Here is a 71,507-nt window from a genome sequence, read left to right on the forward strand (position 1 = left end):
GACGGACAAAAACTCTCTAACAGTTTAAAGTTAGAAAGTGTATGTTTATTACGACCGGGCAGCACGCAGGACAGTTCCCTAATTCGCACTGCGAAATTCACAGGTAATTACAAAGTCTTTTATTTACAAAAGTGTTGAATATCCAAAATACAAATGTATATTCATACCCCTGTCACCTCCCATTCCTCGCTTGGTATGCTAATTGGCAAAAAGGCTATTAAGCATGCGTACTTCGTTTCTTAAAATGAGTCGGGGGTCTCTCCTGGGAAGGGGTCACCCAAAATGAGGAAGTAAGATGAGTCTTCCTCGTCCTGACCTTTCTACCTTTTCAATGCATTCGTGACAAATGATTCCTTGGTAGAACTTACAGTTTCCTGTGTTCAATGAGTCCTTTAAGCAGGAAATCTGCAGCTATCTTATGTCCTATTTACCACATTTTGTTTTTCATGACAAGGACAACTACATAAACATAAACCTGACAAGAAATGAGTTACAAGATCCAGGGTAGCTTATCTAAGATCCGGCTTCTGTTAACTGCGAACAAAGATTACCTATCTACTTCAGCTAATTCAGCAACTTATTATCTTAACTTTCCTAAAAAAATCCTTAGTTCCTCAAAATTAACGTCTCAAAACTTTTTCCATCCATTTAATATGCAAAATACATGAGGACACTTCTATTTCTCAATATGCACTTTATCAAACTCAGTAAATTACTGTGTTCACATTTTCATTAGTTGTAGCCATGGAGTCGCAGATGGCTCTTAAAAATCAGTTTTTGCTTCATTTTCCATTATTTTTTCAGGAAGCCTGTCTTCTTAGAGACTCCTTCCTCTTTAAAAATTTATGTCAAGGAACCTCAGGTTGTCAGGAACACTGATTGATTCATCAGTGTTGACTATCCTGCATTGTTTCACACATATTTCAGATCCCAACTTCACACCACTCTTGCTCTCATCCTGTATCTTACAGCATAATGCACTGATGGTGATAAATTACTTATTAGCTCCAAAAAAACAAAACAAAACAAAACAAAAAGTTCTTTTTCGGTACTTAATAAAAGAATAAACAAATGCTCTCTCAGGTTTCTAGGATGTTTGCAAAACTCTGAAATACTTCAAGCTTCTCCCCTTTAACCCATTTCTTGGATCACAGTGCCTGGCACCCCTCCACACTTTCCTAACCTGAACCCCAGGAATACTCACCACTAAAGAAACTCAGGGTTCTGCTAGTGGAAATTCTGATTTGTTGTCTTAGGAAAATCCCCAGTTTTTGAGGTCCAAATCAATCAAATTGGTCCTGGATGCTGATATCTGGGATTGGCATTCTCCTTCCCTCGTTGTGAGCATGAGGGATCACACCTCTGTCAGACCTCTGTCTCTTTTTTGTGGTATTTCTCCAGGGATTTTTCCCTCAGTCACAGTAATGTATTTCAGGGAGGAGGGTAAATATTCATCTGCAGGAATATTCAAAGAAAGGACCAGAAAGAAATGCGAGGGCCAGGCCTCCTCAGTGATTGCACTACAGACATGGATACTTGTGGCCAGGAGGAAATTAGAAAGAAATGGCACAAAACTGGCACCATTATTTAATTCACACAGTTTAATATGTGAATGAAATAATTCTACACTTCATCATCTTTTTGGACCCTTAGAAAAAGAGAAATATGTAAGAAAAATATTTTCAGAAAAAAAACCAACAAAAATCAAACAAAAAACAACAGCATTTGAGAATTTTTTCCTGTGGTGAAACTTGGTCAAAAGAAGATAAGGCTGCAAGCAGACATCAGAGTCTCTTCACAGTTCACAACCTTTGAGAATTTACATTTACATGTCCAGCAGGTTCAGTGGAACAGGTTTAGACCACACTCCATTGGAGAGAAGTTTCTGGATAATTTTAAACTTTTCAGTTGAAAGTATTTGGAAAGGGAGCCAAGAGTTTGAGTCTTTGATTAAAGCCATCTGGTTTTGCATCAAGCTAATAGAGTTCTAGAAGCTAAATATTCCACACTCTGAATTTCATATATTGGTTTTATTTTTGTGTTAAATTTAGCGGAACTCTGATGCCCCAGAAATAGATTCTCCTTCATCAATACTTTTTATTTAATCTTTTTCTGAAAATGCAATATGAAGTAAAAAGATCCCTACTGGGATTCTGAAGTTAGACTGTGATTAAATGAATCTTTACTTTAGATACATTCCCTTTGCAAAAAAAGAAAAAAAAAAAGGGAAAAAAACCCGAAGTGTGAGGCAAAACTCAACGGTGCAAGTCTCCCTCTGTGCAAAACCTCTGAGAAGAGAGGATGGCATCACTTTTCAGCCAGCCCCCTTTCAACCAGGGACATTTAACCAGCAGAAAGCTCAAGGAGCTTTACCACCAGGGCAAGAGCAGTGTAATTTGTAACGCAAATAGAACCCTGCCCCATAGCTTGTGTGGGCTGGTTGCACACCCCCACCCCAAACTGGGGTCTGTATAAAGGAAAGCAAAGTGGATCCAAAGTTCAAAGTGGACCCAAAGTTCAGAGTGGATCCCAGGAACTCCTGCAGCTCTAACTTAATGCCATGGAAATTAAAGAGGTCCCAGAAGCTTTCACAGGAATATTCCTGCAATAATTACTGTGTAAAGGAGAAACCTAAAAGGGAGACTGCAAACATCTCTACTTCGGTCCCACTTTCTCTTGTTCAAACTCACGGAAAAATCATTTACAGTCATGAGCCAAAAGCTATGTAAAATCATACTTCTCATTATTTATTTAATCATTAATTTATTAAAAAGGTTTTTATGATCACCCAGAACTTTATTCACCATATGTCTTTAGTGAGGACAGTTGGAGCTGTCTGGAATGAAGTCTCTCCCACTGGATATCACATCTTGGACACTTGAGATGTTTTTGTGGGTTTAATGGCATTTCTGACTATGCAGTTAGACAGCTGAAAGCTTGGTATTTTCTTTTTCTGTAACAGCCAAAAGTGTATCATTATATTCACAGAAGACTAAGAGAGAACAAAGTGCCTTGATGTATTTTGCATTCTTGTTTGGCGGTGGTTTAAATTAACAATAAGGTATGAAGGAGAACATCCAGCTAACTACCCCAAAAAAAGAAGTTAGCATCTCTGAACATCTTTAATTCACATCCATCTGCTTTGCATCAGTCTTGAGTACTCAGTGCTGGTGAGCAGCTGTGGATCAGAAGTGGAATTAGAAGTTCATCCAGTGCACACTCTGCTTTCCCTCTGGCAGCTCACATCTCTATTCCTTTCAGCTCTTCCAATGATCCTTATCATTGTTCAAAAAACTTTTCTTCATCTCCTCCCCATCCCTCTGATGAATTTTCACTATGTATTCACCTGGCTCATGCACCCTGATTTTCACCTTATCTGACCCAAAAAACCACTCCGATTCTTTTTCTTTTTTCAACCAATTTGGCGGCACAGCCCTCATTTCCTCCCTTGCTTCCCTTTTTCTGGTATCTGTGCTTATCTTCAACTACCTTAAAGTATCTATTTCCTTTAGGCATTTCATTTATTGCTTGGTTTTCTGATGATGGAAAACTGTCAAGAAGAGCTTCTATTTCTATTGTGCAATAAAAGTTCCAAAAGACCCTTCCCACAAAGCCCCAAACCCAACAAAGCAATAAAATAACCAAATTCCTCCAAACATGTGAGCAGCAGCATGTTGCCCAAGGACACAATAAAAACACACCATTAGCAAAAATAACTAAAATTAATGAAACAAGTAGCTACTCAGGCTCTTACAAAATTGATCTCCAGAGGTGCAGATCACATAGTCCTCAAATAATGACAAAGAAAAGGGAACAAGAAAGTTCTTTATTTCTCCAAACAGGTATTTTTTTCAGTTTTTACAGTAGAGACAGATCTTCTGGGACGAGACAGTTTGAAGAAAGAAGTTGCAATGTTACAGTGACCTGGAAGTGGCAGTGAGTGATGTACTGTGCTTCCAGAGCAGATTTCTTCAGAAGACAGTTGTTTCTTGAGTTCCCACTCACACAAATTCAACTGTGATTAGAACGAAAAGAGGGAAAAAGAGGACCAACATTGTTGCATCTTCTGTGACAGAGTGGCACTGCGGCAATGTGAGAGCGAGTAGCTGGCACTATGTTCTTGCCATCTCCGGCCATCTAGTGGCATCTTTTTCTCCACAAAATATAACAAACAAGCAATTATTATTTCAAAGAGAAACAAACACCCCAACAGCCCACGCATGTTAAATAATGAGCTTGTCAGTACGTAGTTCTTGTTGTTAATGCTGTGGCACAGTGTGATAAACGCTAATCACTTGTTTTAAAATTTTAAAAGTTTAATAGTAAATAAGATGGTTATAAAAATAGAATTAGAGTAAAAAAATTGAACAGTTTTAGAGTTAGGACAATACAAGACAATAAAAACAAAGTTACAGACGTCTGGGTGCCTCTCCCGAGCCACAAGCTCTGAAGAAAGACCCCTGTTAACAAAGGATTATCTCTTAAAAGCAATCGCCTGTTGAATATTCATACAATTCATATATAATGCATAAATTCTATTCTAACTAAGAATTGTCTCTGGTTAGTATCACTTTTTTCCTTTAATCTCTATGGCGTCCACCAGGCTGAAAGAAGCAGGAGGAGCTGGTCTCTTCTGATAAGAAAGTAGTAAATTCTTTCTTCTTTGAAAGATTTATATTTTCCTGTGGTTGGTACATAAAAACTACGTTTTAACTACAAAACTACATTTACCATACTATCAAAATATTAATACCACATTAACAATTAGCACAACATAACACATACAGTAAATATCTTGCATAGAGCCATATAATATGCACTTTTCACACACAGAAAATCGGTTTAGAAGCTTCACAGAATCAAACAATCGGGTTGGAAAAGACCTTTGAGATTACTGAGTCCAACCTCAATGCTCTGAAGCCTGGTGTGCTCCAGTGCAAATGTCCAGTGCTCCTGCACAGGGACGTGTCATCCCAGGTGGCTTTGCCTGGCGTGAGTGACAGCTTGGGGACACTCGGAGGATGGACTGGTGCCTTTCGGTGCAAGGTGTGCTGCTATTGAGGGCACCAAAGAGGTCTGTCGCTGTGTTTTGTCACTGAAGAGGTACTTTGGAGCAGAAATCACTGTGGTGAAAACAAACGTTCTGGCTGTCCTGCAGCATCCAAGCACCTGGAGATGGCACAGGGAGCCCTTTTCCCAGTGAGGTGTCTCGGGCTGCAGCCTGACAAGAAGCACCAGCATCCCTGGAGCTGGAGTCTCCAGCATCCCACGGCTCCTTCCCTGTCCCAGCCATGGATGTACAACCAAGCAGCAGCACCGTGTCCCTGGCCGTGGGTGGCAGCTCTGCAGTGTCCCTTCTGTGTCCCTTCTGTGTCAAGTTCTGGGCTCCTCCGTGCAAGCCGCGAAGCTGCTGAGATGGTCCAGCAGGGCCACGGAGGTGATGAGGGTGTGGAGCATCTCTCTGATGAGGAGAGACTGAGGGAGTGTTCGGGCTGCACAAGACCGAGAGCGGATTTCACCAATGCGTATAAATATCTATAATGGGTGTCAGAGCATGGTGCCAGCGACAGGATAAGGACACCTCAGCATGAGGAGGAACTTATTCACCCTGAGGGCGGCAGAGCACTGGAACAGCCGGACAGGGAGGGCGCGCAGTCTCCCTCCCTGGGGCCATCCCAAACCCACCCGGGGTGACGCTGCCGGGGATGATCCCCAGAGCTCCCTGCCACCGCCAGCCCTTCTGAGGGGCGCGTCTGGCCGCAGACAGCGCTCAGCCGGGCCGGGGCAGGGCAGGGCCGGGCGGAACTGGCGATCCCGGGCCGCGGGGCCCCGGCCGAGCTGCGAGCGGCGGCGGCGCCGAGGCGGCGCTTCCTGCGGGGCGGTGCCGGCAGGGCCGCGGGCTCGGCGCCGGCTGCCGGGGCTGGGCCGGCCCCGCTGCGCTCCGCTCCTCGCCATGCAGCGCTTCACCGTCAACATCAAGCTGCCGGCGCGGACCCTGACGGGCGCCCTGAGCCCGCCCAACCGGGGAGCGGCGGATTGGTGAGGGCCGGGCCGCGGGCGGAGGGAGCCGGGCCGGGCTTGGGCCGGGGCGTCCGGGGAGCCCCGGAACAGAGCCGGGAATCGGGGCTGGGGTAGCGATGGGTCCGGCAGGGCCCGGAGAGCTGCTGCTGTCCGGCTCTGGGCAGGGACAGAGCCCGGGGGCGAGCGTGGCCCGGCCCCTCCCGGCCGCGACACACGGGTGCCCATTGAAGCAGCGTAGGGTGAGATTCGATATCAGGAAGGAATTGTTCCCTGAGGGTGGCAGGCCCTGGCACAGGGTGCCCAGAGCAGCTGTGGCTGCCCCTGGATCCCTGGCAGTGTCCAAGGCCAGGTTGGATGGGGCTTGGAGCCGCCTGGGACAGTGGAAGATGTCCCTGTCCATGGCAGGGGTGGAACTGGATGATCTTTAAGGTCCCTTCCATCTCAAACTGTTCTAGGATTCTGTGGTTAACTTCTCCTGAAGTCAGACAGGCCTCAGCAAATTTTCACTGTTACTGTAATAATTACTTACGTGCTCATTTTTTTGCCAATAAATAAATAAATTAATAAACAAAAAAGATATGCCGTTAATTATATCATTGCAAATATGTTTCTTACATGTGTTTTTACATCTGAAATTTGGGAACGCTCTTCATGAATTCCTCTGATGTTTTAAACTTACAGAGGAAGATTCTGAGATGGACACAAAGAGATGCTTTGTGGTGGCTTAGGCTTCCAGCAGACAGTGCAATATGATTTTATAATGCTTTTTATGTTACTAAATGGTACTTAGCATCTGATAAACATCAAATACGGTGTCTAGTAGCATGCATCCAACTTACCAACCCCCCCCTTGTTCCTGACGTGAAGAGTTTTTGTTCTGTTTTACTTGTTGATGGTGCTCTGTGCTCTTCCAGGGGCTGGCAAGGTTTGATTGCCTATGGCTGCCATTCCCTCGTGCTCGTAGTGGATGCCAACTCTGCTCAGACCCTGCAGGTTTTGGAAAGACACAAAGCCAGTGTTGTCAAGGTGAGATGTGCCTGGTTTATGGTGTGTTACTTTATTCTGGGGTTTATGTTATCCTTCCAAATCACTGGGAATACTCGACATGATGTTCCATGTGACTTTCACATGAAATCTGATGTAAAATACCCGCATTTTATGTGATCTCTTTTGCAGCTAAGTCGCATCATGCATGCTGAAATTTGAGTTGAGGTTGATGGTGTGTCTTTCTAGAAAACATAGAATATTAAACTTAGAATATCTGGAAATCTTGTTAGTGTTACAGAACATAGATACATTTCTAGGAAAGCTGTTAACATAAGAGGATTTCAAATGAACATTACAAAATACCAAATGGAGCTCTTTGCTGCTGCATTTTCTGATCCTCCCTGTTGTGGAGGTGTGCACCATTTGTCTTGAAAGTCACTTTTAACCTTTTTCTTCTTTTCTTACTTAGAAAAGGAACAATAGCAGGCAAAACTGAACATTCATTTTAGTGATACAAAATGGCTAAAATTTTAGTTTAAGTGTAGGTTACCTGTACTTTCCTTTGAAAGTCCTTGACTTGAAATTGCAGAGTTTGAGTTTGGGTGGAGGGTGGAACTGGATGTGTTTCTTTGAGTCATCATCTCTCTGACTGTGGACAATGACAGTTTCACTTAGGGTTTAGGGAATTGTTTGCCTGGCAGATGTGTTTGATGGTCCTTGGCACAAGTGCTGTATTTGTTAGAAGGCTGTCAATAATTTATGAAGAATAATAGGGTCTTAGGTGGGAGGGGTTTTGGTGGCATCTTTTTGTAGTAGAAGAAAAAGGTTGAATGTGCCTTCTGCTTTAATGTTTTCACTTAGCTTATGTAACAAATTGTAGCAAAATTAGGTTTTGATCCATGCAGTGATAGCATTTTAATGAGTTCAGTAGCTTTGAGAAGTTTCATTATTTAAACAGGAAAAGAAGGTCTGAAGACCAATAATTTATAAGGGAATTTTTCAAAGCCACTACCTGGAGCTTTATGAACAGAAGTAGACTGTAAGAAAATGCCTAATTACAGAAGAAAATCTAATTATAAGAGAAGTTTTTTGATCCATCACAAGCATGAGAGGACTGAAGTGACATTTGTGTCCTTTCTGATGCTTTAAACAGCAATAATGCGGCTTTTTAAATGAGGTGGTATGGATTATGAAAATTAAAAAGTCACCTCTGGTTCCTGTTTCTGACCAGTATTTTGAAATCAGGGTAAACAGCGGCTAATACTGCTAGAAAATAATTTCTTTTAGCAGGAGGTCAGGTCCTGTGTGGGGGTTTGTTGGATCACAGTGACTGCAGAGGGGAAAGAGGTTCCTGGTATGGGAGCAGCACATGGACTCTGGTTAGGGCTGGTCACGTACTTTTTTGTTGTTCTGAACTTGGTGACAGCTTCTCCCTTGAGTAAGGATGTTTTCCAGGTTTGGAATTTGCTTTGAAGTAATATACATTTAACTGAGAAATAAATAACCTTTGTAGGTTTTTACAATTACAGTTGCACAGCCACCTGGAGATATCCTCAGGGATAGTTCTTTCTTGAACAGCAGGGAAGCAGGAATTGCAAAAAATGAAATTTGTAGGTAGAGGAGAGTCTCTTAAGAATTCTTTGTGATTCTGGTAGAAACATGCTTTGCATTTATAGCTAGAGCTAGAGATTGTCTGCTGTGCATGTGTCACGTTTGTTTAATTTATTCAGCCTGTTTGTGAGACACATCCTGCTCACACCTCTGAGAGGGGCGGCACAGAGGGCTCTGAATGCTGCTGTAAATCTGGTTCATGGTGCAAGGGCACTGGTGCCCAGTGATAGTCCTGTCTCAGTTTTTGAATGTCACGTTTCAGTATCTGCAGAAAGTCCTGTGTTGGCCTCACCCTTTCTGTGACAGGCAGTGACAGCACACAGGATGGAATTTTTGTAGCAGATGAATTCCCATTAGCTTAGCAATGTTTCTTTGTTCTGCCAGTGTCTGCAGTCCCTCCTGGGGCAGAAGTACACCTGAAAAGCAGACAGCAAAAACCAGCTCCATGTGGGATAGATAAGGAAGAAGTCAGTGTTATCCATTCCCTTGTAATCTGGGAAGAGTTGTAGACAGAATGTTTCAGATTTCAGGACACAGATTTCTCATAAGTATTGCAAATTTACAAACCTGTGCAGCTTGCAATCCCAAACTGGAAAGTGGTACCTGGAAATCAGTGGGGGCAATGTGCTGAAAATAACCAAGAAGGTAGCAAATGTCAGCAGGAACTTGTTTTTGTTTGGTTATGAGACAACACATAAATTAAAGACTAGCCTTCCTTCCTCACCAATACCACAATATATTTGTCAGGTTAGGAAAATCACATGTTTTAGGATGTGTATAGAAGTGGAATGATAACTTTCCAGCTTTCATTTGCCTGGAAGTCAGTGGGTTTAGGTTTGTGGTTGCCCACAGAACCTTAAACATTGCCATTTGGTTTCCTCTATATATTTGAATAAATTCTCTGTATACATGGTGTATATTGTTGTAGTTACCTTCAGGAGCAAGGGTTGTTATTTATGTAATTTGAGAATATCAGCCATGCAGTCATGCAGCACAGTGCTGACCTACCTTCAATTTACACAAGTGATGGTGGCTTGAAGGTATGTTACAGGTGCTGCTGGCATTAACTCTTACTGTGCTTTTTTATTAAGTTCATTATCTGAAAAATACGAACTGTGGTGTCTGTGCCGTATGTTTGTCTCCTTTAACCAATTTCCCACCTGTATTTTCAGGTTAAATGGGCCAAGGAAAATTACCACCACAATGTTGGCTCTCCATATTCCTTACGTTTGGCTTCCGCTGATGCCACGGGGAAAATCATTGTGTGGGATGTGGCAACGGGAACGGCTCGCTGTGAGATACAGGAGCATTCAAAGCCCATCCAAGGTAATGATAGTGCCTGATGCTTATATGGGATTTATTTCATGGAGCACTGTGTACAAATCACCTGCCTTTTAGAAACGGTGCTCAGTTCTGACAGGGAATTTTCCTGTTGGGACTACCGGCGCTCTGTATGTTTGCTTGTTCATTTTATGAGTAAATGGAAGATTTAGTGTCCCCCAGAGGAATGCTGTGAGATTTAATTCGTTATGGTGATGTTTTCCAAGGTCTTGTGACCAAAAGGTCGGATCTATTTTTATGATTGTTATTGATTGAAATGATAACATTTACTGTGTCAAGTACATATTCGTGCTCTTCAGCTGGGGTTGGGGTTTTTTGGGGCGTTTCAGCTATTTTAAAAACTTGTGAGGCTTATCTTATACCTGGTGGGCTTTTTATATCTATTATATAAAAGTCCTCTTAGGAAATTAGGTTGTTTGGTTTTTTGGTTTTGTTATTATTCTGTTTTATAAATTCTGTGAAAGAAAATGCAACATTTAAAGTCTGATACTGGGCCGCTGAAAATTTGTTTATTGACTACAGTTCATTTTAGTTTTATTACTTTTTTTTTGTGTGTGCATCATAAATTGGGCTTTATTTACTCCTAACATCGATTCACTGGAGGTTTAAAGAAGTTCTGACCACACCAGAAAGCTTTTACCAGCTCTGAAAGAGCTGAGTGTTACATTCAGTTTCATTTTACTCTTGAGCTTAAGACTGATTAAAAGGTTTTAGAGTGGAGAAGACATTTGTGTCCAGGTCCACACTGATACCATCCCAAATATAAATTTTGTTCCCTGTTTCTTTTGACAGACATGCAGTGGCTGTGGAATCAAGATGCTTCCAGAGATTTACTGCTTGCAGTTCACCCACCAAATTATATTGTACTGTGGAATGCAGACACAGGCACCAAACTTTGGAAGAAAAGTTATGCTGAAAATATCCTGTCTTTTTCATTTGACCCCTTTGATCCCTCACATTTAGCTTGTAAGTTTATGTGCATAAAACAGTGGGGCCGGATGTGTGTGACCAGGGAAATTGTTAAACTGGAATGTAAATGTTGAAATTAAAAGCAATGGATTGGAGAGAATAATGTCAGAAATGCCAATAAGAAGTTGGAAAGCAAAGACAGGGAGCTTTTGGCCAGTGTGGAATCTTGTTTCAGAAGGTGCTGTTGTGTGGGAGGGGGGAAAGCAGGCATGAGCTGAGAAATTAGAGATCTGAAAAGAAATGTTTGGGACTTTACAAAAGGAAGTGTGAAGTGTGCAGAGGGAGCTGGAGAAAGCCAAGGATAGAGAGCCCTGTGAAGTGTAAAAGGCTGTAAAGGGATGGGTGCTGAGGGAGAGGCCAGTGAGATGAGTAGACCAAGAATAAATGGTATTTTCAACAGAAAGGACTTTAGAGGGCTCAGTGTGAGATCAGTGCCAGAAGCTATTCAGATGTCAAGGGGGATGTAGTGCAGATTTATTAATTTTAGCAGGTAGAACCTGAGAGAAATAGGAGAGTGACCATTTTGTTTTCGAATTTAGTTTCATCCCTCCTGATCTGTATTGAGACAGTGCAGTTGCCAGCTTTTGTAGCTTTCTTATCTGCCATATCATTCAACCTTCTATAAACACTTCAGCTGTACAGTGGAGCTTTGTGCTGCAACATAAATAATGTGAATTAATGATTATTTGAGCAATGCTCTGCATGAGAACAAAAAATGGTGATACAGTCAGTGTGTATCCTGTCTTCTATTTGCATTGTGAATCTTAAAGAAAAACAGTTGGCAAAAAATAATTAACTGAGCTTCTGCCAGTAATACAGGAGTTTTTAATATAAACTTAATTTTGAAAAATGGAGTTTTTTGGATATTAATTGATTTTAAATGGACCATCTGCTGCTCTTTCAGTTAGAAAGTGCTGATTGTCTAAAATTATGAGTTTTCCATCTGATACAGTGTTACCAAAGTTATTAGCATTTCTCCTCACCAAGATGTCATTAAAATGGAATGCCACAATCAAATTGCTGACTGAATTGTGCTATTTTTCTTTCTTGGTCCAGTGCTCACCAGTGAAGGAATAGTGTTCATCTCTGACTTCTCCCCTTCCAAAGCTCCTGCCAGCTCAGGGAAGAAAGTTTACATCTCCAGTCCCCATTCCAGCCCTTCTCACAACAAGCTGGCTGCTGCTACGGGGGCCAAAAAGGCCCTTGATAAAGTAAAAATCCTAATCAGTAATGAAAAACCAAGGTAGGTTGCAAATATTTCTTCTCAGATAATGGTTTGCATTCCTGATTTTATCAATGTACTTAGGTTAAAGCCTGTAAGGTAATATAGACAAGAGTAAAAATTGAAGTAAGGAGTGTGTCTAAGGGTAATTTCCCATGAATGCCAGTAAATGTCAGGGCAGCCAGTGCTATTCCTAAGTGAATTGCTTTGGATTTGAGATGTGTGAGAATTACACTTGTTCCATTTGAATGAAGTGCAATTTTTAAAATTACTCCCTAATCTTACTTAGACAAAAGTCATCCAAATGTGTTTTTGGAAGTCAGGGATGCTTTGCACTGCTCTGACAGATAAATGGAAATCTGCAGTTGCTTTGTGATCAAAATAGAGGTTACTTGAAAAAATGCAATTGGCAGGAAAATTGGAACTTAATTTTATTTTGAACTAGATCTGTTCATTGACACAACCTGATAAAAGTTCACGTCTGATTTTACAGTGCTGAATCTGTAACACTCAACGACTGTCTTCAGTTGTCATATTTGCCTTCCAAAAGAAACTACATGCTCTTGCTGTATCCCAGGGAAATTCTGATTCTTGACTTGGAAGTGAATCAGACCGTGGGTGTGATTGCCATTGAAAGGACGGGGGTGCCTTTCATACAGGTGAGCAAGGTTTGGTTGGGTTTTATCATTGTAACAGCAAACAGTTCAATCAAAACCTTCAGTTACTTTTTACAAATGATTTAACCACAAATCCTGCAGCTGAAGAAATTCACGGAAGTGTTGCCTTCGTGGTAACATTTTTAATGTCCTTTGCAAAGGGTCAGATTTTGAATGTGCAGTCTAACAGCCATCTCTCTGCCCAGGTCATCCCTTGTTTTCAGAGGGATGGGTTATTTTGTCTGCATGAAAATGGTTGTATCACCTTGAGGGTTCGCAGATCCAACTGCAGCATCACTGCAACTCCAAATGAGGAGCCAGGTGAGTTTTGCATCAAAAATATCCAGAAATGAGCTTTGATACACTTTAATTAACAATTTAACACCAATAATGACCATCGTGCCCCATACAGGATGGTGAATCTAGTGCCCTTCTGGTGTTTTGTCTCTTATATGTTGAATTGAAATTGAAATTGAAATTGAAATTGTTGCTGGGTTTTCCCAAAACAAATTCAAAAAGTTTTTGAATTCCCTGATATTAAGTGCCAAAAAGATAATATTAATATCCTGAATATCCTCTTATTGCTAAACAATACTTAAATTAGTAAGTGGCTTAACAGTCACATATACAATAATGTTTTAAATAAAGTATTTGAGTGTTCTTTTTATCTTTGAGGAAAAAAAAAAAATTTAGGCAAACACAAGATTTTGGAAGTAATTTGGTCAATCGGAAAAATTGATTTTACTCCTAAGATGTGGGCTTAAATTTAGATTAAAATCTGAATTATTAAACTTTTGTGTCATGTTACTAAGAATGATCTCTTAAATCTAATGGTGGAGACTGGAAAAAAATGAGTTTAGTTTGTTCCTTTTGGTTTGAGCAGTTTGCTAATTTCTAGTGAGCTCCATTACTGGCTTCCAAGCTGACCAATAAACCAATAAAGTTTCAGATTGTGGAGAGCAGATGCAGGTTCTGTCCAGCTATGAAACAGTTACTGGTTTAGGTTTTGCAAGCTTCATTTGGAATAATATATTACAAAGACAAAGGTACATTTTGGAGAACTTTGCAGAGCTTTATTGTGTTCAGCAAGATCAAGGGTGTCTTGTTTTTGATTGCTTTTCTTAATTGTTGCACAGGAAGCACATGGATTTCAATCACAGTACTCAGTCATGCTTCACAATTCCCTCTGATTGCTCACACCTCATGTTTTTCCACTCTGTTCTCTATGGGTGTTGGTGTTCCAGATCCAGAGCCAGTTCAGGAGCTGGTTTATGATTTAAGAAGTCAGTGTGATGCCATCAGGGTGACCAAAACAGTCCGACCCTTCAGCATGGTGTGCTGCCCAGTGAATGAGAACGCTGCAGCTCTCATCGTCAGTGATGGCAGGGTGATGATCTGGGAGTTAAAATCCAGCATTTCTGGCAGAAATGTGCGGAACAGGTAACGGGATTTACTTTTCTTACCAGAGTTTCTTTTTTTCTCCAAGTGGTGTTCAGTATTTCATTGTATTTTAAAGGCAGCAGTGATCCTTCTATGCATGACAGTGTTTCATATGCTCTACACGTGTGTGGGGGAGGGAGGAGGAACAAACTATGTCATCCAGATAGATAGTTCTCTTTCTTTGGGGAAGTGCAGGAACTATATTTACTGGTTTTTTTGTTTTTGTTTTTTTTATTTAAAGGCAGATCCGTCCTGACTGTCTGGACTAAGAAAACAAAAGAATGCCTTTTCACTTTATTTTGAGGGAGCATTTTCCTCTCATTTGGCTTTCTTCAGACCACATAATTTTCCTTAGGAATGCATCCCTCACTAACAGTCATATATAAGGACCAAATGAGTCTGTAAAGAATTACACTTTTAGTAGGGGAATGGCTTTCGGCTGGATTTGTGTGAATTTGACACTGAGCAGTATGAGTCTGCACAGCAGGTGACTGGAATGTGGGGGTATAAACAATGTTGTTATACACAGAGCCTTTAAAATTTTAGATCTGGAGCAGTCTCTCAAAATGCTGTGTGAAGTGATACAGTGCTTTGAACAGTCAATGTATTGATTGAGGTTCTGCTGCAATAACCCTTTAAAATACTATGGAATAATATAAATAACTTACTGCCATAAAAGAAATAGAATTCTTTTAAATGTCAACTGTACCAGATTTTCAACATAGACCCTCTTGTTGCTCATCAGAGATTTAGTGTTTTTATTCTTAGTATTCCCAGAAATACTGCTGGATGGATTCCTTGTGCTGCATATCCAGGAAGGCTGTTTAGAATCCAAATGTTCTTGGTTTTAACTTCTTCTGTTCTTAAGAGTTACTTTTAGAACACTGATCTTTGTCAGGAAAAATGGAATATTTTAGGAGCCAGGCAGACCGGTCTCTGCTCTTTGCTGATGACACAAAGCTGCCCCAGGCCAGCAGGACATGGCTGCAGGGGCTGAGTCCCTTGGGGATGGAGATTGTGCCTGCAGGAGGAACTTGTTCCCATTCTTTTTGCAGCAGTTCCAGTGCATCACCCCTGTATTCCCCGGTCTCCTTCTGTGGAATCCCTGTCGGAGCATGCCAAAATAAACTTCCAGACCTCTCGTTAGACAGCATGATTGGTAAGAATTTCCTTCATTGACACTACTGCTACTAATTTCTCATGGTTTTGAGTCATTGTACATCTTACCTTACTTAAGTACTTAAGGTATTTGCTAGAATTATTTTCTAAAAGTAACTCTGAAATAGTAACTCTGAATTCCTCTTTGCTAAAAAATTATCAAATTAATCCTCGTCAAGATTTTATGTTGAGGACCAAAGTTCCGAGTTCATTTTCTTTGGGGAAGGAAAGTACTTTAAAATGGAATTTGGACAAAACTCTTGGATTTTTTGTTACTAATCTTAGAAGCCAGTTTATGTGACACATATCCTCTTTGTGGAATCTAGACAACAACCAGTCTTCAGAAAAGCTCAAAAGGAAGACACGTGTCTTACGCATTGTTCGTAATTTTTTCTTACATAAATTTCTGTCTGAAAACCCTTTATAACATCTCCAATTGAAACCTCATACCAACAAGAGCTTTCATTTTTAAGCAGGGCAAGGTGCAGGCGCTGGAGAAGAGTTAAGGCATTCATTTCTGCAGGAAGTGCACCTCAAATTCCTGCTGACGGGACTTCTGTCGGGGCTGCCTCTGCCCCCGTTCGCCATCCGCATGTGCCCGCCCCTCACCACCAAAAACATCAAACAGTACGAGCCCATCCTCGCTGTTGGTGAGTGCCTGCTGCAGGTTATCCATTGCTCTGAAAAGAAGAGATTCTGTATTAAATTCAAATATAGTTGGTTGCTCAGAAAAAATATAGAAAGATCTGTTGACCCGGTGTAATTTATTGCAGATAGTGACCCTTGTGTTGGTTTGATTCTGAGTCTTGGGGTTATTTTTTCCTGCCTGGGGTTTAATGCTGCCTGAAAAATGCAATATAGTGGCAAGTTTTTATTTATTCTGTTATTTACTGTGATATTGTTCTGCTGATGCACTCAGCATTTTACATGTTGCTCTCACTTCATTCTGAATATCAGGAAATAGGGACTTCTGCAGCCCTGCGTTCCTAGAACAAGTAAGTGAACTTTACAGGGACTTTAATTTGCTCTGATGTGAATTTCTAAAATTACACTTGCAGCACGTTATTTTTTTTGGATGAATCTATTCCAGCTTACCACAGATGGAGTTACACTCATCTAGCTATTAGAATAGTTGCCAGTGAGCACCTGATATATTAACTTGGAATTTTCCCTAATTAAATCTGATTTTTCTGGCACCCTCTTTCAGAGTTGTGCTCTAAACCATAGGCAGTCCATCATGACATGATGTGATCCTACTAAAATGTAACTTGTGTTTTTCTGTGAGCTGCAACTATTAAAAAGGGTGAAATACAAAGATTAGAAAGCAAACAGGTGTAAAATGCATTTACAGCAAGGTCTTTTTAAACTTAACATACCTGGATGGCTCTTTAGGTATCCATTGTTGTATTTCACAGAGCTAATATGAATACAAAGAAGTGTGTACTGGAAAATTGTAAGTTTCAGTATTTCAGAAGGTTTTTGTTGTAATTGATGCTCAAAGCTACTAAGTTACTGATTTCTAATTTGAAAGAACTCATTATTTCAGGATGAGGAAGCAGAATTGCTTTAATGATTCCATAAAATCTACCCAGAATTCTCCCCTGGCTTTATTGGGGGATAACAGTTTAAACATTTCCTTGAGGCTTTTATTCATCTCCAGTAATCAAAGCAAAAAAGAAACATTCCTTTGTTCTTCAGCTGGGTGGGAGTGTTGTGGAAATGCAAGAAGAATAATCAGATTTTCTACAGCCTCTACAAAAAGGTTTGGGAAAGTTTCTTGATCCAGGCAAATATCAGTGGCTGCAGAGGGTTTAGCATTTGGGATTTAAGTGCTAGAAATTACCATAGTTTTTGTAAAAATGTAAAATATAATAGTTACAGGTATCTAAAAATAAGAGAGAGAGAGAGAAATAGCTGTAAATCCTTCATTTTCCCTAAAGCATGGAAGAAAAGAATGAAATGTGTGCCCATTTTTTTTTAATCAATTTTTACAGGTACAAGCAATGGCTCTGTCCTGGTGTTTCACCTTACAAGTGGACTCCTCCACAAGGAGTTAAGCATCCATTCCTGTGAAGTGAAGTAAGATTTTCATTTTCATTCCTGCTATAATCCTTCTAGGAAGCAAATGCTGAAACACCTGAGTGATGTTACCCAGCAGGGTTTATTTACTTTATCCCCTTGGGGCTGAAATTGCTGTTGAGGCAGTTCCAGTCCTAAGGGAAGTCAAGATAATTTTTTAAAGACTTGAGTATAGGAATCAATATTTTTTCCATCCTAAGAAGGAGCAGAGTAAATTTTAAAGCTTGTGTGCTGTGTGTTTGTGTGTTGCACACAATAGCAGAACTTTTTGGATAACTGATGGCACAGATATTCAAGGTGGTGCTTCCTGGATACATATTTCCAGGCAGATTTAAGCATGGAGATAAAATACTTATTTCTAGTACAAATATTAGTAAAAAATTGCATCAGAATTGTGTCATGAAGCCTTCATCTAATTAAGGTCTGCATTTGACTCTGCATTCTGCAAAAAGTTAAGTACAGGTTACTGAGAATAGGCAGCTCTGAGAGTTCATCATGGAAAGCTGCTTGGAATCTACCACCAAAATGAAGTAACTTTCTTTATGTTTGGGGTGTGATTACTTGGCACTGTAAAGAGTAGAATTCCCTTTTCTCTTCTAAACCATTTGAATCTCTTGGTTTCATACCACTGGCTACACATGAAATTATTTTCATTTTATGCTTTCTGTTATTCAGCACAAGAGAAGAGTCCTTTTTTATTACAGTGATTATAGCACTGAGAATGAAAACCCCAACTCGCATTTCACATGTCAAAAAAGGAAGTAAGATGGAGAGGGAGGAGGAAGTAAACACAATTTTGAAAAAAACTTTGTGCATTACTGGCAGTTTTGTTAGTTTGGGCTTTTCAGTTTGTAAAGAGTTTGCAGCTTTTGAGAAACTTTATTATAATAAAATGTTTGTGAAATTTATTTAGCCATAGGCTATTATCAGGGTAAATATTTTAAATATTTGTCACAGTTTCCTCAATTTTCTGAATTACTTTCTACATATTTTTACAAGTTCAAGGGAATGCTTCAAGCAATTTAGATTAAGGCATGGAGATTCTTTTCTTTTTTTAATTGATTTTCATGGAGTGCAAAAGTTTTCCTTTCACTGGGAATTGTTATTTTACCTCTAAAATCTAGACAGATTGAACAATGCCTCTGTATCCATTTTAGCTGAAAGAGCACCTCCAGGGCCATCATTATTTTAGTATGTAATTGAGAATACTCTGGAATTGTTACTCAGGGCCAGCAGAGCTCTCTGTATTTAGGAAGAAAGTGTAATAAAAATAAGGCAATTTTCCTTTAGAAATCCAGTTATTCTAAATAAACGGCCGCTGAGTTGTTTGGGTTATGGGTTATTATGATTTCCTTTCTCTTTTTTTTTGAGATTAGAGTGTTCTACATATGTAGTCACATGCTGATTTTTTTGGTTGGTTCTATTTAAACTTTGAATCTATGTTGTGACTACAAGGAAGAACTGCCTTTCTGTCCTTCCTTTTAAGATAAAGGGTGGGTAACCCTGAATATTCATTTTATTTATGATTATTACTTAGCTTTCACTGTGTGTTTAGAATTACGGAAGTAGATACTTCTCTGGTGAGTTAAATTTTATTTTTATAAGGACACTGAGGCAAGAAGCAGCAGAAATGTTCAAAGCACACAAAGAGGGAAAATTAATCAGGCCACTGCCAGGACTGTAAGTGAGGGGGAAATCAAGAAGGGGATTTTGGCCTGGCAGAAACTGGGAGCAGGAGATCAGGATTCCTTCAGGACAGAGACAAATACAAATCATTCTTATTACTAAGAGAAACTGCAAGGACCATGAAATAACCAGGTCAGATACCTATGGACAGCAGGCAATACAGGAGATAATAAAACATCTTCAGAGAAGAATATATTTGAGACATGCAAAAAAGGATGCCTGCAGTGCAGCTTTCAGTTCAGTGGCACATTTGCAGCTCTCAGTGCTGCTTCTGCTTATTCTGATTGCAAAATAGCTGTGACTGGAGCAGTGCTGCTCATTCTTTGTCACTGAAGCTCAGCAAGTTCAAGGCTGCAGCAGCTTTTATTTTGAAAACTAAAATCTCACTGACTATAACAAGAATGTCTATGGCCTGCAGGCACAGCTTAAAAATTACTACATTACATCCAGATTTTAGCAGTTGAATTGAAGCTGTTATAGCATTTGAATTTCAGCTGACTTCTCTTTGGGAAACTGCTTTGCAAACATTCATCACCTCTTCAAAAAAACTTCCCTTAAATAGAGAAATTAGGATGAAGAATATCTACCACCACTTTGGGAGCACATATGGTTTAATTTCCCATTTTGCCTTTCACTTTTTCTTACAAGTCTTAAATTTAAGTAGCAGCTGCCGTGTCATAAAGTCACAACAATCTCTTCCCAACTAGAAATGTAATTTGTGTTTTTATCCACTTCAGTGCACTTTGTGATTTGTTTGCACTGGAAACATTAATCAAAACAACTGAGTCTCACTCCTGGAGTAGCTGAGACAAGTTGAATGTATAGAATCTCTAAATGTTACATTTTAAAAGAGTGGATTCACTCTGAGAAGTGGTTGGCAGCTGAATGTAACCCTTCATTCTGGTAGGCAAAGATGGGTTTTATGAGGAAATTTTTGCTGTTTCAACAGGGAAGGTATTACTTGTTTCCATCATAAAAATTTGAATCACTGTCTTCAGATTCTCAATTTCTATGTATGACAGTGACAAAAATTGTGTTGTTTCAGGTGCAAGCAGTTAGCTGAGCTAAGGTTTCCTTTTGATTTTGAGTGTTTTGGGTTTCTGTAGATCTTTATTGGTATTGACAGATGGCCAGGCAGCAGCAGAGAGAAAGGACTTGCCCTGGTAAATCTGATGAAAGATGTGTAGAAAATGCTTCAGGTCTTTGCAGGGGAATGGTGAATAACAACCAGAAATAACAATGCATTAAGAGTGGACTTTTTCCAAAAAATATAGCTGAGTAACAGATAAATGGAAAGGTGTCAGAATTCACATTTCTTCCATTTCAGAAAGCTCCCTGGATTTATGACCCTTTGGAGATTTGCAATGTCACCCATTACTGCAGTTGTAGATTTCTGTTCAACCATGCCTGAAATGTCTCAATTAATAATTGAACATTTCTCATTTTGATTGAAATTAATGGTTGAACTTCTATAGGTCCTGCTGGGAAAAAGATTGGGCCCTAAATTTTTAACTTTTTTTGAGGACTTAGGAATAAAGCTTCCCATGTTTTGAAAGCTTGAACTAAAATAATATAAATATGGCTGTAAATGGTATGTGCAAAATATTATGGGAGTGCTTTTTGGTTTCACCCATGTACATTGTATCTCGGAAACTTCTACTTAATGCAGTCTGAGTTGGATTTACTGGCAGTAAATCATAAATACTGGGATTTATCTTTCCCCTACTGCACAAATATTCGTGCAAAGCACACAGTTCATGTAACAGAATACTTGTCCTGGGAACAGTTCTTAAGTAATTTGTGTTTGAAGGCTTTGAGGAAACCTTAAATCCTTTTATCTGTGTTAAAATGAAGGTGAGCACGTGTGTGTATTAGAGCTCAATTTTCTTTACAAGAATTTTCTTTACAAGAGCTCCTTGATTTATTTCACAGATAAAGCAATTTTTGCAGGCACCGAGTGTGTGGAAAATGAGGCTGGACAAGAGTCTTGTTTAGGAACAGTCCCAGCCAGTGCCACTTTCTGTCCCTTTTGCCCTGTGGTGTATTTCAGGAGTTGGCTGAGAGTCCATCTGTGCTGCCAATATGTTCTGAGCGCTGGAACTTTACGTCCTTGCAGCACTGCAACGTGATTTGCTCAGGAGCTGCTTTGATGTCATCTAAAAGAGCAAAAACCAACAAAAAACCGACCAGGTTTCTGGTGCTTTTGTGAAAGCTCTTCAGGGCCTTTCCTTTTATATCATCTTTATTTCTCCTCTCTCTGGACTGGAAGAATGAAGTTTACCCACACTGCCACCCACATGAGTATTTTCCTGTGTGCTGGGAAATTGGAGTTGTGTGATAGTAACCACTGATTTGATCAGAGCAGGGCTTTTAGTTCACTCTGGTGCTGAGCATCTGTGAGGGCTTTTTGAAAAAGTTAACTATGTTTCTACCTGAATTTTTTATTTTAACCGAAATAGAGCTAAGGCAGTCTGAAAAGAAAGCTGCTCTTAAATTTAATTCAGTAACTTTATATTCACACCATGGTTGTTAATGTGTAGCTTCTTTTTTTGCTTAAATACGTTTCCAAAAAGTGTAGAAAACTACATCTGTGCTGGGCTTTTAAGAAAAAAACCACACTTCAGACTTCTAGCAATTCAAATATTTTGGTTAATATGCTCCATGTATTTCCTTCTGCTCACAGGGGAATTGAGTGGATAAGCTTGAGTGGGTTCATTTCCTTTGCCACATCAACGCCCAACAATCTGGGACTGGTCAGGAATGAGCTGCAGCTGGTGGACCTTCCAACAGGTTTGTGTCTCCTGAGAAATATGCTCCAGGAGCTGACAGATTTGCTGGGGAGTGACAAGTTCTGACTATTATTTTTTTTAATTCCTTCTGTTGTCGTGGCAAAATAAAATAATAGAGGAGTTTTAGCTGTTTCTTGCTCTTCTTTGTGAAGCCACAGGATGTGTTTTGTCTGGTGCTCTGCAGACAGACCTGAACCGCCACCTTTGCAAAAACATCTTGGACTTATTAAAAGAGTAATAAGTGTCAGCAGGGAGGTCAGAAGCAGCCACACAGAGTATTAGTGGTGGATTTTGTTCACAAAATACAGATATTTCCATATTTCCAAATGTGTTTTGCCATAGTCTGCATCCGCTGTTTGGTGTGCACCTGAAATAATGTTGAACCATTTCTTGTGGTTTGTTTCAGCAGCAGGATGGGCACATGGTCAGAGCAAAAGTGTGAATGAGTGTAAAAGGGATTTTAAACAATAAAGTCTGGTACTTTTATAAAGAATTGGGAAGGTTAAAAAGTAACTGTTAAAAGACACTGTTGATAGCAAAATTAACAGGTTACGTGTGTTTTTTCAACAATTTTGGCCTCATAATGGGTGATATTTGCACAATATAAGGAGGTATACCTGGGGAGATTAGACAGCCCAGAACAGGAAGCACTTCAATAATTTAAAGTTATTTTTGGATGTGAAAAGCTGGAGCCATTTAAGTTCTAATTGAAGAGCCTGAATCTTGTAGCACATGGCTAGTTCTGAATTGCTTTATGTAAAGTGATTTTTTTTTTTTTAATTGAGTTTTTTTAAGCTTATGGACAAACCCTGTTATATTTCCAGGGTGCTGCACAGAGAGGTTATTCTTTCAGCATAATATTATTGTAAAGTTTTTTCATATAATGTCTTCTGTTCAACTGTTCAAAATCAAAACAGAAAGAAATGCATGCATTGGAAAATTATTCTCATGTAAAATGGGAATCTGATTTTTCAGTATAGAACATTTATAGACAGATGTCATAAAAGGTTCAGAATTTCTGCAGGCAACCAAGTTTTGAGTAAATGTGAATATCTGAGACCTTATCATTTGGTTTGCTTAAAAATGGTACATTTCCTCTTTTAAAGCTTTCAAGAAAGGCATAGCAATTTAAGTGTTTGATTTTTGCTTCTTCCCTCATTTCAGAGCCCAACTTTCTATTTAGGTCTAGGAAAACTCTGCTGGTTCAGATTCACTTTGACAAAATTCACACGTACGTTTCTGAATAAAAACGTGAAAGAAGATTGCTAAGATGTTGAAAACAGATGAGAAAGAATTCCAGTAGCCTCTGACAGGAGAGCTCTAACTCATGTTCTTGATAATAGATTTATTCATGTAGCTGGTGTAAGTAATTTAGTACTGAGCTACAAGAGGAGCTAAAGTTTATAGCTGGAATTTTTCTTGGAAGCTAAGGAAAATGAAACTTGCACAGAAGATGCCATTTGTAGGTCATTATTTATTTCAGTGATATCTCTAACACCTATAATTCTGCAACACTTCCTACAAGTGGATGAAAATTTTGTTGGGGATGAGATTATAAACTCAAGATTTACTGTTTTAGCTGGAAAGGAAGAGAGAACGGTTCTGATAAATGTAGAATTACACCATGAAATGCTATCACACTTAGTTCATGGCAGAGTTAATTTCTTTTATCAAGCTTGAAATCTATTAATGAATTTCCTCCTTGGGGAATGGAGAGAATCTCTCATTGGCTTTGAGTGGAAAATAATAACGCTTTGAATTCTCTCTCTCTAACTTGTGTAATTCTGATGCATCCATTTGAGTTGCTGTGCTCTGGAAGTGAGTCAGATTTGACAGTAGAGTTTACAATATGTTTAATGTAAACTTTGGAATTTTAATGATAAGCTCTGAACTGCAGTAAAATGAAATGCAGTAAAACTTTGACAGCGACAAAGGTAACGTTAGAGATGACAGCTGATTTGGAGATGTTCTGTCTGTAAACTGGTTGTGTTTACAGCCAGGACAGTTTTGAAGCTATTTCTCTATTTCTGTTTAGTTTATTGACTGTTTCTGTTGTCCCCCTGTTGTGTGCTCCAGGCAGGAGCATTGCATTCCGTGGGGAGCGAGGCAACGACGAGCCAGCCATCGAAATGATAAAGGTGTCTCATTTGAAGTAAGTGCCTCAGCCTTGGGAAGTTTATAAATTCCACTGCACTGCATGAAAATCCTCATAACATCTAGAGATTCCAAGGAAAAAAAGCACTTCAGAGTGTATAGAAAAATATTCAGCATCCTCAAGAGGAAAATGCTTCAAAATAATAATTCCAAGTGAAAAAGCTGTGAATGTTTCTGTGGTTGACTTTGGCACTTCAGGATCCAATCACATTGCAAAATCAGTAATTAATATTTTATTTCTTACAGGAATTGTGTTTACTGAACAGGCTTTTTGATAATACTAAGGAGAATAAAATTGCTGAACTTTTTTTTCAACTTTGATTCTCTTATGAGTCAATTCTCTTTTCTATAACTTCAGTCTTACTGAAAACTAGGATGTTTGGCATTAAAGATTGGATGGTTATTCACATTTATTTAGCTTTTGTAAGTATTTCATACCTTTGTAATAACTGCTGGGAAACCAGCTGTGAGATATAGTTGTTTGAAAAGTCAGCTGATAAATGACCAAATTGTTTCCTTTCATATCCTCATTATTTTGAACTCAGGCCTGTGGCAGGTGGCCCTGGTCTTCATTGTATCAAAAATAATCATTGTAGTACTCTGGAAAATTACTTCACTTTCTTGTATAAATGAAATTAAAGTAGTGTTGAATTCAATAGGGCATTGTCTCTAAATCTTCATAGCTTCTTCCTTACGGTGGAGGAAAAAAAAATGTCCTCCAGCTTGCACAGGAATATTTTTGTATGTAGGGTTTCCAGAGAATTTGGGAGAGTTCAACCATTGAATGTTCTTAATAATGCATTAAAAATTAAGAACAGCCATGGGCTTAGATGAAGAGGCTGGAGAGTGTTGAGTGAGGCAAGAAAGGAGGTTCATTGCAGAGAGATAAATGCAGTGCCTGAGAGGACAAATTGCTGCACGGCCTCTCTGTTTTCAAGTTAAATGTGAAAAGTGGTGGATTAAAGGTGTTTACACTCATCCAGCTCCAAATGAGCAGTCTGAAGACGTGACTGACCAGTGGTTTGGTGTGAGGTGATTTTATGCTCATTTTTCCCTGGGTTCGGAAGTGGCATGCATCTGTAGGAGGGAAGAAACTCTGTCCAGCCTTCAGTCTTGTGGGTTTTTTTGGTATTTTGTGTCATCAGCTCAGGCTGAACGTGGTGAGATCAGATGTGCTGCTGCTCTCTGAATTATTCCCTTGTCTCCTCCACAGTAACTGTGCAGAGCCACCTGGCAGAAATTTATAATTCTGTAAGCTTTGAAGAGAACTCTTTCAGACTTTATTTTGCTCCTCAGTAACTCAAGGGAATCACGAGCTTCAGATGGGGTTTTGATTTGCTCTGCTAACTCTTGAGGGCCTCCAGAGTGCTGGTGTGAAGTAAAATGCTCAAAGGACTCTTGCTGGAGTAAATTCTCATTTGTTTCAGGCAGTATCTAGCTGTGGTATTTAAAGACAAACCACTGGAGATCTGGGATGTCAGAACTTGCACTCTGCTCAGAGAGATGTCTAAAAACTTCCCTACAGCCACTGCTTTGGTAAGGAATATATTCTGTTAGCTTTTAATAAATGTAATACACTGAAATAGTATAAAATCTTTGAAGAATTTTGCAGCAAGTGTTACTGTAGCTGTAGCATATACAGATAAGTGCTTTAACATTTCATCTGTCATCAAATGGAGGCAGGAAAAAAGGAGGTTCTGGTGAAGAAATCTGCTGTGGCCCTTGGGTGATGGAGGGAGGTATTACAGAAAGCAACCTTCTTGGAAATCATTATAAAGCCCCAGTAAATTCAGGGAATAAATCTTCTCCTTTCCCATTTTTCCTGGGCCATTTTCCACAGGAGTGGTCACCTTCCCATAACTTAAAAAGCCTGAGGAAGAAGCAGTTGGCAGCCAGGGAGGCCATGGCCAGGCAGACAGTGGCATCAGACACTGAAGTCAGCAGCGTGGAATCCTCTGTGATCAGGTATCCCTCCTCCTGTGGAATCCTCTGCTACAGCAATTGTTTTCCCACCATGTGCCATTTTTCTAATGAAAAGAATATTGTGGGACTGATTCTTGAGTACATAGCAAGCAAAACAACTTTATGGGCCTCCCTTTAGTTTTTATATGTGGGACCTTGGTCTACTTTGATGTCCCTGTTTCTCTCAGCTTTCTCTCATTGGTTACCTGGTTCTTTAAGTAAAACTGTTACTTGCCCTTGGACATTTCCACAAGAGTGGAACTAATAAATAGTTAACTGTTAAGCATTTAGAAGGATATATGCTGGTTTTTGGTTTGGATTTTTTTGTGCTGTTTCCATGCATTAGGTAGAATTTATCTCGCAATTCTGATTACAAGGAAGAAATAATTATGTCTCATTATGTTCTTTTTAAAGCTTGTTGCAGGAAGCTGAAAGTAAATCAGAGCTGAGCCAGAACATCTCTGCCAGAGAGCACTTTGTGTTTACAGGTGCTGATGGGCAGGTTTATCATCTCACAGTAGAGGGAAACTCAGTAAAAGACAGTGCAAGAATTCCTCCAGATGTGAGTTCCAATTTTTCTGTATCATTGATGCTTTAATTTTTTGCTTAGCTTTGATTTCCAGAAAAAAAAAATCAGGGAGAAGCTTTGTAGCAACAAGTGGTCAGTAATGTACTTTGAAATCTGAAATATGAGTTCCAACTTAAAAACTGATAGCAATTCTTTTTACCATTATTATATATTTTTTTTCCTGTTTTAATTAAGTAGAGTGTGGTCTCTCATGTTGTATAATATTTTTCAAATGAATACCGATGTTGAGATATTTATTCATATGTTTGAATCTATTAATCACAAGATATTTTTCTGCTTCTCAAATATTTTCAGGGAAGTATGGGTAGCATTACTTGTATAGCCTGGAAAGGAGATATCCTGGTTCTTGGAGATGTTGATGGAAACTTAAACTTCTGGGATTTGAAAGCTAGAGTATCCAGGTACGAATGCAAATGAAGTCTGTCAAACATGAGATGATGAGTATTAGAATGTGGAATGTTTTCATCCTTCCTCATTTTTGTTCTTCACTGTAGGGAAAAATGCAAGTATTTTGGAATAAAAATTCAGAAAATCTCTACTGTGGCGCAGTTCCCTACATTTAATCTCTTGTGTTTTCAGAAGAATTAACATTTAATCAAGGTTTTAAGATCAGCTAGATATCTTTTTTTTTAAGATAAAATTAAATCTGCAATGGCTTCTGGTACAACATTAAGTATTGTAGTGTTTATTCCAAGCATTTCATCATTTTAGTTTAATAAATTCATAATGTGGTCATCCATCTGTGAGTGTGTATACATAGAGATTGTTCTTCTCCTCAGTCTGTGCAATACCAGGACCTGAAAAGTTCCTGGAAAGGATTCCATTTCCTACAATATGGGTAAAAAATGATGGATCCTAATCTTGTCTTTCCTTAGGGGGATTCCTACACACCGGAGCTGGGTGAAAAAAATACGGTTTGCCCCAGGGAAAGGAAATCAAAAACTTCTTGCGATGTACAACGATGGGGCAGAAATCTGGGATTCAAAAGAGGTAAGTGGCTGTGGGTTTGATAGGCACCTCTCTTCAAAGCCCACACCTCCCCTCTGAAAATTAGGATGAGTGAGGAATTAAGTTTTACTGAGTCAAGATTTCTTGCTGGCAGTTGTAAAGTCAAGTGGCTTTTCTCAGAAGATTTTTACTCCCTATAAAACACCTTTGAGCTGCCAGCAATGAGAAGAGTCTTCCACTCCTAAAGCTGACAATGTCTGAGATCCTTTTTGCCACCCTCTGGTACTGGTTTTGAGGCAGACCTTGAAAATTTAAGGGGGAGTCCCCAGCCTGAGATTTTAATCAGGAGATTGCTTTCACTGCAGGTTTCCTCTGTGTATGGTCAGTAGATTTAATTAATTAGGGAATACCAGGAAACCAAACACTTGTTCACTAATATTGTCTAGCTTCTCTTCTTACCCAGAAACTCCGTAGTTATGTTCACAAAGCTTCTGGGGTTTGCTTTGTAGGTCTTTCAGGGGATTAGAGGTACCATGGGGAAGGAAATATAATTGTGGTGTTTTAACTTAGCCCCTGGTATGAGTTCAGGGTATCAGGGTATGAAACAGGCATTTTAAGTTTTTTCCTGTTCACTTTGTAATGGGCACCAGCTCCAAACTCAGACACTTAGTTAGTGCAATATGAAACTCCACTGATGATAAGAATGGACAGTAGATTTGAACAACTACTGTGAATTGCATAAGCAGAGTAGGATATTACCCTTGAAGCACATTTGAATAGTTTTGATGCCACAAGATACACCTCTTGTAGCTGTTCTCTCTTTATTTCAGGATAAAAGAGTTTCCTGCATGAAAGCATTTTAAATTAAATTCACATTTTCAGTCTAAAGTCTTTCAGAGTATCTGTAGTAATATTTTATAGTCTCAGTTCTATTATACATCTACTCCTGTACTGTTGGAAAAGTTGACAAAAAGTCAGCTGTACACGATGCTCAAAATGATTTTTTTCTCAGCCCCAAATTGGGAAATAGTATTGTTCCGGGGCAACTTTGTGACCTACTCCAAGGGTTCTAAATTCCCTCCTCTCCAGAAAAGACCATTATTGAGATGATTCATGGCTAACTTCACCTTTCATTGTGAATTTTGTGCCGTGCCTCCTGGGTGTGTGACGCTGCCTCCCACAGAGTGATGGAGAGGCTGCTAAAAATAAAAAATAACTGAATTCTCCAGGTACAAATGGTGAGCAGTTTAAGGAGCGGGAGAAATGTGAATTTCCGGATCTTGGACGTGGACTGGTGCACGTCAGACAAAGTGGTGCTGGCATCAGATGATGGATGCATCCGAGTGCTGGACTTATCCATGAAAGCCTCGTGTTTCAGGATGGATGAACAGGATTTAATAGGTATGCTCATGTCTTTTGTGCTATCCACTGCTTGATGCTTCTGCAGTTCCTGTTTGGGAAGTGGAGCTCAGCACTTCTGTAAAACAGGGAATTGGCACATTTTTGGAGATTTTTTGATGCCTTTCTGCCGCTTTTCATAGATACAGGTAATTTTTTTTGTGCTTAGGTCATATGCATGGGGTTTTTTTATCCAAGTTTAATCTCCGAAATAGCATATACTTTTTAATTTCTTAATTGAAATATAAATGAGCAAAATAAGAGCCTTTTGTACAGATATCTAGCAATTTGACTTAAAAAGCATTGGCACATCAGTTAGGTGTCAGGACCTGCATCACTGATACTGATTACATGATTTCCAAACATTTCTTGATGTGTGAAAATGTATTTTCTGGTTTTTTTTCAAGGTGTTTGTCTATTAATTGCTTTTCAAACTGACCTTTAAAATATCAATATTAGTGCTATTTGCCTTTTTAGCCATATGTTTGGGAAGGGAATTTAAATATTTAATTAGTTAAGTAAGCTGCATTTGTTTGTATTTATTATTACTGGTGTTCCAAATAACTCTTGTTCTTGCCTTTTGAGTCAATCCTAACTTTCTTCATGCAATTTCCTTAAAACTTTAGATTTCCTTAAAACCCAGTAGATTCTAAGACACATTCTAAGACACTGTGACGTGGGGAACTGTGGTGTGTGTTTGTTTGAGGAAACATGTAATTTATCACAGCCATTTCTGCTATCAAATGGGTGTTCTGCAATATTAAGTTACAAAAATGAATGTTGTAAAGCCAAGCACACTGAAATGAGGCTGTGGCAGCCTGTGATTGAGCTGTCCTTCTGCCTCTGCTCTGTGGTAATGTTTTAATTACCAAATCACATTTACAAGACCCTACATCACTCAGTGCACATGAAGTACAGGGAATTGTGAGTGTTAATAATGGAGCTGGTTTTGGTACTTGTTTTACTCCTCAGTCACTGGGTATCATTTACTGCCTGTGTCCCACACCTTGGACTGAGTCCAGACTTACTGACTTTTACATTTGTGTGACAGCACTTAATGTACAATTTTTATCTTTTACTAAGCTTCCCACCATCCTTTCCAGATGATGGGGCTTAATCCTTGTATTGTACTGTAGGAATTAAGGGGAAAAAGCAAAACTAAACATGTTTTATGATATATTTGGTATAGCTTTACTTAGTTTGCACCATGCCCATGTAGTAGCAATAATCAGTGTACACAGCTCTGCCAAAGCCAGTATAATGCTTTCCAGGAGTCTATGGCAAAATTCACTGTGGAATATCCTGATATTCTCGTTTGAGCATGGTTGATAACCCTGTACCTTCCACGAAATGTTTTTGCTTGAGTGTAGTGATAAGCTTTTATGTCTAGGAGCCTCTGCTGGGTGTATGAAAATACTTTTATTTATGATTTTCCTGGTGCTCGCAAACAGGCTGGAACATTTTCTGGTGCCCATTTTCTGTGGTACATTTTCTGATCAATGAACACAGCGTTATTGCACATGACCCTCTGGCCAATGACTCTTTTCCTTTTGTTTCAGAACCTGTCTGGTGTCCCTACCTGCTTGTTCCAAGGGCTTCATTAACTTTAAAAGCCTTCCTGCTGCATCAACCGTGGGATGAGAAATATTCTCTAGATATTACGAACATGTAAGAACAAATATATATCTACGTATAACATATTACTGTTTTTTAAAGCCTACATCTTTTATTAGGCTTTCTGTGCATATAACTGTTTCCTTGCTCTTGGGGACAGTCAGAAATATAATTAGTTCACTGTTTATTGCTAAAAGTAATAAATAGATAAGTCTCTAAGGTCAGGTATTTCTTCTGGCTTTCAATAGCACTTGGCTATTAAAAACTGCTGTCTGCTTTAAGTCCTGGCAATATTTTTATGGCATTGTATTACTTCTGAGAAAAACTGTGTTCTCTTTGTTCCAGAAGTTAATGCAGCTGCCAGAGTTGCTCCTAAAGTGTAACTGCAAGTGATATTCTGATATCCTGATAGACCTGTCTGTACTCTTGGCGAGCCACATTCACATTGTCAGAGGAGCACATTTCTGTGTCATGGATTGGCTCATGGTCACACAATAATGCTCTAGGCATTGCCATTTTTATTAATTTTAAGGTTAATGGAAAAAAGAAAAATGGGAAAAGAAAGATTGGCACTGACTCTGAAGTTCAGTGGAAGCAAACTCAAATCTTTCATTGCTATTTTTGGAAACTGGATAAAGAATCCTGCATGAATGTCTTACCAAAAGGATGTAAAAGATGTATGTGCTTGTGTTTTTCTTCTATGAGTGGTGCTCTTCCATTTCACGTAATTCTGTCCTTTTGGTAACGTAGAAAACCTCTGTTTTTCCTTTTTTTTAAATCCAGTGATTATCCAGAGAACGAAAATATTAAAAACCTTCTTCAAGAGCAGTTGAATTCATTGTCCAAGTAAGAATCTTCTTTTTATTACTTGTGTAAGCTGTGAAATTCTGAGATGGCAAAAATTCTGAAGTTTGTGGCAATTCACAATTAATGAAGAAAGAATTCTTTTTGCCTCTTTAAAGATGTGCTTGAATAATGACAGTTTTTATTTAAAAAAAAAGGGTTTTTAAATGTAATTTTAAACTTGGTGCTTTAAAGGAGCTGATAGGGTCAGTACATAATTTGCATGTGAGCAATTTGGAATTTTTTAAGCAGTACTTCTCGTGGATTTTGGGGTTCTTTATGCTGATCCAGACTGCATTGGACACTGCTGCTTAAATACTCCAAGGTTTGTTGGGATATTTGAGCTCCGAGGAAAAAAAGGTGATTCCAAAAATCCTTTGTTGAAGATATAATTCCAGAGTAATGTTGATGCACATTGCTCTGTTTACACAGAAAGCAGATGTTGACATTCAATTTATAGTTAAAAACCTTAAAGTTATAGTTGAAGCTAGTAAATAGACAATTTTGTCCGTTTTCCTTTTGTCCTTTCTTTTAATAGATGGAAAGAAGTAACAGCCTATTTTTATCCGGTCTGAAACACCCGTGGAAAACCTAAATTCATGCACGTGCATCCCTTCTGCTGTGGCACTGCATAGCTGCAAGATTATTTGTGGCTGAATTAATATTGTAATTAGTAGAATTACAGCAGACTAATTGGCAGCTTTGCATACACCCTGGTGGTGATTCCCTATATTGCAAGGATAAGGAGTTCCTGAGGGACTCACTGCATTTGCCCCTGGACATCAGTTATATTTCAAATTATATATAATTCCTGTTGTAATTGTTTTCATAGATGCATTTTTTTCATTTCAGAAAAGAAATTGTGTATTTTGGGGCTTGATCTTTTCAGCTTGTATGTGATGTATCCTATTTGTCTTCAAAACCAACCAACCAAAAAATCCTGCTGAGCATTTTACAGATTCTTTAACACTTTCTGTTTTGCAGTGACATTAAGAAACTTCTGCTTGATCCAGACTTTACTCTCCTGCAGAGATGTCTCCTGGTTGCCAGGTAGTAGAGATTCAGATAAACATAGGAAATGTTTCCTAGGAAAATCTTGATGTTATTAATGCATAGGAAGGAGCTAAAGTTTAGGAACTCACCCAATTGTACTTTAACTTAGCACAGTCCCTAAACTACTTTGTTACTCCTATAGTAGAGTGGTTTTAGGACCAAAATGGAAATGTTACCTCACTGAAACAGTTTGATTTGCTTGTTTGATTTGCAGTTGGACTTTCTTGCTGGATAGAAGAAACCTCCCTCAGTCTTAGTGGCACTTTTATAACTGCAGTTCTGGCAGCCACATTGCATTTAGTTGTTCATGCCCCAGAATGTCACTTAGAGCTTCACGACGGTTCTGCACAAAGAGGGGAGGACCTGGGGTTTCTTTCAAGTGTATTTGTTCTGTGTGATTCCTCTGCCTAAACTGAGCCAATTTTAGTCTGTCTGTATTCAGAGATGGTTTTCAAACTTAGTAACTTGTGGTTGAAAGAGGATATCGTTGACTAAGTGTAAAATAATAATAAATATCAGTTCCCACCTATTTCTATGTTGAACATTCCTGGAGTTTAACTGCTGTTGTAGCTTCCCTTGCTGAATTTCATTCCATAATCTTCTCTCACAGCTTGTTCCACTGATAATGCAAAGTACTTGTGCTGTCCACAGGAATGCAGAGTCCTTGAGAAAATGAAATGGATCGTATTTTTATGTGGGGTATGAAAAAATGCAAACCTGTTTCACATCCTGCCTTGTATCTTCTCAGACTGTATGGGGACGAATCTGAACTGCATTTCTGGACTATTGCTGCCCACTATTTGCACAGCTTATGCCAGGAAAAGCCTGCAAAACCAGACACAGCCATCCTTCCAGAGCAGCTGGTTAATCCTCTGGATATATGCTATGACATACTGTGTGAAAATTCTTACTTCCAGGTACGTCAAGGAGTTCAAAACCGAATTGGATAGGAATGTCATCAGCACAATAAGCACTCACTTCCCTGTACATATTTCACTTTTATTAGTAACATACCAGTCTGGATTAAAACATTCTTGGTGCTTAAAAATAGAGGCTGTTCCAAAAACTGGCAAGATATTTATATATCTTTTAAATGCCCGGTTTTATTTCTTAATGGTAGGCTTACATTTAAAATATTTTTCCTTCTTTGTCCAGAAATTCCAGTTGGAAAGGGTAAATCTCCAGGAAGTGAAGAGATCAACATATGATCATACCAGGAAATGTGCTGATCAGCTTCTTCTCTTGGGCCAGGTTTGTGGGTAATATTTGAATTTTTTATTCTTCCCTGTTTCGTATACTTAACCTATTCAACGTTTTTCTAACTTTATTTATTATTTCTTTTTTGAGCCCAGTGCAGAGTTTTTGCATTTTTATATTAAATTCATGATGGATTTTCAATGCTGTCCTTATTGCAAATGTCCCATTGAAACAGAATCTTAGTCATTACTAGATGGGGAGATGGTTTTGTAGCCTGTTTTAGAATAACTTTCATTGTTATTTGTTCCATGTTTTAAAAAGGGTAAAAATAGAAAGGCTTTTACACCAAATGGATATGTTGTGCTCAAAGTTGCATTTTTTTTCTCTTGCCAGACTGACAGAGCAGTGCAGCTACTGCTAGAAACCAGTTCTGAGAATGCACATTATTACTGTGATTCTCTCAAAGCTTGCCTGGTCACAACTGTCACCTCGTCAGGGCCATCCCAAAGCACCATTAAACTGGTAGCAACCAACATGATAGCCAATGGAAAGCTTGCAGGTAAAAGATCTCTTTCTCTTTGCTTGCAAATTGATAATTCTCATCATTTTTAAGGATGCCAGTGAAAATAGGAGTGAATCCTGCTGGGATAGATTTTGCATGTGGTGTATTTACACAGAGCAGTTAACACAAAAATGATCAGTAACTGAGTTATAAAATCTTGTCTTGATTTATTTTCACTGAAAAACTTATTTCTGGAGTAAATCTTTCAGCAGTTTGCACAAAAAGAAGCTGAGCACATAATATATATTTTCCACTTTTCTAATTAACTGAAATTTTGTGTCCTGTTACAAAACGTGAAATACGGATTGAGTCTCAGTTCAGAACTTTTTTCATAATATGTGTTTTTTACAAGTACAGGTTAACGTTGCTTAGTGCAAGAGCTGAAACATAACTGAACTATTTCACTTATAACCATATCACTGAAATACTCAGGCATTCCAAGAAAGTTTAAAGTCTGTACTTGCCTGGAAAAACTACTTTCCACTCTGTAGACTGTTAATAATTGCACTGTGGGCAACATTAAATTAAAACAGAGAGCTATCTATGAAATCTATTTATTTAATATACAAAGATCATTATGTCTTTATGATGAGAAGTCCTGTGAACCCCTAAATTTGTGTGGAGAGCAGATACATGAGAGCTTTGTGTGGCCTCTGTAGCCCAGAACAAAGATGCAATAACTGGAACACAGGTGATATTGAGAGCAGTCTCAACATCTTCATGTGCTGAGGATATGGAGATCCTTTTCCACGCCCCCTTTTCCCTGGATTTCCTGAGTGGAGGGCGTTTTTGTGTTCCAGAGGGGGTGCAGCTGCTGTGTCTGATTGACAAGGCCGCAGACGCCTGTCGCTACCTGCAGACCTACGGCGAGTGGAACCGTGCAGCGTGGCTGGCCAAGGTGTGCAATTCCTCACTTCCCAGGCTGGTAACACCAACCACCTGCTTGGCATCTCTGCTTAGGAGGGCTGGGGAGGGTGCTGAAGTTCCCTAGATAACTGAAACATCACTTAGAAATTCTGTTCAGCTAGGAGAAACCAGTCCATTCAATCAGCGCTGGCAGATTCTTCAGCCTTCTGACCACACAGGGCTGCCCTCCTTGTCCACATTACATGATTGGGGTCAAAAAACCATGGAATACTCTGTTTCCTAATTTTTCATCAGTTTGGGAAAGAGCCATATTTCTGTAGTGGTATAAAGTTGGTAATAAGCTACAAAACCCCACTCCTGGATGTGGGTAAGTAACTGAGCAGTGACTTTGTGCTGAGCTCTATGTAATGTGTGAGCCGATTCCAAAATTACCACCACCCACATAAATTTGCATCACCTTCTGTTTTGGTGTGCAGCCATAATTAGTTAATTGATTAATTCCCAGCAAAACTACCCAGACACCTCATTGATTCTCCACATTATAAATGGGCAGGAGTTAGTAAGGATTTTTCGGTCTCTGTTAAGTAAAGTTTCTGTTATGTTTCCTGAAGAAAGAATGGGAAAAGTTGTACTTAGCTTTTCTAAATGGGGGAATAATAATAAAATTTTCAGAAAAATAAGGGGGTTTTTTTTCCAATTATGTCTTCAGTAAAGGATTAAGAGCAACTTCTTGTTTTAGAAAAACTTTAGAACAGCTTGGGGTAAAAACGAACGTTAATCACACGTAAAAATGGAGCGACCCAAGCGAAGTATTTTATACCCATACTCCTCTGCTTTTCCTTGTTGCCATATTAACTCAAGCAATATTTGTACTTTTTATTAAAAAAACGATGGGTTCTGATGCTTTTGCTGTTGCCCTGAGGGGAATGCAGCAGCAGCAGTCAGTGTGTGTGGCAGCTCAGGCTCCGCTGTGCCCGCAGGTGCGGCTGAGCTCGGAGGAGTGCGCGGACGTGCTGCGGCGTTGGGTCGACCACCTCTGCTCCCCACAGGTCAACCAGAAATCCAAGGCCATCCTTGTGCTCTTGTCTCTTGGCTGCTTCACAAAAGTTGCAGAGATGTTGCACAGGTAAAGGTGAAACAGCCCAACGCGTGTTTTGTCTTGTCCGCGCTTGTTGCTGACGTCTGTTTCTATTTTAGCGTGTTTTTCTTTAATTAATTTTAACCAATGGGCTAGGGCTGGCGGTTCATTTCACTGCAGGCTTTAAGGTTGCACCCATGGACCAAGCAGTAATGATTTATGATTTTTTTCTGAGTAACTTCAGGCCTGATCTTTCCGAAAAATTTATAGCAAGTGTCAGCTCTTGAGTGCAAGGAGGAAGGGGAGATACAAAAAAGATTTAGAAGGCCTCTCTGCAAGTGTTTTGGAGTGATGTCCTGAAATACTTTTCTGCTTTGTATCCTAACAAATTATTCTCTTTTTTTTTTTTTTTTTTTTTTTTTTCATTTAACAGTATGAGGTACTTTGATAGAGCAGCTTTATTTGTAGAAGCTTGTCTGAAGTACGGGGCATTTGAAGTTAATGATGATACAAATATCCTTTTTCTGAAATCCTGTCTTTGCTCACTAAATCTTCACATCTGACCTGGTGTCCTGGAAAGCTGAGCAGTTGCACAAACTTTTGTATTATATACTATAAATAATAATGCATATGTAAATAATCCTGTTCTATGGAGTCATCAGCCTCCATAAATAAAAAATGCCACTAATAAGTCATGTAGATAACTTCAGGTCTAATTAATGGAAAAATCTTTGTGCCATTAAAATTTCTGTTGCAATTTTTGCCATTGTATCGTGGCAGATATTTAAGCATATCTGAAATGTGTCTGGTTTGGTTTACAGCACTCTACACGTTGCTTTATAAATACTAATATGAGTTCCAAAGGAGGATTTAAAGCAACTTTTGTTTTTTTAATTTGTGGTGAAAAGTAATGGATTAGCGCCATTGGTAGCAATGTTCAGCATTTCCACCTGGGGAGAGCCAAGGAGTAAGAAGTGGGGAAAGAAGGATCCTGGGTTTCATTTTGCTATTAATTTGTGTTTTCCTTAATGCTTCATTTACATAAATTGATCCATGCTGTGTATGCAGATTATGCCAGAAGCTTGAAGCTCCTGGGCTTTAAGGAGGGAGCTGCTCTCTTTGCCTCGAAAGCAGGAGAAAGTGGGAAGGAGCTTCTGGCTGAGCTCAAACAACCGAAGGAGGAGGTGACCCAGGAGTGAGAATTCCGAGTTTGTGAGGTTGTCTGGCAGGCTGGGATTCCCCTGGGTGAAAATACACTTTTCCCTTGAATCACTGTAGTAGCTGGTCTGTGTGATTTGAGCAAATACTGTTAAATGTGTTCAAAGTCAGGACTAAGAACTGTGGTGTTGCCTTTTGTTAAATTTGTCTTCACTTTCACAAGAGGGGAAAGAAGCTTATGATTAGATTATACAATAATACTTCCACTTTTTCAACTGTAGCAGGAATTAAATTTAAAAACATTCTGAAAGAGTTCCATACCTGTGAAAAAGCCTGGTCCATTTACTTCTAAAAATCAAATCTTAATAGAACTTCAATGCTGTTGTATTTATATGTAAAAATGATTGAGTCTGTTCTGTAAAAATATAAATATATTTAAAAATAAATAGAGATCACAAAGCACACAGTTCTTTCCTGGAACATCATGTCTTTTTAGCCCAATTTCTTGTGTAAAATTACTGTTATTTTTAATCAATTCACTGTATTGTCATTTCCATAACTGCCTGGAATGGAATCTTTAGCAGGTTCACTTAAAAGTGTTGCTCTCCTAGCATTCCAGAAATCCATGAGACATCACTTTTTTTTCAGTTAAAGGATTGTTATATTCCATTTTATTTTCAGGTGTGCACTCCCTGCACACCCTGGGGACTGAATTCTGCCTGTCAGAGGATGGGGAGAAGGTTTTCACTCCAGAGCAGCAAGGTCAGGACGCTGCTGGTGCTGCCCCCAGTCACCGTTTTGTTGCTGAATGTCTGATTAACAAAGGGTGAGAAAAGCATTGTGCAAAGCTTTTTCATGAGATACTTTTCCTGCTTACATATCTCATGGTCTACATGCACGAGGATGCCACCAAAAAGCTCTTTTTTGATTTTTTTGCCGGTATTTCAGTACTTGTTTGTGTTGTTGTTTCTGATGTCACGTGTCTTTTCTGTGTATTAGGAGTGGGTGCTGATGGAACATTGCAAACTGAGGACGGTGGCATTTAGGCTAAACACCCAAGTTCTCATTTTTCCCAGCTTGTTGGAGCTACTGAAGTTGAGTTGTCGTGAAAAGAATCCTATAAAATGTCTGTCATTAAAATGTAATTTTTGTGTTGTTTACACTCAGTAGCAGAGCATTGGATTCTCCTTTCGTTCAAGGATTTGTGGATATATATGGAGAGCTCCCATCAGCTTTGGGACATCTCCAGCTCCAAAAAACTTCTGGTTCAAATCTTAAATAATATTTCTGATAAAATTTGGAAAGGGTAAATTGTTCAAGTGTTTTTAAATACAAACTGAAAAAGAATTTCATCATTCTAAGTGGAAAAGTAGGAGTTATAACTGCAATGTGTTGTATTTGTTCTTGCCACATCTTGCATAAATAACCACAAAATACCTTTTTGTTCAGTGTGCTGTAAACTGTGCTTTTGTTGTTGCTTTAGCTTGGGAAAATGAGTACACAAGGAAATTTGCCTTAAGTATTACGTGAGCAACAGAATTAAGCAAAATTAATTAGCAGTGGCTTAAATACTGGCTCACACTCACTGCTACAACTCTGCTCAATCCCTGCTCTTGCTTTTGTAGCAGCCCTTGTGGACAAGGCTCCCACAGAGTTGTTGTGAGCACACCCAGAGTTGTTCTTTGGCAGGTCATGAAGCTGTTTGTCAGCTCTGAAATAAATTTGGGTCTCTGAAATAAATCTACATCAGTATACGCTTGGATTTATAACTCTGATTTATTTTTTTGTAAAAAACCAACATATTGCAAAGGCCTTTCAATACTGAATGTTTCTGTAAACTTTTAAGTGTGCAAGTTGCTGGATACTTTGTGGCATTCCCAACTGGAAACTTCCTGAGGAAAGTAGAGTGTAACAGTGATTGAAAAGTTTATTTAGATAATATTGCAGTCTCATTACAATAATAAAAATATTTTTAAAATCTCTGTGTGTCTTGGTTTAATACAAACCCATCATCTGTTGCCCTGGAAAGGAGTGCTGCTTGTGCAACTGTTGTCATTTTGCCTTCTGGGCAGGAGCAATGCTCAGGGCTGGGTTTAACAGAGGAAGTGATTATCCTTTGTACATCTGAGTCACATTTTCCATATTAGTCCTAATAAAAATAGTGTTTGAGCAGTATTAATTCCCAGGCTTTAGCAGCAAACATAAAATTTGTATGGGTTAAATTAGAGCAGGACACGGTCTGCACATCCACGGAAATAAGTGATGAAAGAAACCCCCTCCCTTTCTGTTCTCGCAGCCTAGAAAGTGAACTGAATGAATTTTTAAAATAAATATGATTTTAACTCCTTTGAACCCCTTTGAGAATTCCTTCCTCAAAGCACTGTGAAAGCTGCAGTTTATAATCTGCATTTTCTCATTTAAGTGGTTTTGCATTTTGAAGCTTCTGTCAGCAGTGAAGCCGTAGCTCTGGATCCTGTGTTCGAGCATCCTTGGCAATGAGGAAATGGTAAAATTGTGTTTGCAGGTCAGTACCCAGAGATTCTTCAGGCATTTGTCTTTATTAATTAACTGGGATGTTTGATTAGCAGAGCAGAGTATTCAGTAACTGTTTAAATATTCTTTTGCAGAAGGCACCTTTGGAAGTTTTGGGGCATTTAGGTTGCCTAGACGAGGAACTTCAAGTTGGAAGAAATCTTGCAGCACAACCAGTGTTTTATATGAATAATTCGGCCTTCCACAATCAACAACAAAACAAAACAAAACAAAAAAGCATAAGATGGAGTCTGCAGGGATGCATAAATTGTCTTCAGTTCAGTGCAGTATCTGAAATTTGTACATCTCTGGAGTCAGGCAGTCCCACGGGCAGATTCTCTCCACATTCCGCTGGTGGTTGTACAACCCGAGGGAAGCTGATGGTGAATATTGTACTGGGACTCTTTTGGCACAGCTGAATTCTAAAAAATTCTTATTTCTTTTCGGTTCCTGATGTGATTCTTTAAAAAAGTTCCTAATTAGTTTTGTGATAATGGATTTATTCTGTCAGTGAAAAGTCTAGAAAATGGTCTTTCAGCTTAGCTTCAGTAAAGGCAGGCCCTAATTAGAGTTTTAATTGGATCACAGTGTGTACTTCACAATAAAGGCAGGCTGTAAATTAAACATATTGACCAACAGTGTCTAAAATTGCCCTAACTTGGGTCAGTTTCTGAAGTACTTCTCAAAAAATTCCGTTTAATGGTGTGTGGATGTGTTTATATACACACATGTACATAGAATTGGTTCAGGGGGAGTAATTAGGGAAAATGACAACACGAAATGCTTGATTGCAGTGTAAAAATGATTAGTGCTATTTTGCAAATTATTTACCACTTGCTTTCATTAAAATGCAGTCTGCCAGTTTAGAGACACTGCGGCCAGAGGGAGGCATTTATTATACATCAAGAAACCTGGCCCAGGGTGTTGATGTTGGGTGTCTGAGCAAATAGATCATCTGAGAGGTCATTTCCAGTGCAGCTGGCTCTGGAGACAGAAAATGAGGACAATCCCAGATTGTTCAATGAGGAATGGATTTGGTTTGAGTGATCACCTGCTGCCCAAAATGGTATTCTAAAAGTTCAACTAAAAATTTAATTGCTGGGGAATAATAATAGCTTACAAAAGAGTAGGGTTTGGGGCGGTGTGTGTGTGTGTGTGTGTTAATAATTATTTCTTTCTTTCTCAGAATAACTCACCACAACTTTGATATTTATGTGAACCATTTGTTAATGAGTTCAGGGTAAAACTTATATCAATAGAGCCAAGCAGTGGCACAGAGTTCTTTAATGAAGACAGAAGACAGAAAATGTGGCTAAAACAGAGCTAAATGTGGCTAAATCTAGATTTTAGCTGTTGAAGTAATAAACTTTGTTTATAAATTCTAGATTTTCTTTGTGTTTAACTTGCTATTAGTGTGGGGTTTTTCTGTTTTGAGATTTGAAATGGCTTTCTGGCTTGGTTGTAACAAATTGGAAGGAAAGGAAAAGCATGGATCGCCCAGAGGAGGGGAGCAGCACATTTAAAATGCAGCCACAGAAGGTAAATTTATTTCGGTCTTGAAAATCCTAGAGAAGCAATTCCAGTTAGGTGATACTGAGTTTATGTCCATGCTATTCACTGAAATTGTCAATAGGTTAAACTTCCTCCACCACCTGTTTTCTCCTCCTTCCCTGCAAATGCAGCATCCAAAGGAGGAATTGTGGGTGATGGGAACAGCTCATGAGCAGACGCTGTGGGGACAGCGAAGTTCCTGTCAGACCAAACTCAGCAGGTGGTGGAGGCAAAGCTGTTAAATACTTCTCCAGCGTGACTTTCTTGGCCCAACTTAAAGATTTTCTTGCTGGAAATCAGATCCCCAAGTTGGGGGGGGGGGAATAAATAAGTAAGTAAGTAAGTAAGTAAGTAAGTAAGTAAGTAAATAAATAAATAAATAAATAAAATCATTATTATTATTATTATTATTATTATTTTTATTTTTTTCCCCCCATGTCATTGTCACGGCTGCTTCATTTCACAAAGAGTGGCTGCAGGTCAGGAAGGTTCCCCCCGGCAGACCCTGCTTCTGTGGCTGCTTTCCAGAGGTTTATTGAGTGACGGTGTCGTACATCGGGCAAAACAGATGCCAACAGGTGGTTAAAAAAAAAAATAATGCAGCGTTGTTACTTTTCCCCCTGGTGTAGCAGGAGATAATAGAGTTCTATGAGACTTGTCTGGCTTTTATTTCGCTTGCTGTAACTAATAAAAAGCTACAGGCAGCAAATTTCAGTTGCAAAAGGAGGGTCATCTTTCTGCCTTTTTTTTTGGTGTGTGTGGTCATTTTTTTCAAACAGGTTTCATATTTATGGCCCTACTGAGTAAAGTTTTTTTCCCCCTGCTTTTGGAATCCAGCCACAGGCTCATGAATAATGGTGTAATTTGCTGACCCTTTGGAAATACTTTTTTCCCAGCATTGTTGGTGAATTTCATACACACACCTCTTTTTACCTTTTGTGTTTCTGTCTCTAGTAATGCTTTATGTAAGAGGCAAGTTCATCTGGTGTTCTGTGTAAAGTGCAGGACCAGCTATTTCAGAAAGTTTTGAGCTTCTCCAGAGCTCTGTGTCTTGTCTGGATTTTTTTTTGTGTGTGTGTAATTCTTTTGTGTTGCTTCAGCTCCAGCATTTGCTTGTGCTAGGAAAAACCAGCAAGGTTGCTGCTGCAGATGTCATTTTTTCAAGAGCAGCTTTTGGTCTTAGCTCCCTGGCCCTTAAAGGAACTTTTTTGCTCCGTGGTTTGGTGACCACCACTCTTCTTCTGCAGAAGAAAATCGCCTTGGGAACACGAGGACATTTATTAACAAATACAAAAATAAAAAAAACAACCCCACCAAAAAAACCCACAAAAACTAACAACACTGAAAAACCAACCCAACACAAACCCCTCCCTCTCCTCCAATATCTTGAGTCTTTTCTTTCCTACCGTGTTCTATTTCAATAATTTCTTGCATCTGGAATTTTAACTGGTACCTAACAGTTAAATCTCAATCTCTGGGTGTTTGCACACAATCCCTCCCTAGAACAGCTGCTTGATTTGAGGTACTTGTTGGCTTGTTTCTTAACTGTTGACAGCACAAAAATTTCATTTCCACGATCTGAAGATTGATTTTCAAATTGTCAGCATTGATTTTTTTGCTTTTTCTGTGCTGCACTACTAAATAGGAGGTGGCACATGCAAAATACTGTACAAACCAGCCCCTGCTTCCTACATTTAGAAAGAGAAGGCAGGCTATTCTTCCAAGCTAGAAAACAAAATGAGCATTTTCTTTCTCCCTTCTCTCTAGAAAAATAGTTCTTAAATCCTTATCAAGCCAAGGAGCCTTTTCTTTCTGACTGTTCCTTCCAGTCCTACTCTGTGGTTTACCTCAACATCTGCTTTCTTTTTCCCCTGCAAAGTTAAGCCTGGCTTTGATTAAAAGGCAGCTGAAAGGCAGATTAATGCACGGAAAAGCAGCTTGGCTAATGTGGAAAGCGAGCAGGGAGGGAATTTGTCAGAGATCACCTGGATGTGATGTTTTCTGGTAGCAGCTTTTTCTCCCAGTAGGACCAAGGCAGCGTGGAGGGAGTTTATTCTTATTTTATGCCGCAACCATCTCACCAAAAAGCCAAGGCACATTCTTTGAACTGAACTGAAATCATCTGTTTATCCTTTCTGGCTGCTTTGCAGGCAAATTCCTCGGCCACAAGATTATTTGCAAAGCCATTTTCTTTTTCCTCTTTCCCGTTCCTCCACATTTTCCTGTTTGATGAACTTCTGAAATGTTTGCGTTTCCGTGAAACCCCAGAGCTTTGTGATAATATCTTCAATGAATTCAGGGATGTAAGTCCCAGGAGGGGCTGAGGGAGCTGGAACAGGGCTCAGACTGGAGAAAAGGAGGCTCAGGGGGGACTTTGGGGCTCTGCACAACTCCTGACAGGAGGGGACAGCTGGGGGGGGTCGGGCTCTGCTCCCAGGAACAGGGACAGGAGGAGAGGGAACAGCCTCAAGATAAACCAGGGGACATTCAGGTCGGGTATGAGGAAAGATTTCTTCACTAAAAGAGTGGTTGAGGACAAGAGCAGGTTCCTCAGGGCAGTGGTGGGGTCACCATCCCTGCAAGTGCTCACAAAACAAGTAGATGTGGCGCCTGGGGACAATCCGGGTTAGTGGCCACGGGGGTATCAAGTCAAAAGCTGGACTTGTTCATCTTGGGTGTCTTTTCTGACTTTATTGCTTATATTATTATTTAATTTATTACCATCGTTCCTATTTTTATTATAATTACTGTCATCACCCTTAGCATTATCATTACTATCCTTTCAGCATTATTGTAATTGTCATTATTCTGCCCCTTGCTGTGCTCAATGCCCTGCCATGAGCACTTAAATTTTACAGCTCCAATTCTCCCCGCTCCTAAAGCTCCTGCCCCATCCCCTCGGAGTTTAAACACCTCCCCGCAGCAGCTTTAACACCGAGTTATTGCCCGGAATAACTCAGTAATTCACTTTCCAGCTGCTGCAGGAGAGGGCAGCAGAGATCAGCGAATGGAGAGGGTCGGGCGCATCCTCGGGCACGGTGAAATCAGCTCAGGTAAAGGAGCCGGGTTCTTCTCTCCCTGTTTTCAGTCCTGGAGGAGTGGCAGCTCCCAGGCACCACCGAGCAGGAATGATCTCAGATACGGATTTTAGCATCAGCTCCAAATAGCTACAGGAAAGGAAAGAAAGGAATGGACAGGGTCCAGTTTTCTTCTAAAAGTAGGAGCTCGGGTTGTCATTAAAGGTCGCGCCTCACTTGAAATCTGTTCTGATTTGGTGAAGAGAAAATGCTTGAAAATGCGTTAATAAGTGGCATTTAAAGCTTTATTTTGTGTCTTCTGCCCGAAATGCAAGGTTTGCTTCAGAGCTTGGTTGTGGTCAAGTCTGGTTCAGTTTGTTTTCGTGCTGAGGGATTGACTCTTAATTATTGAGAGGAAAGGGGAGATTTTCTCCCCAGAGAGTGCTGGGAGCAGATTTAATGCACACACAGAGATTGCAAAGAGCGTCCTGTGATGGAGCAGCAGAAGGAAAAGTGTTCCTGCCTTAACCTGGGGTCAGAGGATGCTGGTGCCAGCAATCCCCAGTGAATTCCTGGGTCCCACAGAGATCACAGCACCTTACCCTTTGTGTCTGTGTGTCAAAGACAAAATCAGTGAAAAGTTATGACAGGAAAAGTCTTTTCTGCTGGGTTTCAAAGGTATAACCCTCAGCACCTGCTGGTGTGCGTGTTCCTGGTCAGCAGCAAGTTGTCTGTGAATTTTATGTGATTTTAGTCTATTTAAGGAAACGAAAAAGTACTGGGAACACAACTGGGCAGAGACACCAGTGTAGTTGGGACAACAGATACAATAATATTTTATTATTAATAATAAATATATATTATTAATATCTAGATATCTGGAATAATCTTTTATTTTTGTTATTAAACATTTAATAACATAACAATATTTAACTCTTGCATGAGGCATTAAATTCCCCCTGAGGGAGTACCAAACTCAGTGATTTCTCTTTCCATGTGCACTTGCCATGGTGCTTAAATTCCTACTTGAGATAATCCTGAGCCCAGAGCAGTTTTAGCTCAGCAGGAAGCAACCTCTGCATTTGCAGCTGGAAAACAAACAGAGAAGTGGCTTTAAGGTTTTGGTAGAAGCATCTGACGTCTGGTGGTGCCCGGTGTTGAGGCCCAGCTCTGCAAAGGACGTGATTTTTTTCAAATTAATTTAAAAAACCAAACTCAACAAAACCCACAAAAAAACCCCAAAACAAACAACTAAAAAAAAGAAACCCTAAAAAATAACCCCAAACCCCATACCATGCCCTGTGTGTGTCCCTGTGGAGGACAGGCATGGGAAGTTTCATCTTGTGCTGGCACCAAAGCCAGCATCCAGTCCTTCTGGGTCAGAATTGGCAGGAAAAGGGGGAGAACTTTGAATCTGCCACTGACAGGAGCCTCAACCTCACCCTGACAGCTCCTCCAAGGGTGAGGCCCTGGCACAGGTTGCCCAAAATTCACACCCCATGGGGTTTGGGGGCTGCTCTGTCTCAGCTCTGGGGCTTGTTCTGCCAGGAGTTTGGGGTGAGGTGCTCGGAGTTCTGAGAGTTCTTGGCTCCATCCCTGGCAGCTTCAACCCCAAACCGGCTCAGACTCACAGCACTCCCACCCCAGGAGAGGATTAACTGCTCACAGAAATAAAGAAGATGCGATGCCAGGGGAGCTCCCACCCAAAAGGGTTCAGTAATGCTGTTTTTGCTTAGCTCTCCTCTCGTAAGAGGAATGGATTTCTCTCTCCCAGCATCAAAGCTGGGCCTGGCCCTGCTCTGTGCTCACAGGTGTGGCTCTGTCATTGAACCTCACCTGAGTCAGGGATATCTGCTCTAAAAGAGCCCATTTAATTTGCTCTTCAAAGCATGGATTTCTCATGGCTGCTTGCTCCCCTGGTGAGAATTTCTAGAGGTGATTTTGGCAGATTTATTCCCAGGTGAGTAAAAATGCCGCTGTTCATCCCTGACTGCCGAAGAGGCCAAAAGGCCCGTGGAGACAAGCAGCCTGATTTTTGCCCTTTCTAAAGTAAGAACATGCTTCAAAGTACCTGAGTGTAACTCTTAGAGCACTACCCCTCTGTATATCACGTGTTTATGTGACTTCTAAGGTTCAAAATCGCACTCAATGTGAAAAAAAAAGTAAAAATACCCAAATAGTTTTGTTCCAGTTTTTCATTTTTTGTAGAGATGTTTAACTACGCAACTGTTAAAAACATTTAAAAACACATCAACGAAATGAGTTGCTGTTGGGTACATCCCTTTGCCGTATGGAATGTTCAGGAAAAAGGTGCCAAAGCCACTTTTATCTCACTAACTAATCTACTAACTAACTATCTACTAACTAATGAGTAGGAAAGAACCATCAGCACGGACAGGAGCATTTTCCCAGGACAGGGAAAATTCCCAACAGGCAGGACCCATGGACATCACTTTTGGGGGGATGGTAACAATGCTCCTGGAGAGGAAAAGAGACTTTGGAATTTTGCAAGAGTATTTATCTGTCTGAAGCTTCTCAGCCAGGACACAGAGGGTGAGAAGGTGATGGAGCCAGCGCTGTCTCTGTCCAAAGCAAGTGTCATTTCCCAGGAGCACAAACCAAACCCAGCAACTGTGGAGCAGGGGCTGGACACTGCCGTGCTCCCAGAGTCCTGTCATTTTTGGGGAAGAGCCAAAACGAGCAGGACTGGAGCAAAGGACAGTGCCAACCTTAATTTTGTGCATCTCAGAGATGTTTGTAATTGGGAAGAGCAGAGGAACCCCGGCAGGAGATTTTTAGATTGCAGCACTTCATGCACCACGAGTAAGGAATTGTGTGATTTCAGTTTTAATCACCTTGTGTTGCTGACATTTGTCCCAAATGCCTTTCAAGGTCCAGTTTATTACTCGTAATTTTATCTTTTACCCACTGGTATCTTATTTATAGGAGGAACTGGCTTTCTGCTGGCAAACCTTCCCCATCCTTTTCCTTTTTCAGTCATTTATAGATGAAAACACGTTTTCCCAGAGCAGTGACTGAACCCTGGAAGGATCAGTTCCCTCCAAAATCTTCCCTCCTGTTCACATCTCTGTAGGATTTCACCCTTGCCAGCTCCTCTCCCAAGTTCCAAGCTGCTTACGTATGTAGCTTTTGAAGACAGTTCTCTTGTCAGTGTCAGAGGGTTTTATGGCAGTAATTATCTCAGAATGAATACTTTGTTAGGATTAAAAGTTTCAATTAATGTCCTTTTGGGTTTTAGTTTATTTGGTTGGGGTTTTTCTTAAAGTTTCTGTGTGCAAATCATAGGCTGCTGTTTAATTTCATCTTCCGAACCTTTTAATTATTTCAAGTTTTGCCCTTTTCCCTTTGACTGACGTGTTACAGGTTCCCTGTGGGAGTCCAGTTCAGGATTCAGTAATAAAACCAAGTGAAGAGTTAATTGCTTGGGCTCTGTCCCATCCTATTGTCTGTCCTCTGGCTTAACAGCTGAAATCTTTAAAATGACATCACTGGTGGAGCAGTGGCATTCACAGGAGGTGAATAATCTCCAAGAGAGCTTTTCAAATTCACTGTGAGGCATCTTCAGGATGTAACTGAGCACTGCTTTTCTGAAGCCAATTGTACACCAGCTGAGGGGCTGCCCAAAGCTTCCCTCTGCGCCACGCCTTCCCTAAGATCCTTCAAGTTATTCAAAGAGAATCAAACGACAGTGGATGTAAAAAAAAAAAAAAAAAAAAAAAAAAAGAAAAAATAAAAATCTGCAAAGTGAAGTCATATTTGTTTTGAAAGTTTTAGAAAAGGGTTGGATTCCTTTCCAAAACGTTGGCAGGCTCTGATTCAGCTCTGGCAGTCATTATTCAGAGGAAAGATGGATTGTGTATGAGAGAGAAAGAGAGAAAATGCACACAATTCCCAGGGAGTCTTGACAGTCTGTGCAATTATACTGATTTCTGACATCTCTGGACAGTGGGAGAGGATAAAAATGAAGTCCATATTTGATATACATGAATTCCTGAGGTGGAAAATCCAGCCTGTCTCCCAAGGTGCCCCACCATCCCACGTCCGCTCCCGTTTCTGGTCAGGCAGGAGGTCGGCTCCAGATTTAGAGTCTCATTTGAAATTACAACTTCTGCTAAAAAACCCGTGTGCTGCCTCTCCAGACGAAATTGGCCTGGCTTCAGCTCGTAGCCATCCATGCTGAGGTGGAGCTGAGCATTTTCCTGTTGGCCAAAGCCAGGAGGGAGCAGCTCAGGGTGATCCCAGCAGCGTCTTCCCCTGCCGGGGGCACCCAGCTCCCAAATTCCTGCTCCCACGTGCCGTGGGTGCCGTGGGTGCAGCCCTGCCCCTTCCAGTGCCACTCCTCCTGCTCACACCTGCAAGCACTGCCCACCATGCTGGCCCTGATCCTGCCAGTGTTCCGCTCAGCTTTGACTAAAAAATGCACAAAATTCACCAAAATTGTGTGGTGTATAAGCAGCAGAACGATTTTCCGGTGAAAGCTTTTAGGTGTAAGGGTCAGTGGGGCACGGGGAGTTTTTTGGTGCATATGGCTTTGAATCAGGGTCAGATTTGCTGTTCAGGGATTAAAAATCCCTCTTGAGCCTCTAAAACTTCTTTTTAAATGCAGACAGTTAAATTCTGTTCATCTTCACTCATTCAGGCATGAACAAATGCACAGCAAGTTGGTGACAGTTATTTTAATATTGATTTAATGCAAAGACTGCATTTAATAGAACACCTTGTTTTGAACCTGCTTTCCTCCATTAAGTTCCGTTTTTCTCTGTTTGTGGAATTGTGTTCATACAAAAAAAAAATAAAAATTGTGAGTAGAACATACTCCAAGTGGATGATCTTTATAGAAGTGAGTTTATTGGGGTTTGTTGCCCCTTATAATTTTCCTCTGGTAGCATTTTGAGCCTAAATTTCAAATCTAGATTGTTCCAAGGTTGATCCAACCTGGCCTTGGGCATTGCCAGGGATCCAGGGGCAGCCGCAGCTGCTCTGGGCACCCTGTGCCCCACCCTCACAAGGAAGAAATTTTTGCTGATATCCCATCTCAACCCTTTCAGTGTGAAGCCATTTCCCCTTGTTCTGTCACTACACTCCCTTGTTAAATAAAATCCCTCTCCACCTTTCCTGTAACATCTGATTCCAAAAAACCCCAGATCTTGCGGCTCAGACCGTTGTGTCTCTGATGGAACTCGGTGGATGAGGGTATCAGAGTCGTCAGGAGCCTGCAGGTCCCTGTGAGCCCCAGTGAATTCTGGCCACCAAGCTGTTAAATCTCTGGATATTTGCTTTGCCATTGCATCCACCACCTCTTTTTCCCCTCTAAGCTCTTTCAGGATGAATTCCCGTTGTCTGTCGCTCCCTCCTGACTCCCAGAGCCTCTCAGTTCCTGGGCTGGTGCCCCAGGTCGGGGCTCTGCTGTGCCTCTGCTGGCTCAGAACCTCTCAGGAGACCTTTGCAATGCCAGGCTGTGCTCCTGCAGCAGGACCAGCACCTCCCCAGCCCCTGAGCCAGCTCTGGGCCAGCAGGTGAAGGCTGGCAGCACGAGGCACTAGCCAGTGCCTCCCCCATCATCCCCAGAAAAGCTCCCTCTGAAGTGGTTTATCCCCACTCCAGGTGAGACGGAGCCAGGAAGGGAGCGCTAGCTCGGAGGAATCCACGGTGTGCACTTCATAAAAAGAAGCTTTCAAGAGAGGAATGTGTGAGCTCATGCAGTCCCAGAGCAGCAGTAACTCGTGCTCTGACAGGTTCTGCGTCTGAGGCCCATTACCTGTCCCTGCCTGTCCCTGCTGATTGCCTCGTGCCAGATGAACATTCAGCTCTGAGTGGTCAGGAGGTTCAAGCCCTCAGCGCACAGCTCCCAGGCTGGCAGGAATAGCTTTCCCTATTTCCAGGTGCACAGGCAGTCAGGTAACCTTGTCATCACTTCTATTTAGCACAAGGTCAGCTGGTGTCCAAGCTCCCACTGCATAGTGCACAGGCAGAAAGTAGAAAATAGCAAAAAAAGGACACATTTCAAACAACAACAGTCAAAACCATCAGGGCATATAACATTATAACCATGTTATAACATCATAACCATGTTATAACATTCTTGCTTCTCGAATTAAACATTTCCAAGGGAGATTTTGGAATCTATACCACAGAAGCTTTATTTTTAAAGAAACTGAGGTAGGCATTTCCTGGGAGCAGCACAGGTTGATTGTCCAAGGGCAGAAGGTTGACTGGCATCTCATGGTCTCTTACACTCTAGTTTTATGTCTGAAGAATATATTTTCACTGCCTGGATAAATGACATTCTCTAGTTTCCTGAAGAGACGTTGCCTCTCAATTGGCATCCAGGCATCCCATAAACTCCTCCACAGAGGTCTCATCTGAGCTGTTAAGAACTTCTGTTAAGAGGGGAAAAGTGTGCTCCTGAGCTATTGGAAAGTTCAGGGGGTGTAAAATATTTCCTGCTTCAATGAGCATTTGAAAATCAAGTGTTTCATTACAATGGTCATTTGGAAGCTGGAGCTGGCAGCTCTCGCTTTGGTGGGGGTGAAAGGATGGTGACAGTAATGAAATAACAGTGAAAATGTGAGATAGCTGACAGTGTTCATAAAGATGAATTCCCTCTCAAACTGAACTTTTAATTCTGTGTCAGCAGACTTCCTGAAGAAAACATTAAGGCACAAATGAAAATCTTCCTAGAGAAGGTTTGATTTTGGGGGCAGAAGGAGTACAGGGGAGAGAGGGAGAATGATTCCTCAGCACTCCAGGGCAATTCAGGCTGGAAGAGATGCCAGGAGAGCTCTTGTGCAATCTTCTGCTCTGAGAGGGTCAGCTCTGGGGTCACACTGGGTTGTGCAGGGATTCCTGTGCTCTGGTCTTGGAAGCCTCAAAGGATGGAGGCTGGCAGCCTGTTGGGCAGCCTGCTCCCCTGACCTCGTCAGGGAGAGATTTCTGTCAGGCACTTGGCTCCAGATACTGGATATCAGGAGAGAACGGGACCAGTGGTGGCCTTTGAGACAATTCTCCTTCTGTGAAGAGGCAGGAATGTACAGCTTTGGGTTTTGGGGGGCAGGACTTTTTCACTTGCCTGCTCTGTTTTGGGAGAGTGTTTATCCAGCCATGGATAAATAACAGCGATGGAGCTGTTCCAGCTGATATGAGATATCCAACCGATATGAGATATCTCTCTCTCTTTATCCGACTGACATAAGATATCTAGAGTCTCTTGGGCACTTTGAGGAAGACAGCAGACAGGAATTGTGGCTGGTGTGCCCCCGCTGCCTGCCCTGCATGGGGAAACACGGGACAGGTTTCCTGTGCAAAGACGCAGCGAAGGACAGAAACTGCACTCAGGTTTCTACTTTAATCACTGAAATTTGCAGAAGAGCAGCAAAATGAAGGCCTGGAGGAGCAGCCTGAGGAGCTCAAGTGTTTGGTACACAGTCTCAGGATGTTCCAGCACCGCTCTTCACATATTCCTGTTCCAGCATCTGTTTAACCGTGGCTGACCAAAGCCAAGAGCTCTGAATGCTGTATAATCCCAGCTCAGGTTGATACCTGTTAAAGCAGGTGTGGGTTATTAATGCTGGATGTCTGGAAGCAATTGCAGCTCTGTTGAGAAGTCCTCAGGGTTTTCTTTTTTATTTCTTTATTTGTGCTTCTCTTAGAATACTCTTAACTGTTTGTATACAAATATCAAAATTTATTTGTCAGCGGGAATGTAGGAGGTAGGAATTTGGAGTTTATTTACTTTGTTGATGCTGACCTCTTTGAGGGATTAAAAAGCAGTATGGTATCCAAAATATGATTAGCTTTTCGGTACCCACCAGTCATTAGGTTAGACTTTATGGCTATTTAATAAATTCCCTGAGGAGAAAGTATTTTTAATATAAATTGTCACAATGTGATGGTTTATTTTAATGGTTTTTTTTTTTTCTATGCATAGTAAATACTGAATTTAATTGTTGTTTACACAGGATTTCATACACTTTAAGAAAGGCTGTTGAAATATCTATTGCCCGGGCAGTAGCTGCATTTATGATTGATTTTTATCTGTAAATTTTGATCAGCTTGGAATGGAGACCAGTGTTTTAAAACATGTTTCTCATATCCAATGCTATTGTAAATGGAAGTTTTTAATTCTAAAACATTTAAGGGAATAACAGCAGGCTTTAAAAAGTTGTACTCGACTGAGTGGTCTTTACCATCGAAACCCGGTTGTTATGGATGACTGGAGGTTGCAAGGCTGGATCCAGAGTAAATACTTGATACATTGGGAGAATATTCTGAGTTCTTTGAAATGTTGTTCAAGATGTCCTAAAGTATATTTATAATTTGCTGGAAATATTTGCTGTTCCCAACTTATTTTTCTTTCTCTATTGATAAAATTTGATGTATACTTACTGTAGCTTGCAGGAACCCAGTGTAAAACAGATATTTTCCATTTCCTTTGGACACTTTCAGGTTAAATAACCAGAGGTTAGAATATGTTCTCTGAAGAAATCCTTGGCTTGTGACCAAGGAGACTTTGGGGGCACTTGTTTGATCCCAGTCACTGTTGGTACTGTCAGGTGAAGTCACAGAACCCCAGGATGGTTTGGATTGGGAGGGACCTTAAATCCCACCCAGTGCCACCCCAGCCATGGCAGGGACAGCTCCCACTGTCCCAGGCTGCTCCAAGCCCCAGTGTCCAACCTGGCCTTGGGCACTGCCAGGGATCCAGGGGCAGCCACAGCTACTCTGGGCACCCTGTGCCAGGGCCTGCCCACCCTGCCAGGGAACAATTACTGCCCAAATCCCATCCATCCCTCTCCTGTTTCAGTTTAAAGCCAACTCCCCCTGTCCTGTCTCTCTGTGCCCTTGTCCAAAGTCCCTCTCCAGCTCTTCTGGAGCCTCCTTGGACACTGGAAGGGGCTCTGAGGTCTCCCCCAAAACATATTAACTCTTGGTGCTCAGTTCCCTAAAGAAATGCTTGAGAAACTCAGTCCCTGCAAAACCACTTTGGGACACAGCACTGACTTCTTTGATAATATTTAAATTTTCTGTCCAAAGGTTGAGAGTTCTTGAGAGAGTTGGTTAAGAACCAACTTTGCAGTGCTGGGCCCATCCACGGGTGCAAACACACGAGCCCAGCCAGCATTTTTGTGTCTGTGATTAATGGACTTGGGATATTTCTGCTCTGGACTGGACTGAACCTGAGCTGACACATATTTCAAACAGACTTATCAAAGCAAAGAGCAGCCTGGTGTGGGGGAGAAGGCACAGCATCAGACCCCTTTCACCCTCATCCACCCCACAGCAGCCTCCAGAGATTTATTCTATTTTGACTGTGATGGTGAAAACAAATTCACTGCTCATGCAGGTTGAGATCTTATCAGGCAAACCTCAGTGAAAAGCACGTTTTACATTCAAGCCATGAATGCCTGAAAACAGAGGCTTATAAGGACATTGCTGACAAGGACTGGCATTGCAGCAGGGTGGATGCCAGCAGGGTTGGTTAAAATGATCTTGTTTTTAAGGTAAGGATTTGTATTTGGTTTTACACAGTAATGCCTTGAAAAAAATAGAGGGAAAACATTACTTAGGGGGAGTCATAAAAATGCTTTAAAAATGCTATTAAGATTTAAGGCATTATGCAGATCCTATAAATCTGCTCTGCATTCTTTCACTAGGAATGACTGACTTTTATGAAAACTGGGGGCTGTAAATCAAGAACCTAAATAAGGGGGGATTTTGACATGTAAATATAGATTATACATTAGCTGAGCCCAGACTTGACTGCCTCCTGGTTCCAGGGGGGCCACACAAAGCAGGCATTTATTCTCCTGAGCAACACTTTCACCTTGTAAAAGCTGCTGGGCAAAAATATCATTTATCATTCCTCTGGGGAGAAACTTTTTTTTCTCCCTGGTGATTTGGGAAGGGGATTTGCCTGCTCTTTGGCTCAGCCCTGATTTTCTGCCTCCCTGTTCACTCATTTCTTGTTTAGGGCTCTGTGTGTGTGTGTGTGTTTTGAGGAGATGGCAGTGCTTCTGAGAGTAGTCCTGAGGCTCTCTGAGTGCAGATGTTGAATAGAAAGTTAAACCCAACTGGAAGGATAAACCCAGCTGGAAGGATAAACCCAACTGGAAGGATAAACCCAGCTGGAAGGATAAACCCAGTTAGAAGGATAAACCCAACTGGAAGGATAAACCCAGTTAGAAGGATAAACCCAGCTGGAAGGATAAACCCAACTGGAAGGATAAACCCAGTTAGAAGGATAAACCCAGCTGGAAGGATAAACCCAGTTAGAAGGATAAACCCAGCTGGAAGGATAAACCCAGTTAGAAGGATAAACCCAGCTGGAAGGATAAACCCAACTGGAAGGATAAACCCAGTTAGAAGGATAAACCCAACTGGAAGGATAAACCCAACTGGAAGGATAAACCCAACTGGAAGGATAAACCCAACCAGAAGGTTAAACCCAGCTAGAAGGATAAACCCCACACGTGGGTACACACATTCCCTCTTTCAGTCTACAGCAGCGGAATTTGCTCTTTCTGGAAGCTGTGTCAAGCAGAGGCTTCCACTCTAAGCCATCTCTCAAAGTGCCAAGAGCCTTCCACCCCCTTATCTCGAATGCACTTGACCATTTCTGGGCGTCTCTGGCCCCAGCTCAGTCACGGTTTGTGCCGCCCGTGGTCTCCAGCCGTCACTCCCCCATGGGGTTGGTGCCCAGGGAACGCTGCCCTGTCCCTGCAGCTCCTTATCAGGGCAGCCCTGGCACAGCAGCCAGGCTGACTGAGCCTTTTCTCCCTCGGGCTGCTATATTTAAACAAGGAGGGCTCTTTGTGGCCGAGCTAATATCAGGCAGAGCTTGACTGGAAGCCTGGCTTTTAAGGAAAGGGCATCTATCACTTTTATGTGGCATTTCAAAGCAGAAGGCATTTAATAACGCTGAGAGACAAAAGAGGGATTCTGTCTTAATGCCCAACCAGCCAGCTAATGATTAACTTCTCTTAATAGGTTTATGTAGGGGAAAAAAAAAAAAAAAAAAAATCCAGCCCAGTACCATGGCATGGCTCAGAGTGATGTGGAGGAGTTTGCTGCGCTGTCTACAGGGATGTGGAACCTGTGTGCAGCAGATGGGCAAGAGTTTATCATCCACTTCAAAAAATGCATGCAAGTAACACTGAGCAGCCTTTAAAACAGGAGGAGGCTGGGGCTGGGGTTAGGGCAGCAGGGAACCTCCACCCTGCAGGAGAGAGCAGTGGGTGCAGTCCAGGACTGCAGGGAAGGTGTAGGCTGAAAGAGGGTAAGTTCAGATTTGATCCAGGGGCAGGAATTGCTCCCTGGAGGGTGTTGAGGCCCTGGCACAGGGTGCCCAGAGAAGCTGTGGCTGCCCCTGGATCCCTGGCAGTGCCCAAGGCCAGGTTGGACATTGGGGCTTGGAGCAGCCTGGGACAGTGGGAGGTGACCCTGCCATGGCAGGGGTGACACTGGATGGGCTTTAAGGTCCCTTCCATCCCAAACCCAGTCTGTATTTGTGAGAAGGACCTGCTGAATTTGTTCCGCCTCAGATTAAGAGAGAGAGAGAAACAAACTCCTCATCCTCACTGCTCTTCCAGGGGAAGAATGCCTTCATATGTCCAGTTTCCTTTTATGAGAGCACAATGCAAACAAGGCAGAAAAAGATAATTTGACTTGCCAATGCATTTCCAGAGAGCTGGAAGCCCCTAATCTGATTTCTCATGAGGGTGGTTATTACATGTATTCTCAAAAATAATTATTTATAAGTGAGTTAGTTGTGATAAAAAGCCTTTTTTTTTTTTTTTTTTCTGTGAACTGTGAACTGTGAGCAACCCTAAGTTTGTATATGTAGAATGAAAATCTGGAGCTGAGAGCCCGTGGATAGAGATCCCTGGGCAGTGATCTGCAGGGGTGTTTCCCTGGGCACCTGCTGAGGTCTGTTTGCATTTCAGGAGCATTTCCTGGGTCACTCCAGGGGCAGTTTGGACACACTTTCCCTGGCCTTTCCTGGAAGGGGATCCCAGCAAGGTGCAGCCCCTGAAGCTGCAGCTTCTCCTTACATTTTGGCCCGAAAGCTCTTCAGAGGTGTGTGAACTCCTCCGAACCCAGGCTGCACTCGGGACGTGGGGCTCTGATTATTAAACACTTTTTCAATGTCTGTAACAGCTTTCACCCCAGGACCTCAGGACACTCCAGAGCACTCATGATTAACTGCTCACTCCACACTCTGTCCCTGTAGGAAACACCTGGGAAAGCCATGTCAGCTCTGAACACCCTTCCCCAACAGGAGAACGTGGTGGAGAGGGACCTGCTCTGAAACCTCATTTAAAGTGCCTCAGCAGCTCTGCTTTCCAGCTCTGCAGTTTGAATGGCCCTTGTCTAGAGCACGACTTAAAACAAATGCAGGTGCCATGCCACAAAAATACAACATAACAAAGCTGCTTGGTGATTATGCAGTGAGGTGAGGGGCAGGTTTAGGGTATTGGTGTGTGATTTGAAAACCTGCTTCCCAGCATTTCCTTCTCCCATTTCAGGATTTTGGAGTGGAAGATTAAACCAGTCCTGTCTCTCTGTTTCATACGTATTTTTATTTCTTTATTAGACTTACTGTGCTCGAAACAAAGGTTTCTCATGCAGAAACAAGCACTAAGGAGGGAGCTCTGCCCCAGGGTCACAGTGGCCAGGCAGGTGGTGTGGAATTCACCATGTCCAATTGCTTCCCCTGAACTGAGAGCCTGCAGTGGGTGCAGAGCCTGCCTGAGCTCCCCTGCCTTGTTTTGGGGACCTCCTGCAACACAGAGAAGTCTTTGCCAACCTTTTGAACATCTTTGTGTCAGTCTCTCCTCCGCACAGGTGGTGTTTAGAGGGAATTTGGTTTATTTTCCTTTCTCCTTTTTATTTTTTTTTTTTTTTCAGTTGCATCTGTCCTACAGCCTCCAAGCTCCAGGTGAGTTTGTTGTCTGTGAAACTGGATTTTGTCTTTGCATATATTTGAAAGCAACTGTCAACACCAATCCCGAAGCCTCCTACGTCCTTTCAGACACAGCTAAGCCTGAAACCGCAGAGCTGCCCTGCCAGCTTTGCTGCATGGCTGGGGTTTTATAGCAATATCACCCCCAGGTGTGACTGACAATTCGTAAAACCCTGGGAGCTGGGGGTGGAAAGGGCTGTTGGGTCAGCAGTTCCATTTCCCTGCCAGGGTGGGACGTGCCGCAGGTGTTTCACCAGTGCTGTGCCCGTGGTGGGTGTCATTAATCACTGCGTTTTCCAGCCTCAGGCTGAAGCCTGCTGGTTCTGAGCATCACCACCTTCCAGCAGCGGGAGCCCAGACTGCCCAGCCCCTCCCAAAGCTGGGACATGGTGGTTTGAAATGTGATCAGCACGGGGATGAGCTGGGCTGCTCACACAGGGCAGCGTTTCCATTGTTGCTGAGGGTTAGGCACTTGCTGAGCCTGCTTGGTGTGAGAACTTAATCTGCCCTCGCCTGTGTTTAAGTCAGGGAGGATTTTCGTTCTCTTCATTCACAGTTAAGTGTGTTCTTCCCCTCCTCAGCAGTTCAGCACTGTGCAAATCATTAGGGTCTTTTATTGTGAGACCTTTTGCAAAGGACATTTTGAGCTATTCATAAGTAGGTAGATTTCATAACATTTTCCTTCAACATGTAGAATTAGGGTTGTTAGGGTATTTTTTGTCTTTTTTTTTTTTTTCCAAGCAAAAAAAAATGAAATTCTTTTACTATTTACTCTTAACATGTCTGACACTAAGAAAACAGAATTAAAGCAAACAGTAACTCAGCTTTTACCACAACATGAAATCCTGTTTGCTTTCTGCACATCAACTGTTGACATTAACTGGCAGATATGCCAATTCCATGCCAGGGTTTCATTCTTGGGACATGAGATCAGTCTGACTCTGTGAAAATAAACACTAAAGAAAACATGCTCATTAAAGTGCTCAGCTCATAAAGGCCCAGTGCTCAGAAATCTGGGCAGCTGCTGCCACCCCACCGAGGCTTGCTCAGCTCTCAGCTCTCCAGGCTGTGTTTTTGCAGGTAACCAGCCTGGTCCCATTCCTGTTTAGAGTTACAGGACTCCAATTTCCCCCCAGCACTCTGTTTGGAATGACCTCTTTTCTCCATCCTGCAAGTGTCAGTTCTTTCACCATTTTTCAGCTGTTTCCATGTCGTGACCACCTGGCACTTCCTTGGCTTGTTTTGCTACAAAGCGGGAGACTTGTTTTGCTCGAGTTGTTTCCTTCTCTTTTTGAGCTTGCCCAAGCCCAGAAAAGACCCCACAGCAGCTCTTCCTCCACAGAATCTTTTGCAGAAATTAAATGTGGCACAGGCTGTCCTTGCCTGGTGCTCAGAAGATATTGGGACATAAGAAGCATGGCACAAGAAATATGAAGAAAAAGGAGAGGGAAATCCTCTTTCCTAGAGTTGCAATTAAAGCTGAGCAGGGAGTCCTGAGTTGAAATGCAGAGAAATTAATTTTGTTTCAGGTGGAGCTCCTCTGGAGGGACGTGTTGAAATGAGAGAGCTTTGGCGTTACGTTTTTATACTCAGCTAAGTGGTGGCTGAAAAACTGCTTTAAATAATTTCAGTAAAACTAGTGAGCAGGGAAATTAATTTCCTTTCAAAACGATGTGGTGGAAAGGCAAAGCCTTGGGTTACAGCTCAGACAAAAAGAAAAAGTAAGTGCTTTCCATTAAATTCCTTGTGCCTGTCATCCTCCTGCAGACATCTTTGAGATTTACAGTGCAGATGCACGGGTTTGAAGTGCCAGCTCACCTTGCCTGACCTCCCACATAACACAGGTCTGGGAGCCTGACCCGGTAATTTCTGCATCAGGCACCTCTCTCTGTTTGAGCTGTAACATGTCCCTGAGATATCCATCAGCTCCTGGCTGGGAGGCTGCAAGCAAAGGAAATCCATCACATCCTTAGGTAGCTGGGTTTAAATCACTGAGATAAGCCTGCACATCTAAGGCTTCCCCTGGAGACAAGACAGCAGCAAGAATCTGCTGAGGCCAGAGCCCGTGGGAGGGCGAGGGGCTGCAGATCCTGCCAGTATTTCCCTGAAGCTGGGAAATGGGGAAAATGCAAAGTGTTGCTCTAATTCCAGTGGAACATAGGTGCAACATCATTCTGCAGAGGGAAATGTGTTCTTCAGGAAGTTAAAGGGCTTTGAAAGACCAGTGGGCTTGGGTTTATTAATTATCTGGTTTTCAATGATGATGTTATTTGAGTGACCAGGCAGACCAGCTATAGAGAGAACAAATTAAGACAACTCTGGGAAAAGAGAAAGGATTCTACCTGTGAAAACAATTCTATTTGGCTTTCTCCTATCTGACTACAGGTCATCCTTTTCTGTGCCAACCATTTCAAAAACTTATTTCACTTATGGGTTTAGCAATTGAGAGCCAAATCTGGTGTCTATACCAATGACTTCAATGAAATTTAAGCCGAATTAAAAAAAAAAAATCAAAATTTTCTGAGGTGACGCCGCATGGAATAAACTTACTTCAATCTAACAACTGACACAAACCCACATTTCAGTTTTGTTGTTCTTTATATCTATATAACCACAGGCAAAGTTTCTCAGACCTGAACATGAAGTTCCATCTGGGATACTTACATTAGTATTAGAGAATATACTTTCTCTATTATTTAAGTAATATCGTTTTTACCAAAATTTGAATGTAGGTGCCAACTTATGAGCCACCCAATGGCTCTGTATGCTTTTTATATAAATATTTTGATATATTTCAATATATTGAAGACGTTTCTTGTATTTTCCCCCCTCTTATCTGCTATGTCTTTACTGCAAACCTCTAAAGTTCCAACATTTTTGCTTCATTCCTTTTCCATGTCCCACTTTCTTCAATACAGATCTCCTGCTCCTAGCTCAACATTTCCCCCTTCCCATCCAGAATTTCATTAACAGGGATGCAAAACAAAGTAGAAGGCGCTGGTTTAGTTAAAGGGCAATTATTTCAAATGCAGTTGACCTGAGCTTTGTGAGTGAAAATACATTTTTCAGACTTTTAAATAAGGGGCTAGGACAGTGTGTCATATCATTAAAACACCTACTATGCCTAAGGTAAAATTAAAAAAACCCAGAAAATATAAGGAAGATGAAAGCAGTCTGAGTACCTGTGGTATGAATACCAAGGTATCCAGGTGGAAAAGATGAATGAGAGAGATTGGAAAATGGTGTTATTCATTAACCTATCAACATGCATTCTTTTTTTTTGGGTGAGGGGGGAATTCATTAAGAAAAATTAAGCAGGATATCATCTGAGGAGACACAAAATACTAAAATACATAATTAGAATTTAACCTTTCAGATAAATAATATAATTAAGGAAATATATTTAGTTGGCAGCCTAATTTCAGGAACATGGACTAGACTCATTAGTCTGAGGTAGCTGCCTTGACCAAGCCATTATGACTGGAAGGATTTTTGTCTGCTTAGAGCTGCTCTTCTGAAACTTCTTTTATCACCACTACAATAGTGGGAACCATAAAAACCCAGAGAATTTAGGGCTCCTATGCATAACACATCAGTGCATTAAAAATCCTCATTCTGAGGTCCCAATGCTGTTCAGAATTAACCCGTCTGGAAGCGAATTACACAGAATTCGTGCACAGAATAGCAGGAACGGGTTCTTACAGAGCATTTGGCTACAAAGGCCTTCACTTCAAGGCATCCATTGTACCAAAATAATGTAAAAACTTTCCTTTTCTCTAGCAGGCAAGCAGGAAACAAACGAGCAGGTCGCTGTCCTGTGGAAACTGTAGAGAATTGCTGAAGGTCAGGAGCACCCTGGTACCTCCACAGTACTGATGCTGTGAAAACTTTTCCATGAAAGAGAACTTTTTAAGCTTCACAGCAGTGGTAGGGTTTATTGCACGAGCTACTGACTGCTTAAAAGTTGGGATCCTTTGCCAAACTGATTGCCCAGCTCAGGCAAAGAGGCAGCACCAGGTAACAACTCAACTCTCCACACCAGTTTGTGGCTCTGGTGGGTCCTCGAGCCCTCCTTGATCTCTCTCCATGCAGGAAAAGCACAGGACCTGCTGTGCTGTCAGGCAGAGCATTGGAAATATGGAGTAAAATGTTGATTTTCCAAAAGCAATTAGGTGTGAGTGAGGCCCTGTCTGGTTTGGGCTCTGCTTCTGAAGGAATGGGCTAAAGTCTGGCAAAGTGAATGACGATATTTAAAAGTAAAAGCCCAGGGTTTGGAAAACAGCATCCAAATGACTCCCAGTGGCTTCTAAACCCTATCTTGAAGGAAAAAAACCCCAAACTTATGATGTTCCTATAACAAAATTAACAGAGATTAAATTAAAATTAATTTTAATTAAACTAGATTAACACTGTCTAATGTAATCCTCTGACTTCCAGAATATTTTGATAGTCCAACTTAGCTATTAAATCACAATAAGGATTCAGAAGAAAATCGTGTACAGCCTCCATCTGCATCAGGCTGGAAGTATTTTGGGTCTGTTTTTCTGTGCCCTGATTTCATTGCTTCTTTTTCTTTGACAGCTTCATCGGGTATTGGTAATTATTACGGAAGCAAAGTGAAAATAAATCAAAGCTTTCCCAAAAGGTTACAGGAAGTATGGACTCATAGCCTAGGAAACCTTATTACCAAATTCACGTCAACTGCTCAGCCTGTGACCGCGGAAGCGTTTTAGGAAACTTTCTTTCATTTCTCTCAATTTTAGGTATCATGAGGTGCTTAGTAGGATGCCTCTGTGTGTAATGCCTCTGCTTTTCGAGGGCAACCAGATGGAGACAGGCTGGGGTTTGTGCAGTTTTCTGCTGGGAGGCTGAGAGGATGCAGGTGGGAGAGCAGCCGGTGCCAACCATCACGGCAGAGCTCCTGGAGAGAGAGGTCGAGGTGAAAAACCCCACCACATCCCTGGGTCAGCCTTCCCTGCCACATCTCCCTCTCTGGAGGGAAGGCTCGCTGTTCAAAGCCTCACATTGTACCCACAGCCTTTCCAAACACCGTAAAACACCTCACCTCGGTGCGGGTGGGCAGTTAAAGCGAAGGCAAACAACCAGCAGTGCCAGCACCTGTTTGTTTAAGCAGTGGGCACGATGCTCTTCCAAAGGAGGGACCACAAAGACGTGGGGAACACCTGCAAGGCTTTGTTGCACGGGACCCAACAGGAGCCCAAAGCCCACCTGCAAGGTCTCTGCAAAGCTGTCACAACGACATCTGTGAGGCAGGGAAGAAATGCACATATCTATTCATGGTTTGTTTGTGCAAACGAGATGGGCACAGAGCAGCCACTGTAGTGTGAGTGAAAATCACCTCCCCATCATCACTGGGGAGCACAGGGATCAGGAAAAGGGCCAAAGGTGGTGGCTGTGCCCTCCAGAGCATCCCAGGATGGCACGCCAGCACCCGTGGGTGCGGCACAACACCGGCTGTGTGCCCGGGGTGCTCCAAGGCCTCTGAATCGAGATTTGCTTGCTAAGAACCCCGCAGGTACAGCTGTGATTCACAGATGTCAAGCTGTCAGGGTGTTTTTGTCAAACACACCTCATTTAGTTTCATTTGATGTCTTGAAACGATCACCTCGAGTGGGGGCAGGACCAGCTTGTTCCATGGGAGCAAGCAACTTTCTAGAACAAGAGTATAACCATTCCTAGATTAAGGCCAGAAGGGAATATTTGACTTCCTATGTAACCCAGGGCAGACTGTGTTATTCCACAAAAGGATAAGCTTTAGAAAGACATCCGCTTTTGTTTAAAAATTTTAACTGATGGGGAAACCATGCATGAGAAGTTCTTGCAGTGGCTGACTGCTACCGAGGAAAAGTCATCACCCATTTTCCACTTTGAATTTATGTGGCTTCAGCTTCCAGTCTTTCACTCTGTTTAATATGTTTTATTTTTAAAATCCTTTAGTATCAGGTGGGTTGGTTTTTTTTGGTTGGTTTTTTTTTCAATTTTCAGTGTCAAAATAGTGGCAGGTCACCTTTGGAAGCTTAAATAGATCTAGCTTCTAGAGTTATTCTGAATTTTCTAGAGGTCACATTATTCTTTCATCTGTGTTTTGGCCTGTCTCCAGTGCTTCAGTAACAGGAGTAATACACACATTTCTTCCAGATTAGGTCTTTTAATTTCTTATTCCCTCTACATTTCTTTATAAACTTGCTGCTGGGTTGTAGCGTGGTTGACACCTTCCCAGCTGATGAGCTGCCATGAGGAACAGAGTTCTTGGCGAGGCAGGGGAGCTTCTGCTGCAGCCCAAGGCTTCGGGAGAAATGAAAGGAGAACAGCCCCCTCTCCCTGGGTGTCCTGATCCTCACAAACACAGCCAAGAGCACAGTAAATTAGAATAAATAGCCCCACACTTAGGGAGCCCTGTGCCCACAAAGGGGGTTCAGTGCTAGGAGAAGGTTTGATTTTATTCGTCTCCATCTGTAACAGCTCAGGAAAACGCCAGGGTTACGTACAGTGCTGGTTGTTAATGTCACTGCATCCCTATAAAAGCCATCCCTGCAGTGGTCTGGAGCCGTGGCAGGAGTACAGCTCGGAGCTGTGGAGGTCTCAGACCACAGAGGGTGTTGGTTTTGTCAGGAGGCTTTCCCTGGACTCTGCTTCCAGAGGATTTGAGTCATATTTTACCCAGCCTCTCTTCCCCCCTGATCAGAGCAAACTTCAGGCTGTGTAGCTGTGACTGGTGTGGGAGTAATTCTGAGGGGAAAAACAGCTGCAGAGAACCTGGGACAGGTGTGGTGTTGGGTTCCACCTGCCCACAGACACACTGTGTACTCATGGCCCCCAAAAACAAAGTTTCTGGGACATACAAAGCTCCATCCCTGCCCTGAGCTGCCTGAAACTGCTCTGAAAACAAACACCCTGTGGAAAGAGCAGGAAATATTTGTAGGATTGAGTGCCATCAGTCCCCCAGCACTGCCAAGGCCACCACAAAGCCATGTCCCCAAGGGCCACATCCACAGGGCTTTTAAATTCCACCATGGGTGATGATTCCACCACTGCCCTGGGCAGCTGTGCCGGGGCAGCACAGCCCTTCCCATGAAGGGATTTTTCCTAATATCCAGTCTAAATCTCTCCTGGCACAATCAAGAGACATTTTAATCTGTTTCCTGCGTCTACTCAGATCTGTTTCCTTTGGTCTTTAAATAACCCATTGGTGCTCTTCAGAGGGCTTTCTCAGCCCTGTAGCCGTGGAAGGTAAATGGGGTTCTGGTTCTCCTGCTGTGGGTGAGACTTTTCAACATTCTCTTTATAAGATCTTTTCAGAGAGTATGACCCAGAAAATATCAGGCTTTGGCTTTATTTCGCTCTCAGTGGCAATCAGGAGCAAACCCATCCTTTCAGTGCTGGGCTGGATAAGCTGGATTGAACAATAATTGCAGGGTAATAAACAGGTTATCCCGGGATGAAAATTTTACAAGTTTGCTTTTCACTTGAACACACATCATTGGGTTTCTACTGGTTTTCCTCTGTTTTCTCAGACAAAAGAAAAAAAAAAAAAAAATAAAAAAAAAATTCTCCCTTTATTTGAACAATGTCAAAGATACAAAATTAAAAAGCCTAAAGAGATGAGGCTGAGGAGTCATTTACAAACTGTGGGATTTTGATATGTTTAAAAAGTAGATCAAATGTCTGTCTAATCATTTGAAGCTTTCTTTTGACTTGAGAAAACCTCTTTTGTAGGTCTATGTTGATATTTCATTGTAAGAAAGAAAAGGCAGAGTTAACGTCTGCCTCCCATTCTGGGACATGGATTCAGGTCACCTTTTGTGATCTGCTCAAGTATTTTCAGTGTCCTACAGGAGCCAGAAAATCTTTCTTCTCGAAGTTGTCTCTCAGGTAACCTCCCCGCTTCTGCCGTGCTGCAGAAAGAAGAGGCATGAAGAGCTGTGTGTCTGCATCCTGCAAAGCATGGAATTCTTGGAGTTCTCAGTCCAAGGGCTAAATTTCAGCTGGAAGAGGCTAATCAAATGTCCCAGCAGTAATGGGACTTTATTCTTGTCCTGCTTTTGCTCCTGGGATGATGTGACCATGGGCAATGTTCCAGCTGGTGCTGTACACCACAACAAAGGCAGATCAGAAAAGAATAATAATTCTAAAAGCATAATTAAAAAAAAAAAAAAAAAAAAGGGTATTAAACAATTCCTTTGTTTCTTTAGACTCTGCAAATTGTTCTCAAGGAGTGACATGATAAAGATCTGCTCTGTCAAGGAGGAGAAAAATTTTAGGGGTCGTGCTCTAGGGAAATCTGCTTTGCTTAAGAAGCACACGATCCTCAGGGTGTAGGGGCTGCTCTCATGCTCTCTCAGTTTAAGATGTCAGAAAATGGCAGATTTGTGCTCATTATGCTGCAGACAAGCAGAGAAGCTGTTTAAAATGTTGTCTAAATTCTTCCAGTCTGACGGGTGAGTGATTGCTGTGTTTGGATTAATGGGCCATTACTACAGGATGTCCCTGCAGGCTCAGGCTTTGCTCCCTTCCTCCTGGCAAGCCGTAGCCTGATCCAGGTATGCGAGTGCCAAAAGCATCGTTTTCATCTTCCCCGTGTCACACAGTCAAGTGCTGGAATGTCAAACAAACAAAACACATCCCGCTGCAGCCAAAAGCCCGTCGTGCTGGCACTAGAACCTGCACTCAGGTAAAAAAAGGTCACTTCTGTGTTTTTTGCACGGAAACTGGTGAGTTTGTCACGTTAAACTGATAACGTTTGTTATCAAATGCTTGAAAGGATCCTGATTAGCAAGGAGACATGGAACAATAATAAAAAAAAAAAAAAAAAAGTAAAGAAGGTGACAGCAAAGCTAATGCAAAATAGCCAGCTATCTTCCCAGTGGGATTTGGATCCTGCTGGTGGAGGCTGGTGCTGTGGCTGGGCTCACTGGAACCCTCATTGGGACCATTCACCTGCCTCCTCCCCACCAGCAATTCTTCTCGTCTTTCAAGGATGACAGGCCAGGAGCATCCCAGGGTGTGCTGAGCTAATGCCAGCAGTGTTTCTCCTTTGTGGATCAAATAGCGGGAATTGAAACAAGCCTTCCTCAAATTCTCTCTCAGGAACTCCTCCAGGCAAAACTTTGAGGTTTGTATAACTCTGAAAAGGAATCTGGCTTGACTCTGGCAATGAAAAAGAAGCTTCTTATTTATGCCAAGAAAAGATATATTTCTTTTTAGTAGCATTTTTCACTTCTAATGTGTCACTTCTGTCTTCCCCCGCCTTTTTTTTCCCCTCTTGCTGTGACTTTAAGGATATTCTTACGTATACAGTTCCAAGCATGTTGAGACAAGAGTAAGATATGTGCAGTAATTCATCAGAATGTATGAATTTGGTGTGGTCAAACAAAACATTTCAGTTACTGGTCTGAATGTGTTGGAGAAAACTGGAGGATCATAGGAATAAATGGAAAAAATCAGCTTTCCTTTGTTTCTTGAAGTACTCCCAGAAGCTTCAGTAAGGGCAATCCAAAAGAAAGAAGAACAAAATAAAATAACGTCCTTTGCAGTTAATAGGTAAAAACTTGGGTTTAATATAATACAACACATTGCCAGAAGAGAAGCAAAGCAGCTATTATCATTTTTGATCAAGGCAAAGGATTTGTGTGACACTTTTTCATTTTCTAATATGATAAAGTTTTTTTGGAGCCAACTACATCCACAAAGATGCCAAAATCTTGTACCTTCTGCCTTTAGAAGTTTATGTTAGCAGTCATCAGATGGTTTAGTTCAGGACTTACTGGTTCTGAAAGTTTCAACAGACAACTTTTGCCTCAAGAGTGGTTATTTTTTTACTAAAACAAAAAAAAAATTGATTTGATAAAAGATGTGCACAAGTCTCCTCGGGGACAGAACTGTGGCTGCTCCTTGCAGCAGTCCTCATGGTGGGCTCTATTGAAAACCTTGACTCTGGAAAGCTCTGTAGTGGTAGTCTCAAATTCCTGGTGCTCTGGTGTGTCTCAAAACATCACAGATATGCCCTGCCTTTCAGCAATCATTCTCCCCTCATTCATGCTGTAATCCTCTTTAGGAGAGGAAAGAGAAAACCATCTGAGCTGCACATTATACCTTCAAACCCAGAAATGTCAGAGGGGCCACAGCAAGACGGGAGCTGCTCAGACAGGCTGGGAGCAGGTCAGGCCATCCATCTATCCCATCCAATCCATCCCATCCATCACTGGATACAGCTCCAGCAGCCCAGAGGAAAATCACCAAGGTGTGGCAGCAGCCAGGCCCCGCTCTCCGTGCGCCTTTGTCAGCTCCGGGGCGATGGAGCACGGGCTGTGTCCTTGATGTTCCCTCTGCCCCGTGGAGATGAAGTTAATATTAAAGAGGGCGCACAAGGGCCAGGTTGATGTGATTTATTGGCAGGGCTGAATTTCCCATGACTGCGTGATGGAGAAAAAGGGATTTAGAGCGCCAGAAGCTTTGGGGCTGGGTGTTTGCAGTGGGATGGGCAGGCAGAGGATGCCCTTGTCTCACACTGCATGACCGCGCTGCAGAGAAAAGCACCTTTTTTATTCTGTGTGCCTCTTCAAGCGTTTACACTCTAATCCCACTCATAAATTAAGAGGCAGTAATCACCTACTGCCCCTCCAAGTTTCCTGCTCCTGTTTGATGTCATTGTGCTTAATTCATCCTTTACGCTGGGGTTAAGCCTGGCTTGCTTTTTTTAGTGCTGCCCCTATTTAATCTTCTTAATTTACGTGGCGTGCTGATATTTGCTTAGAACTCTAAAACAGATATAAATAGTGAAATGGAGACATCCCTGAAACAAAGAGAACCTCTGTTCAGAAGAACTGGAAAGAATCCTCTTTGTCAGCTCTGAGGAGATGTCAACCATGAGAAATTGTGTCAAGAAGAAAGGGTTCACTTTGTCTTAGGTTGTTTTTTAAAGAGAAAATGGAACCTGGGGACAGATTTTTGGTAGCTTTATTTTTAGTATTGCATAAAAATTGCAAGGAACAAAACTAACTACAAATATGGGGTGATGAATGACATCATCTAGAACACCTCTGTGTCATCAGATTTTTTTTTAATTAAAAAGAATATGCCTTCAAAAACAAAAGCTGCATCATTTATTGACAAAACAAGGCAAAATAAGCTATCAGTTCTAACTCTCCAACCTATAACATTGACTGAATTAAAGTTATTACTAAAAAAAAGAATTTTCTAAATTTTTCTGCAATCTTAGGATAGTCAACTGTATCCACAGTGTTGTTGGGAGGGGTGGAACTGCAGTAGTAGAATAACATCCCTCTACACAGGATCCCCAAAGGATATAAATTAAACTGCCAGAAGTGTGGCTTTTCTGCAATCATTACACTGATTTTAAGTTGTTGTTCAACTGAGCTTTGCTGGTTAGGTGTAGATTTCTTTTCTGTCTTCCTACCTTATAAAGTTCTTACATTTTAGACAGGACCTAAATGTTCTAAGAGATCTTGAATGACCTCAACTTTTTTTTTTTTTTCCCTCTATAATGTTGTCTCAATCTCACAAATGTCCTTTTCAACACCGATTTACCAAAGCTAGTTATGTAAGTTCATTAGGCCTTCAGCTGGTTTTATATATAATTTTGTACAACAATATCTGCATTAACATAACCGGAACCTTATTACTCTGAGTAAATTTGTGTCTTTCAAGTACACAGTGTTTCTCAAAGAGCACTCTAACATTCTGTTGGGTTTTAGTTTTTGGGATTTTTTGGTGATATTTGTTTATAGAAAACACCAAGAATTACAGACTTCTGTGTTCAAATCCTGTGCAGCAGAAATGGAATTCTTGGAGAATCCTGAAGTCTTTTTAAAATGTTTAGGTGTTTGGTTGGTAGTGATTTATCCAGTTGATTAAATTTTGTCAAATGGAGGATAAATACGCTTCAAGGAGCAATGAGAGAAATAGAAACCCATAGCTTATATCAGCAGATCCAGTACAGTTGGCAGTGTTCTCAGCTTTCTGTATTCCTTTAGTCCAAACTTGTGTTTGGTGTCACTGAAATCCTTCGCTGTGAGGGTGAGAAGATGTGGCAGCTCCATCCCTGGCAGTGTCCAAGGTCAGGCTGGACAGGGCTTGGAGCAGCCTGGGACAGTGGAAGGTGTCCCTGAGAATGGCAGGGGTGGCACTGGATGGGATTTAAGGTCCCCTCCAGCCCAGGCAATTCTGGGCTTCTGTGCTATTTCTAGACAAGCCACAGCCTTGTGACTCCCCTGGTTTATGCACAGTGACCACTCTGAGACAAAGAAGGGCTGGTCAGCTCCTGGCTCACCCCTTGGGTGACCCCTCAGGGCTGTCGAGACAGGGAAATCGTGTTGGCTTTGTCGTGATCTGCTCTGTGACAGCCCCAGGCCCAGCGAGAGGCTCTGACCGGTTCCTCCCCTGGGCACCGTGTGCCCAACACTTCCTCATGGTGACTCCTCAACACAGGCTTCAATTAGCATGTCTAGAGCCAGACTGAGAGTATTTGCATGTCTGGCATTAGGCTGAGTGTATTTATCTTAGGCTGACACCATCACTGTTAATAACCTCGCTGTAATTGAAACTTGCCTTTGACATCACCGCCCGCCTGACTAATTGGATTGTGTCTCCTTGTTCTCCCTCTCTATTTATTCCTGTCGCCCCTGATCAGCCTGAAGGGTAACTCCCCAGCAGTATCACACTAAAACCAAGCTGACCTGCCGCAGAAACCAAGGCACAGGTTCATCTTTCACACACGAGCCCTTCCTGGAGGTGTTGGGTGAGCGAGGCGGGAGCTCTGGTGCGTGGCGGAGCTCTGGGGCTGCTTGTGTCGCTTTAGAAGTCAGTTCTGCTCTTGCTTTGCCTTCACCATAATTGTTTCCATAGAGGCAACGTGGGATTTTACAGGCCTCCAAATCTGAACGTCAGCGTTATATCCTCTCAGGATATGTAAATGAACACATGAGTTGTGGAATATTTAAACTGTGTTCTCGGGGTAGTCCAGAACACGTAACACACCCTCCATAATGCTATTTATAAACATGGGGGGAGCAGTGAGTGTCTCAGTTAAAACAGGCAGCTGACTCTGTGGCTCACAACATATAAAGCACTTTCCTCATAATGTTTGCATTTGTGGGAATATTTCTTTTTCCTACGCTTTGTCATGCACTGAATTTGAATGACTGTTCTCTTGCACGATAACTGATGTGGCTGTGATACAGCTGGCAGGCAACCTAAGACATTCTTTAATTTCTAAATAAATACGTTAAAATAAGAGTGATTGAAACCGTGGCTATATTAAACTTGGTATAAATAACCTGAATTACATAAAGACAGCTATAACTTCATAACTTGCATTCATCTATGGATTCTGCATCGTTTAATCCAGTATTTTAAAAACATTTCTAGGGAGAACCTACTAGCTGACTCCCATGGCTTTTCTTGGAGGGACTGAGGAACTTTTTGCCCCTGAAGTCACCTGCCATTTCTTAAAAGCGTAAAGAGCAACAGGACCTCATGTTTTTCTATATACAGACAGGTTACCAAATAATAAAACATCTTCAGTACTGAGATTATTTTTTCCAATACAAGAAACACGTAATATTTCCACTAAACATCTGCATGAAGCCACAGCTGGTGTAAATCAGCAAATTCCCATCGACTCCTTACTGGATGCAGTGCAACTTCAGGAAGTGCCTGGCATTGTTATCAGAAGGGTAAACAAGAGATCAGCCAGAAACCTCAGACACAACTAACACTGTAAATTCAGTGGGACACGGTGCAGAAATTTTGTTTGAATTTATCTGAAACAGCTAAAGTGTGGTTTGGGTTTTTTCTTACTCCAGAAGTGCTATAGCCATGCCATATGCACTAGAGTGAAAATTTATATATATATTATTTAAGAAGTATATATTGCTTAACACAAGTGCTATTCCAAACATGCAGCATAAATCCTACTGCTCGTTTTAGCAGCTGTAGCAATCCCAGTTCCCTCAGGAGCCATGGAAGCCTTGGCTAACCCTCCCCTGTCCTGCACCTCCCACT

General features: G+C 41.4%; 1 protein-coding gene across 4 annotated transcripts; it reads left to right on the top strand.

Moving 5' to 3' along the window:
* The first annotated feature begins 5,890 nt into the window (after positions 1-5,890).
* WDR11 (WD repeat domain 11) lies at positions 5,891-39,364 on the top strand. 4 transcript variants are annotated; one of them, XM_040071536.1, is made up of 29 exons: positions 5,891-6,039; positions 6,936-7,047; positions 9,792-9,945; positions 10,753-10,926; positions 11,986-12,172; positions 12,645-12,810; positions 13,014-13,128; positions 14,052-14,247; positions 15,303-15,406; positions 15,879-16,055; positions 17,400-17,484; positions 21,854-21,960; positions 24,036-24,111; positions 25,541-25,649; positions 25,954-26,078; positions 26,490-26,637; positions 26,959-27,065; positions 27,540-27,654; positions 28,842-29,013; positions 30,570-30,678; positions 31,408-31,470; positions 32,452-32,517; positions 33,269-33,437; positions 33,676-33,771; positions 34,111-34,276; positions 35,080-35,177; positions 36,127-36,272; positions 36,658-36,737; positions 37,266-39,364. In XM_040071536.1, the coding sequence occupies exons 1-29, from the start codon at positions 5,954-5,956 to the stop codon at positions 37,421-37,423; spliced, it is 3,666 nt and encodes a 1,221-aa protein (XP_039927470.1). In that variant the 5' UTR covers positions 5,891-5,953; the 3' UTR covers positions 37,424-39,364. The 4 variants fall into 4 exon arrangements, with proteins under 4 accessions (XP_039927470.1, XP_039927471.1, XP_039927472.1 ...); XM_040071537.1 differs by having other exon boundaries at positions 15,882-16,055; XM_040071538.1 differs by having other exon boundaries at positions 15,306-15,406.
* The last annotated feature ends 32,143 nt before the right edge of the window (positions 39,365-71,507 follow it).

The sequence above is a fragment of the Hirundo rustica genome, chromosome 8, assembly GCF_015227805.2.
Source record: "Hirundo rustica isolate bHirRus1 chromosome 8, bHirRus1.pri.v3, whole genome shotgun sequence".
NCBI classification, from domain to species: domain Eukaryota; kingdom Metazoa; phylum Chordata; class Aves; order Passeriformes; family Hirundinidae; genus Hirundo; species Hirundo rustica.

Excerpts from the sequence above, each read along its gene's own strand:
- WDR11 (XM_040071536.1), top strand. The coding sequence starts at position 5,954 with ATGCAGCGCTTCACCGTCAACATCAAGCTGCCGGCGCGGACCCTGACG. Across the intron at positions 12,173-12,644 it reads ATCAGTAATGAAAAACCAAG|TGCTGAATCTGTAACACTCA; the intron begins GTAGGTTGCAAA and ends CTGATTTTACAG. Across the intron at positions 16,056-17,399 it reads CGAGCCCATCCTCGCTGTTG|GTACAAGCAATGGCTCTGTC; the intron begins GTGAGTGCCTGC and ends CAATTTTTACAG.